The 60,948-nt window shown below is 40.9% G+C and overlaps 3 protein-coding genes across 5 annotated transcripts in view; all 3 read right to left on the reverse strand.

Annotated features, from left to right (window-relative positions):
- Window positions 1-3,157, reverse strand: part of camk1gb (calcium/calmodulin-dependent protein kinase IGb) — a 9,395-nt gene extending 6,238 nt beyond the window's left edge. The window contains 3 exon segments of the mRNA XM_062427010.1: window positions 1,042-1,176; window positions 3,037-3,110; window positions 3,113-3,157. Of these exon segments, the coding sequence (XP_062282994.1) occupies window positions 1,042-1,176; window positions 3,037-3,110; window positions 3,113-3,142 (239 nt within the window). The 5' untranslated portion in view covers window positions 3,143-3,157.
- A 6,277-nt stretch (window positions 3,158-9,434) lies between these two features.
- On the reverse strand, window positions 9,435-31,785 carry mical1 (microtubule associated monooxygenase, calponin and LIM domain containing 1). 3 transcript variants are annotated; one of them, XM_062426767.1, is made up of 25 exons: window positions 31,648-31,785; window positions 30,974-31,056; window positions 27,776-28,086; window positions 26,897-27,104; window positions 26,177-26,284; window positions 25,899-25,994; window positions 25,552-25,707; window positions 24,740-24,840; window positions 24,219-24,476; window positions 23,136-23,251; window positions 22,115-22,241; window positions 21,649-21,730; window positions 21,258-21,405; window positions 20,858-21,048; window positions 18,989-19,095; window positions 18,655-18,717; window positions 18,232-18,508; window positions 16,990-17,060; window positions 15,061-15,874; window positions 14,814-14,956; window positions 14,612-14,725; window positions 13,804-13,897; window positions 12,147-12,240; window positions 11,757-11,830; window positions 9,435-10,830 (listed from the first exon to the last, which is right to left on the reverse strand). In XM_062426767.1, exons 3-25 carry the CDS (start codon window positions 28,031-28,033, stop codon window positions 10,637-10,639), a joined length of 3,894 nt encoding a protein of 1,297 aa, XP_062282751.1. In that variant the 5' UTR covers window positions 28,034-28,086; window positions 30,974-31,056; window positions 31,648-31,785; the 3' UTR covers window positions 9,435-10,636. The 3 variants fall into 3 exon arrangements, with proteins under 3 accessions (XP_062282751.1, XP_062282750.1, XP_062282752.1); XM_062426766.1 differs by lacking the exon at window positions 30,974-31,056 and having other exon boundaries at window positions 31,648-31,778; XM_062426768.1 differs by lacking the exons at window positions 9,435-10,830; window positions 11,757-11,830; window positions 12,147-12,240; window positions 13,804-13,897; window positions 30,974-31,056 and adding an exon at window positions 14,480-14,512 and having other exon boundaries at window positions 14,561-14,725; window positions 31,648-31,778.
- A 4,233-nt stretch (window positions 31,786-36,018) lies between these two features.
- Window positions 36,019-60,561, reverse strand: src (v-src avian sarcoma (Schmidt-Ruppin A-2) viral oncogene homolog). Its single transcript, XM_062426773.1, has 12 exons — window positions 60,211-60,561; window positions 43,294-43,555; window positions 43,112-43,211; window positions 41,263-41,361; window positions 40,261-40,364; window positions 38,737-38,886; window positions 38,367-38,522; window positions 37,767-37,946; window positions 37,159-37,235; window positions 36,906-37,059; window positions 36,648-36,779; window positions 36,019-36,442 (listed from the first exon to the last, which is right to left on the reverse strand). The coding sequence occupies exons 2-12, from the start codon at window positions 43,544-43,546 to the stop codon at window positions 36,234-36,236; spliced, it is 1,614 nt and encodes a 537-aa protein (XP_062282757.1). The 5' UTR covers window positions 43,547-43,555; window positions 60,211-60,561; the 3' UTR covers window positions 36,019-36,233.
- Window positions 60,562-60,948: the final 387 nt, after the last annotated feature.

Genomic DNA, 60,948 nt, shown 5'->3' on the forward strand with positions numbered 1-60,948 from the left:
AGAGTTGTTTATGGGATGTGTGATGAGGCCTTATGGGGAAAGGGTTATTTCCATCCCCCCTGGATTTCTTTCCTTTTACTGCGATAAGAGAAAAAAAGCTATACGGTACACCTGAGAGAAGGTAAAACAGCTCAGTGAATTCACTCTATAACAGAAATGAGAGCAGTCCAGCAAAATCCAACAATAACAGCAAACCTTCATCTTGCCTTTGTGGCTAGTAAACGTGACCTATCACATGTCCACACCCACTTTTCCATGCGACTCCCAGTAAGTGTTTGGGGAAATAACAGTACAAACTAATTGGACCACATGTGAGACCTTTCCTCATTTACATAACAAGGATGTGTTGCACCCAGGGGGGGGGCCTCGCCTCCTTCACAGTCCAATCATCGCCAAGGTGATCAGCCGAAATCACTAAGTGGTATCCCCAACCCTCGCCTCATATCCGCTTTGTTGTCCCCGCAACATGCTGACGCCACACTGGTGGCCCTCATTTCCTCGAACCTTTATTTACTGTTGGTCTCTGATGTGCTGCTCTCCAGCCGCTCACTCAATACTCAAGAGAAGACCACGCCAACCAAACAAAAGAGACCTGAGTGCACAGTAACAAATGACTGCAGATTTGTAATTAGATTTTTATATTTTCTTCAAAGACTACACAGAAAATCTTTTTAATTGAAGATGTTATCGTCGCTTTTTTGTGAATGAACTGCAAAGCTGATCAGACAAGCCATCTGACAGCCAGAGTGTCTTGTTGTCTAAGACTTAAGTAAAGTAGGCCTCCTCTCGCCAATCCAATCAAAGCAGTAATCTGTCCTCTTACTGAAACAACATCTATCTATAATCATGCCATGGCCTAGAACATCAAAGTTCTACTGTAGTTCCCTTAAATATCAATGAAGCAAACATTTAAAAAATCCAGTAATTTTAAAGTTCACCAAAGCTTCTTGAGCAATACAAGAAGAAATACTACAGGAAATTAAATCAATACTGTTAATGTAAATAAATGGTGCTATCTTGAATTGAGTTAAATGTACTTACGATCCGAGCTCCTCCATGAAGTCGAACTGCTCCTGGATGTCTTCTGTGTTCTTTTTCCACACATATTCAGAATCTTGACGACCCATCTCTGCAGAAGCTTCAACAGGGATTTCTTCCAGAATCGAGGAGAAAGAGAAGAAGTAAAAAAAAATAGACGTCACTTAACACAGAAGTGCCACAGAAGTTAGGAGATTCCTCTGCATGAGTAACTTCTACAAGTGCAAAACAGCAGCAGTAATCCTGAGCCTAGTGTCCAGACTCTCTCATCATCGTAATCGCAGACAGTCATTTAGGATTATTAAAGAGTCATGAGAAGGCAGGTATGAAGGTTGGTGTGTCTGCTGCGCTGCTCAGACCGTCTGCTGTCTGCTGGAGGACACAGCAGATGACACTGACATCAGTCTTTGTCTGGCTGACAAAAGGATAGCACTCTAATCTGTGCTGTAACTAGCACACAGGGGGGGGGGGGGGGGGGGACAGCGGTGCCAGGGGTGATCCATACTGGACCGGTGCCAAAAGATATGATGCTAGGGGAATCTATTGCTTGTTTCTTTTTCCTTGAATTTGCCAGAAAATGTGTAGTTGAAAATTAATTAATCATCAAAGCTGTTCTTAAATTTCAAACTCCTTGCACAACTCTGATGATCAGACAGTAATATTAACAAAATATGAGGCATCGCTGAAATAATGAACATCTATAGGGATTAGAAGGTGGATAAGAAGGATTTATCCAATAAAACTCTAGACTGTCAGAGGGATTAAGAACACTTTAAATGAGCAGGTTACCCAGTTTGGTCTCCTGCCCTCCTTTCTCTTATATAAGGGATTAGTGACTCCTGATCTGGAGACCTGGCTTTATCACAGGTTAAACGCCTCAAACACATAACTTTAAATACAAGATAGATGTGTGAACTACTACCAGAAAAACACTTGTTGAACATATGAAGATACAAGAATGTATGAACATCAGATGAGGATTAAAAAAAGGCACATTTTTTGGTCCGACCCACATTCAGTTTCTTCTCTTCATTCTCATTAAGATTAACGCTAATTCTGCAGCACAATACATTTAAGACAAGCCATAAGTACACTGATGTACCTCTGAAAGATTGGTGCGCCAACAACGATTCAAACAATATCTACTCACTGACTGATCAGCTCTAGGGTTTTTTCTTTCTTTCTTTCTTTCTCCAGCACACAGCAAACACTCTTGCACCTTTTATTCCCCTGTTGGCCACTTTTGCTTTCCTCTCCTGCAGTATTTTTTTTTCTTTCTTTCACCGCACTGTGTTGTTATTTAGAAGTGCAGGTCAGATCATGCAACTCAGCACAGGATCACTGGTGCAAGCCTTCTTCACGCTGCTGTATCTGACACACACATACACACACACACTCTCATATCCCAGAGGGGGGAAAAAACAATGGATGCTGGAGGATGTGTATAAACCCAGAAACAGCAGTGTACAAGCAGTGATCCAAATATCAATGCAGTGAGTTCTCTTCTTCTTCTTTTTTTTTTTTTAAGCCTGCAGAAATCCTTCTTCCCTCACTTGCTGATTTTTTTTTACAGTCGATATTTTACCCTGAGGCACAAACACACGTCTATGCAATAAGGATAACACACACACACACACACACACACTGCGTGACACTGTCTCTGACTGTGGATGCTCTCACCAGCAAGTCGGCTGCAGCATCCAGGGAAAGATCAAACTGCGGCAAAAAGGCGAATGATCAGATATTTAATTCAAGCTGGATCCACTCAGCTCTCAGCGCAACCAAACACAACAATTGGGTAACAATGATGCTAAATGTAATAACGCACAAAACTCTCCACAATACGCACATTAATTCACATTACTGGCCAAAAACACGTCTCCAAACTGCAGCTCTATACAATAAACACCAGCGCACATCCAAGTATTGACTTGATGGAGAGGAGGTTCATTCAGCAGCAGACTCATTCACACTTACCGAGAGACGTTGTGCTGTAAACTGTACTCTGACTCTCCTGCTTGAAGCTTGCCGAGGTCTGGACAGATTACTTTGTCTGGGACTTTACAAATAGCCTACCTGTTGTCAGGTCGGAGATTACATCCATGGAGAGAGGCGAGGGGAGGGGCTGGCAATCTCACAGGTGCTCATTGAGAGTTAAGTCACACACTTGAGGTTGGTGCTGCTGCTTTGGCTGCACAACATGCAAGGTTGGTTTTGTTTTGTACAAAACGTCCTGCGCAGATTTTTTTTTTCTCCTTTCCAAAAAACTGTTCATTCAAAACACTTCACGCCATGTGCACGCGCATGCGCAGGCACGAGCACAACAGGTTTTGGGGTTTTTGGTTTGTCAGCATCAATACAAGTGGGCTACCATTTTGGAAATGCATGCACAGTGGTGATTCATGTAGCCACAGAAAAACATCAGTGAATGTGACAACAGGTTGACACTTTCTATTAATACAACAAGGGTTTATATGTTGGCTTAATTAATAGTTATAGTATCTGTTAAGAGTAGCCACCAGCTGGAGGTTTTTATGTTTTATTGTCTTACAACACTGAATCAAAGTAGACTTAATGGGATTTTTTTTTTTACACTGATCAATAGAAAAAAAAGACAAAGTGATCTAAATTAATCACACATAAAAAATACAAAATACTTGTTTGTGTAAGTATTCACTGCCTAAGTCACTATTTAGCAGATGAAGCATTGGTGGCATTTATAGCTACAGACTTGTGTTTGTTTTACTAAAATGCAAACAACTGTTTTGCATTTCATATTTGCATTTAGTTAAGAGATCTCTATTCACTTTGCATTAAAAGATGTTTTTCATTGTTGATTAAAAAAAACCAGCCAAAAATCTCCAATGGTGGGTGGAAACGTATAAAGGGATTGTAGTAAATACCTCATAAGTCATTAATAAGGCTGTGAAATATAAGTCTCAGTGTTTTTTATCATGAATAATGCACTTTATAAATATTTGTAATGCATTATACCAACAGGTCTATGGGTTTGAATGTTAAGTCGTTAATAAAATCCGTTATTAATACACTGTAAAATGTGCCAAATGATCCAGCCATGCTTTTCAGCTATTGGAATTTAAAATATAAAGATTTCTGCACTCCAAAGATGTCGGCTGAAGCTAAATGTTTATAAACTGCATTTTGGTTCAGATGCTCTGCAGCTCTGGATCTGGATCAAACCAAAATGACACAGTTAAAATCCTGCTGGTGGAGGATAAACTATTTTGACTTTTTTTTTTAAATGAATTAATTGGTTATTAATGATTAATGAGCCATAATGGAATCCATCTGTATAAACTCTTTATGGAGGGTGTCTCGTTAGAAAGTGGTGCAGACCGTGTAATTGGGTTACACTGAGGTCGCAGACTGTGATGTATTACATTTAAGAAATAGGCTATAGACATATGTTGCATTACACACACACACACACACTCTCTCTCTCTCTCTAGAGGCAACTTTTAACAGGCTTATGTATTAATCTGCATCAGGTGCTCATTTCACCCGCCACACAGGAGCCACACAATGTGCAGTGTCATGCTGATAACACAGTCGGTCATCTTTGGTTGTGTGTTCTCACTGCAGACTTAACTTAAAGGACACAATACAAGACTGCTTGTGCAATGAAAAAAAAATGTATCCACAGAAATGCTTTTTATCTGCCACAACCTCAAAGGCTACAGTGATGATCTACCTGCCAGGATGAGCTTCATAGCTTCAGCTGCTGCCCGCCTGAGGTTTAAGCACATGCTGTAAATAGAAAGCAGGAATATCAATAGCTGGACCGGTTCATCATGTTGTCATGGATACTGATTCAAGAATATTTCATGGTCATCGTCCATTTCAGATGTGTTGTTTCCATTTATATATTTATTTATTTTTAGACTCAGAAAGAGAGGTCCTTTCCAATCAGGAGAGAAGGCATCAGGCCCTCAGGACACAGCAGCTTCTGTAATGAGAGTGTCAGGTTTGATGATGGATGTTAAACTGCACAAGAGCGGCACAATTACAGAGACAGGGTTATTACTGACGGAGGGTTTGAGCAGAGAACAGTGATGAAGAATTGTGCTTATAACCTGGGCTGTCATGAAAATTATTCAAAAATATTAAACCTAACAAATCTAATTCTATATTTTCATACCCCAGGGGTTAAATATAAAAATTGAAACTGAGTACATGTATAATTCAGTGCTATAAAGATCACAAGGCCTCCTGCTATATATAAATTATGGACAACATTGTTTTGTTAGTGCTGTTTTCTGGTGAGATTAAGTGGTAAAATTTGACTTAAATGCTCCTAATTAGCATTTGTATGTTTTATAAATGACTTACAGTATAAAACACTTAACGTACCAGATGTAAGCAGATTTAACCTTCCTGTTGTCCTCCCGGGTCTAATTGACCCCGTCTTATTTGACTGTTCCTTCTTTCCTCCCTTCCTTCCTTCCTTCTGTCTGTCCTTCCTCCTTCTCTCTTTCTTTCCTTCCTCTCTTTCCTTCCTTCCTCCCTTCCTTCTTTCCTCCCTCCCTCCTTCTCTTTCTGTCCTCCCCCTACCTTCCTCCCTTCCTTATTTCCTGTCCTTCTTTCCTTCCTTCTTGCCTTCCTCTTTTCCTTTCTCCCTCCTTCTCTCTTTCTTTCCTTCTTTCCTCTGTCCTTCCTTCCTTCCTTTCCTCCCTCCCTCCCTTCCTTCTTTCCTTTCCTCCCTCCCTTCTTTCCTCCCCCTACCTTCCTTCCTTCTTTCCTCTGTCCTTCCTTCCTTCCTCCCTCCTTTTTTCCTCCCTCCTTTCCTTCCTTCCTCCCTTCTTTCCTTCCTTCTTCCTCCCTTCCTTCCTTCCTCCCTTCCTCCCTCCTTTCTTTCCTTCTTCCTCCCTTCCTTCCTTCCTCTCCTTCCTTCTTCCTCCCTTCCTTCCTTGACACGAGGACAACAGGAGGGTTAAGAACATTTTAAAGTCAGAATGTACAGTTATATCCTCTCCTATGAAGACATACTTTATATTATAATGACTGTTTTACTATGTTGTCATTAATTAACTGCTTTTACTGCAGACCAGATACATTAAGGTGTGTTAAAAACAACTGAATCTATACAAGTATACAGCTGATAAATACTAAATAGGAGGGTTTAAATTAACATGTGGTTATATGTTAATTTAGGCAAAGCTGTAATGTACTTTACAGTTTTATATTGTTTTATATGAGATGGATTTTAACACTCAAACATTTAACAGTTTTGTGATTTATAGAACAATACATTTTAAATAAAGTTGCATTAGGTCCTAAGAGTATGCCTAATTTTATAGGCTGATATAATGATGTAGTACAAATCCTTTAGACTCTGCATGTATAAAAATAGCCGCCAGTTATATATCTATCCTGGTGAATTAAATATGTGACAAGTCAAGGTGCTTCATCACATTAATGCAAAAATCTGACTTTTCCATGAAGCAGTTTCTACTTGTTGGCATCACACATCCAGATATTACAGTGATATGCATCATATCACAGCATGAATAGTATGTCAAATTATCTCTGATGTTTGACAAAGTGATATATTATTATTATTTCCATTGTTTACTTTTACTCGGCTACATTAATCGCATTATGGGATTATGTTGCAGATGAAGATTTAACACACAAAAGTCTTTAAAGCCTTATTTTTAAGTGACAAGAACATGTTTTCAATGCAAACTTTTTTAAAGAACTTCCCAAAACCAAGTGTAGTATTGGTTTTGGGAAATACTAAAGCACTTATAGTATTCTTTCTTATTTCTAGATACAGAATTAAATACATTCCTACAACAGTTTTCAGCAGGCTGATTTAACCCTTTCATGCATAGTGGTCACTGCAGTGGACAGCTATTGAAAAGCTGTTTTCTTATGTATGAAAGGATATTGATGGCATTTGTGTCATCCCATACATCACCACTTAACATGCAGTAATGTTTGTGGTTGTAAATCAGTTGATATATGTTATTATAATGTAATGTTATATCATTTGGTGAAAGAGAAAATGAAGTTCAAACATTTTTTTCCATGCCCAAAGAGAAATGAAAAAAAAAAAAGGAAAAAAATCCTGACTGAGGTTATCATAATTCATGCATGAAAGGGTTAAATTAAAAATGGGTTGATTACTGCGCTGGTTTGTTTTTTTTGTTTGTTAAGAAATAAGACTTTTAGGGATCAAATATACAGTATTTTACTTTTACATTGTAGTACTGACTTCACTGAAGTTAAGTATTTGAGTCCATCTTCCATAAATCATTTACACCAGGTCTGACTCGTGCAACCTCACATGAGAAGCGACCCTTACTGTACATCAGGAGGAGCAACAGGATCAGATGGAAGTTTTTATCCCCCCTGCCTGTGGGATTATCCAAGAGTCCAGGTTCTATTAGGTCATTAAAGTGATGTAAAACAAAGCTCAGAGGGAGAGACAAAACACTTAACACCATCTCAGGCTGTTAAGATCCATTGCAGCTAAACTAATGGTCAATAGGATTACACTAAATGGATTAATTGGATGTTCAATGCCTTTTATAAACTGGTTGGTTACTGAAGTGTTTGTTGTTGAAGTGCAGCAGCACGCACATAAAGAAGTAAAAGTCATATCAGACATTCATACTCATCATGTACAGACTTTCAATCAGGATTTAAATCCACTAAACCAAGTGAGTTATTTTGTTGTGCAGTATATAAAATGTTACATAAACTGATTTAATTAATGCTTAAACTGCTCATTGCTCACATAACATGAGATTACCGTTACTTCATCGCTGCTTGCAGTAAATTAGTGACCTATGTGTGAAATCTGAACACAATGAAAGTTATATAAAGCAATTATTCCATGGCTCCAAAAAATTTTAAAAAAGGGATTTTTTTTCTTAGTTAATAATGTTCGTTATATAGTGAATGTTATTTAGAAGCAAGCGCCCGTAATCATCTATTGTAATTATTATTCACCTTTACGCTTCATTTCACAACATCCAGAAATAGTGCTCGTCCTCCACAGGCGTCAGAAGGTCTGATAAATATTTACAGTGAGTCAAGCATGTGTTAAAAAAAAGGAAAGGCTATATTTGAGGTGAAAACAATAACCACATCTCTCTTTTTAAATGTTTTGAAAGGTGCCAACGCACATACAACCTTGTTTTGCATTTAAAAGGATAGTTTTTTGGGATATAGCCCTTTAAAAAAAGCAACTAACTGAAGTTTATCATCTGATTTCTGCACAGTTTGAGAACCTAAGTAGACGTTCACATCTTAACTTTGTGTTTTAAGCATTCATTCTACATATACACAAACTAGACGTTGCATGACTTTATTTACTTTTTGGTGTGACTCATTATTCTGCCAGAGGACTTTGTTGGTTGTGGATTCAGAAGAATTGACGTCTTTCAGCTTTGATTCAACAGCTGACTGAGAATTGAATTAGAGACGGACGTCACTGTGTGAGCTCCTCTCCATTTGTCTTTTTGAAAAGATAAAATGTTGATTGCAAATTTACAGGATTTACTGACTAACACTTTGTAGTGCTACTTCATATCCCCTCCACTCTGTGATGCATTTTGCTTATTGTCACTTTAGTTAGATGTTTTAGCTTTCAAGTGCAGAATGATGTTGGCAGAGTTTGATACCAGAAAGCTATTTTTACTTTCACCTGAGCTCACTTTAAATCTGAGGTACAGGGTGCGTACCTACAAGTAGGATTAGTGACATCACAACTAGTTTGGAGCCAATTTAAGGTCAGTCAAAAACTTACGCAAGTGTGTCGAGGCAACTTGAAACCTCCAAAACACACCGCACCGAGAAGGGACTTTTCAAGGAGACGTGTATCTAGTAGTTAAACTTCTGAAATGAAAAAGAAAATTGCATATTTATAGATTCTGTATTTTTACATGAGGGAGAAAGGAGATGTCAATTTAAGAATTTTTATTTTTAAAAAGGCAATTTAACATTTTTTTTGTGGAAAAAACATTAGTCAATTCATGATTGTGAGCATAACATTTGTATATGCCCTAAAACATAAACATTACATAATTGTACTTTTGTGGAAACACTATACCAGACATTAATAAGTACTCTAAGTAGATTATTATTAAATGTCTTAAAATATGTCTGGAGGTGATCTTTAAGTAAAGAACATGAATATTTTTTCCACCTCTAGTTATATCTCCAGTGTGTCTGTCTCATAGTTAGAGGCAATCTAAAAGGACAAGTGTGCCCCCTAGAGGTTTGATGATAGAATAGCAGCAGCGGCAGCCTAACCCATCATGTAACTACAGTACATGATTAATGGCAATATGTCCACTACCACAGAAATACCCGTGAAGACTGAGCATGCATTACCGTAGCTACACCAAAACATGAAAAATCAAGCATCAAAGTGCATGATCTTTATTTGATATACAGTGAAGTGCTGTCCGGGTGGCACAAAATGGCAGTAGAACAATGAATATATATATAAGGCTCCTTTTCACAAACAACAACCAGTCTTTGTCTTGATACTTGGATACTCAGCCAACACGTGAAGAGGATCACCTGCAAATGATAAATGATGGCGTTTATAAATAGATTAACCAGTCCATTTAATCTTTTTTTTTTTCTCCCGTGAGGTCATATAATACACCACCGCTTGAAGCGCAAGCCGACTGTTGAAGGCCATCGGTGAAAACTTGGATCCAAGAGGACTGAACAGTCAACCCCTGAGATTAACTATTCAACATGCTATCAGAAAACGACATGGTGAACAGCAGGAAGTGCTACGAAATTTATAACATTCATAAATGAAATGATAATTCAAATTTATCAGAATTCATTAAATCACAAATAACGGAATTGAATAATGTTAATATTTTAACTACCTCTTAGTTTTTTTCTTTCATCATCGTATTTCTAGATATTATAATTTTTTATACAAATAGCAAACATAGAATTATGATATGTGTAATATATCTGTGTGTACTGTAGCACTTATTCATGATGACACAAGTAAAATCAACATGAACATCAAGCTATTTTCAAAAAACATGTTTTCGAACCTAGATCTACCTCTAAGGCTTCAGAGCCGACTACTGCAGGTTTCTCACCGCTGTAATTTTATGCTGCTTATAGTCTTGGCTTTGCACTCGAGTCACATGTTTATGACACAAAACCGGGCCAGGTCCCTCGCTGGGTAATGATTATCTGCTGTACAGTGGTTATTCAATAGTGCAGCAGACGGTAGGGGTCCTTTTTCCACATGTGGTTTGTTGTTGTGACCCAACCATCGCAGCAGGAAGGGTTTAACCGGACTCATCAACTCAAAGCCACAGAACAGGCTTATGTCTCCCTCTAGGGGGGCGGATTGCAACAGCTTTTCATCCAGCCTCTGCTCCATAAGCTTGAACTCTTTAACCTAATCACTGAGGGACGGCTCCTGGTGGGTTATCCTCCGCAACAACGCAGTATTATCATCTTTGGCTTTGCAAAAAAAAGTTACGTTTCAGGTTCCAAGTCTGAAAGCGGCAAGTCTCACATCCAGTAGATTTAAGAGCATCTACAGTACAGGTCCGTGTTGAGTGTGCGTGTGCGAGCCAAAGCCTTACTCCCAGAGAACCTGAGATCCTGGCTTCGAGTGCCGTTTAGCCTCCATGATGGAGAAGACCTCTTGCTCCTCGGTTATCTCCTTCAGCCTCTTCTCTTCCAGGAACGACACCAGCGAGTCCCTCATGTCCACCACCTCGATCATCTGTTGGAGGACCCGATCTTCTTCGACTTGCTGTTCGGATGTCTTGTCTGCCAGAAAAATAAAACAACACAAATACACATTTAGTAGTGAAAATGACCTACTAATACAATACAAGAGACACATAAAGGACGCTATTAGGATACATGAAGGTCCCACCTCTTCTCTCAGTGGGAGGTCTCACTTCAGAAAAACATATTAACCCCAAATATAAGATGATTAGGGATCCTGATTATAAGATAATCTGTCTTTTCCAACACCTTTTTTGGGATACTTAAAAAAACAAAAAACAAAGCATATTTAGACTTGTCCTGTTGGGAAGGTCTCCTAGAGATACTTGTTTTTAACAGTCGGGGGTTTATTCCCTCCATGGCAGAAAGATCCCTTATAAATGACATCAGAAACTCCTTTGGGTTAAACTGGGACTCTTAAGCATTTTAGGGATGAATTACTCTATAATACCATAAACAGACTTAAAAAAATGTAGTCTAGCAACATTACAGTAAGGTTACAAACAATTAATAATGCAACACTCTCAATAGGAACTGGTGTTATACCTATACTATTTCCATTTAAAAAAAAAAAAAAAAGAGTATCTGATGTTGGGAATGAAGAATTTCCTAGTCCTCAAACTCTCACTTATTCAACAGATTTTCATTAAAATGTATTGACTTACATTACCAATCAAAAGTTTGGACACTTTCTCATTGAAGTGAATGGGAAAGTGTGTCCAAACTTTTGACTGGTATTGTATATATTCAGGGAAACACAGTATATAACAGAATGCACTGATTATATTCAGGATCGATTTAACAGCCACAATGGCGGAAACAGAGAAAGCAAAGCACTTATGCTCTCAACACGATGATAGATAGGAGATAACCTTGGATAACGCAACTGGTACTTGATGTGTAGCTCTCATCTAACTGCATCAAAATCAATAATCAATAACACTCTTCAAGATACTTTCACACACCATTCAGCTCCATGTATTTCCTGAGCTCCATCTCCAACATGCTCTGCTTGTCTTCAAGTTCCAGCTGTCGAGACCTGAAGAAGAAAAACAAAAACAAACCTCAGTTGACTCATGTCAGCGTTACATCCTGCCATAACAGAAGGTCACCCTTTGGTCACATGACACATAGAGTCCGACTGTCAAGAAGATTGGTTGCTAGCACGGTGAGACCGAACAGTAACTACAGTGTTTGCAGCTGGAAGCCTGCAGCTTTTGGACCCTGTGGCTACGCTGTCACTTCCACTCTGCACAAAAGCTGTGTTGTACTCCCAGTGTGACTTCACAGACCTGGACTGTGTATCACTGTTTGACTTTATGAGCAAAAGGCGACAAAAACAGGTGCACACTTACGCCACCATGAGGTCAGACTCCTCGGAAACCAGCGTGTTTTTCTCGTGGACGAGCTGGATCCACTGCTCGATCATTTCAGGAGAACCGCCGCTGCCTGCAAGTGGAAAAATACAGTGGTTGGAAAGATGTGTGCAATGGTAGGTTAAAAAAAAAGAAAAAGAGGAAGAAGGGGTTTGTATGGAAATGATAGATAGAGTGTTGTGGAACAAGAGTTACATGTGAGTGTGACACAACATCCATGTGATTGAATGTCTTAAAGGAGATTAAATACTAACTACTAACATCTGTAGGATTCCTGGAGGCTGCTCTGTTCTTATGGATTCAACTTACAAAACACATAACTATTTTAATGCCATTAACATAAATGGATTTACTATTTATGTGATCACAAAGCCGACTTGTACAGTACAGTACATCCGCTGTTCATTTGTTATTGAAAAATACAGTTTTATTTGTTTATTAGTTTTGCCTAGCAGCCGCTCAGGAGTCAGGGGTTTAATTTGCACTGAACGCCTTATTTGTTTCTGAGAAACTTTCTCTTTTGTCAACAGAAGACCTAAGTTAATGTAAACAACTGTAGTCAGCATCCTCTTCCAGTGGGACCCAGCTTTTGGTCACATAAGGATGTAAAATCTGTGTGGACAGCAGTTTTAAAAGAGTCCACTTATTAAGCTACTATTACATTGTCCGACTAAAATCAGTGCAGATGAAGCACATGTTCTTCAACCAACAAGGACTTAAGTGAAACATTTATTTGGGCAACAGCTCCAAACAGCTGCTTAAGAAGCCATTTTTACATTTTCTTCTTCTTCGTGCAATAGTTCTCCTCAAGACCTGCAAACTGACTTCAACATCTAAGATTGAATTCCCCCTTTGAAAATGTTTTGCTCCTTTAACCCTCCTGTTGTCCTCGAGTCAAGGAAGAAGGAAGGAAGGGAGGGAGGAAGACAGAAGGAAGGGAGGGAGGAAGGAAGGAAGAAGGAAAGGAGGGAGGAAGGAAGGAAGAAGGAAGGAAAGGAGGGAGGAAGGAAGGGAGGAAAGGAAAGGAAAGAAGGAAGGGAGGAAGAAGGAAGGAAGAAAGGGAGGAAAGGAGGGAGGAAGGAAGGAAGGAAGGAAGGAAGGACGGACGAAGGACAGGAGGGAGGAAGGAAGCAAGAAGGAAGGAAAGGAAAGAAGGAAGGGAGGAAGAAGGAAAGAAGGGAGGAAAGAAGGAAGGATGAAGGACAGGAGGGAGGAAGGAAGGAAGAAGGAAGGAAAGGAGGGAGGGACGAAGGAAGGGAGGAAGGAAGAAGGAAGTAAAGAAGGGAGGAAGGACAGAAGGAAGGAAGGAAGGAAAGAAGGGAGGAAAGGAAAGAAAATAAGGAAGAGAGGAAGGAAAGGAAGGAATGAAGGAGGGAGGAAAGAAGGAAGGGGGAGGGAGGGAGGAAGAAGGAAGGAAAGGAGGAAGGAAAGGAGGGAGGAAGGAAGGAAAGGAGGAAGGACAGACGGAAGGAAGGACAGATGGAAGGAAGGAAAGGAGGAAGGAAGGATCAGTCAAAACAGACGGGGTCAGTTTGACCCGTTAGGACGACACAAAGGTTAAAAGTGATGGCATTTTTTTTTTGTGTAAAAATTGAAAGCAATCATACTTTAGTATAACAACCAAAAAAGTGCTTACCAGCTTCCCCTCGCAGAGTTCGTTCAAGCACAACACCTTTATCCTCTAAGTCCTTGAATGTCACCTCAATCTCCTCCAGCCTCCTCTGGATGGACTGTGGACCACAAAAACAAGTGAGAGCAAGAAAGGTACTCAAGCAAATTATGAGAAACATTTTCAATGAAATCAAACCTCCACTTTGAGTGCCATGTTTTCTGTGACAGCCATTTAATGCCTTTACATTCTGTGATTATGTTTCTATATAATATTTTTTCATTGTTAGAGGCAGAGCTTGTCGTTGCCACTCAGGAAAGATGAGGTCATTTGGGGAAGTTTTTGACAGCAGATCAGTTTTAAATATCACAAGGAGTAATGGAACAAGACGGATCAGACGGAGCTGTTAGATTATGAGCTGCGGGCGACAAGCTGCATGCCTCAAACTCTTCAGCAAGACTTTCCGAGGACAATCAACTCTTTTTATTTTGACTGCTGTGTAATCAGGTCATGGTTGCTCCCAGCCTGATGGAAAAATGCCAATTATTGACTGACTTTATTAAATATTTGTTTGGCTGTTCACAAATTAACCAGCTGCTTTTCTGTTGCATTCCTGACATTTTGTATCTAACAATAGTAGCTGTAAACCTGTAGTGTTAAACAGCTCTTCGCCTGATGCACCAGTGACTACATTTTAAGGATTATAGCTTTAACATACAACAGATATTCAGAAGACCTCGTTGTTATTAAAGTTACTGCGTCGTGAGGTGAAGCTGAAGAAGACACAAACAGAAACACGGATGAGCTGTTTTATAACACAGAGAAAGACACTGACCTGGGCTTTACGCAACCGCTGTAATTCGCTCATCTTGGCTCGTCGCTCCAGGGTCTTCATCTTCTTCAACTCCAACTTCTCAGCCTCGATCGGGTTTGACGGCACTGTCTGAAACTACAGGCGACGTTTTGTTATCATGAGTGTAAATACAGCAGCTCACTACCATGTACATTTTAAATATCAGCTCCAGTTCCCTCCTTACTTTGTCATCAAATAATTCAAAGTCATATTGTGCAAACATGTCGTCGTCATCGTCATCGTCGTCTTCATCATCGTCTTCGTCATCGTCGTCATCTCCATCGACACCCTCTTCTGAGGTATTGTGGACATGTCTAAATGTTGTTTCTGTGGGTAAAAAAATGCAAGAAAAGATGTTTGAACAAGTGTTAAAATGAATGTTCCTTTCTTCTTTCTTTAGTCAAGATTGAAGAGAGGAGTCCTTCACTCACCAACTCTTCCTGGATGATTAACGTGGACGCTGAGCCGAGTGTCTCTGCTGATCCTCGGGGAAGACAGGTTCCAGGGGGAGAACTTGGATCGTACTCTGGACTGCCCGCTTGGCATCTCTTTCCTCCTGAAGCAGCGGCGATTCCTCCTCTCCCGCATGTGACTAGCGGTGCTTCCGCTCCAGTAGCCCTCTTCTTCTTGACCATCTGGGCCCTCTGGCTTAGGAGGGCTTGGACCTCCTGCTGTTACAGAGGAAGAGGAGCAGGATGAGGATCCCCCGGGGGTCTCTGAGTCAGAGTCTACGCTGAGGCTCTGTAGGTTCATCAGCTGGCTTTTCTCTTCAACGCTTAGCTGAAGCTTTCGCAGAGTTTGTTTAGGACGAGAGTCTGGCACCGCCTTGGAGCTCTTCTCTGTTGGTTTTGGAGACAGATGTTTTTCAGGAGTCGAGGGGGTCAAATGGTGGATTGTGCGAGGTTTTGCTACTGGAGGAGAGGACTGAGGGCTTGGTGAGGTCTGCCGAGAGAGGCGAGGCTTAGGGACGGGGAAGGGTACCGCAGGACGTTCCTCTGTCTCCTCTTCAGTGGGAGCTGATACCTCAATTTTAGACTCAGGATTTGTGGAAGTTTCTAATGTATGCGGCTCTTGGGACTCCTCTTTGGATTCAAGTATATGCTGGTCCTGTTCAGTAGGTTTATGTGACTCTGTGTGTGCAGAGGGACCACAGTCCAGTGTGTGCTCAAACTCCTCATCTGATGGAGATGGTGTGTAATCATCACTGGAAAGCCCGTCTGCCCCCTCGTGGTTTTCGTTGTCGTCCTAAATAGAGAAACGGCGTGAAAAAAAAAGCCTTTCAGTCATTTTCAGTTCTGCACAGATTACGCACTTTTATAACACTGTCAGACTCATGATGGACATTAAAAAAGAATAAAATCACTGCAGCAGAAAAAAGAGACTTTATTCCACACATTACCCACAATGCAATTAAACTTGCTCCACTCAACTGTACACATTTGGGTGTGTGGGTGTGTTATGCTAATAGTAACTCATATAGCATCGAGCTACTAGACTCAAGCAGAGGTGAGGAGCGGGCTACAGAGGTCTGGTAATCTCACTTCTTTTTAATTACACAACCCCAGATTTTTTTCATTTCCAAACTTGCAGTTTTCAACTCCAATAAAGTGGCAAATATCACGGTTTGAGGATGCAGCCAACGTGGAAGTAGAGAGCAAAAGTGCAATGTCACCAATGGCTGCTAGCTCCATTTGATTCCCACTCAAATAGCACCAAATAATCTCTAGAAAAACTAAGTCAAATCATTTTTTCAATGAGTCGTTATGGTCTCAATCGCTAAATCCATCTAATAAGTGAGCTTGTGATAATTTTTGAAATTATTAGTAATAAGATTCAAAGACTTTTAGCAGCTTTGATGTCTGCCATGTGGGCGTTGATTGACAGTTGGCTTGTCTGCTGCTCTCCCTGGCTCCAGCTCTCACATTGAGCTGGACTATCATCACAATATTTCAGTAAATTTAATGTTACTTGATTATGATATCTGCCCTGTTAGCAAGATTTAGCTGAAGTAGCTAACGTTAGCTCAGTGTTCTCATTAAGCTAGTGTTAGCTTTGGTCTGAGGTAGGGAGTCGTGCTTCCACAGTGTAACAGGAAACACCCCACGCTCCTCATTTGGAAGATCCTGACTCCAAATGGAAAAGATGGCACCGACTATAAGCTGCTACTCTGGGCTTTAACTCCTGAGAATAAGTCAGCTCTGCAGGCTGACGACATCGAACCAGACAACAGACGGAAGACATATCATGTAACAGAAGATTGTGTAACACAAGCACTATAATCACAGGGATTCAACATGCAGTCTGAACTCAGCAGCAGCAAACATCAGAATGCTTTACATCTGTTCTCCTCAGTGACCTACCTCACAATAAGTGATTTCCGCCCCGTTATCCAGCTCCATTTCCTCAGAGTGCAGCTCACAGTAAAACCTCCCTAAAGGAGACATCACACATGAAAACAGTAAAAGGAGTTGAAAAGTCAGAAACAAATGAATGGGCGACGCGCTGAAAAAGAAAAACACTGCTGTTCTCTTAAATTATTAATCTCACAGTCGAAATGGAAAACCTTTTTAAAAAAGGGTCTCATTGCAAATTATTAATTACAGAAATGAATAAATAAATGGTACTTCACTTATTGTAGCAAAATCATTTCCTGACTTTGAGAGAACATATACAATGAAAACCACTTATAGTGATCATGGTTACAGTGATATAATCACTATAATGTCCATGTGATTTAGTCAAATTTAAAGGGGTTAAAATGTGAAAATAAATGTATGAATAACTTGTAAAAATTCTTTTTTTGTGGACCCAGCATCAAATTTCTGCTTTGAATCCATTTTGAGAGAATATATTAGAGGATTATGGCAAAAATCTCTAAGTGGTGTAACCATAAAAACTTTGTACCAAATAATTAAACATGCTTAAAAACACTAAATTCTCAATAAAACACCATATCAACTAGTTTGGCATGATCTTATATAACAACTTTTTTTGGGAAAAAAAACTTAACTGTAGCTATTGTATTTCTTTTTTTACACACATGATATATACTTAGTGGCGTGAGGCTGATGCACATTGAAATCATGACGGAGGAATAAAAGAATCATTTTCTCTCAATGACATAGTCTCCTTTAAGCTTATGACAAAACTGCCAAAAAACGAGCCAACGAGATGCAGCAGCAAAACTGCAGCAGCAGCAGCGATGCAGCATCGTTTGAAACAGCTGACTGAATTTTGAAACAGTCAATAAAATCCATTACTTTATATTCATGTAAGAAATACAAAAAATGTCAATTTGATGGCAATCTGCATGAGAACTGAAGTTATAATAATCATCCGCTTATAGTGATCAATTTGACTTGGACACATGTGATCACTATAAGCGGTTTCCAGTGTACCACAGGTGGGAAAGCTTTTGAAACCAGAAGTGGTTAACATAAGAGCTTCCATCGAGGACCACTAGACAAGCAAAGATGTTTCTAAAAAAGGACAACTAATTACCAACATGGACATTACTTACAAAACTCTGTCATATAATAAAGTGGAGACTGTCCTTTGCATTTGACTAAAATTGTCAAAGCAGAGCGACAGTCGGTGCTCACCTGTGGTCTCGTCAAAGGTGTATCCTCCCAGTCTGAGCGTGATACCGCATTCATGGCAGGTGAAGCAGCTACGATGGAAGAACTTGCCCTCAGCGCTTATTCGCTCCAGCACGTAGACCCTCTTATCGCAGAAGTAACACTCCTCACTGTTCGTCATCAACGTTGACACAGGCTCAGGTTCAGCCTCAGGTTCAGGTTCAGGCTCGGGCTCAGACTGAGGCTGAGGCTCCGGAGCAGGAGAAGGGTTGAGCTCAGCGGGTAAAGGGGACGCCACCGTCTGAAAGAAAAAGGTCAGAAAGCTGAGTTAAGCTCAGCAGCAAAAAAAGCAGCATTGGCAAAATGTGGTTTCATAGATCTGTGCTGAAGAGTCATCAGGAATTAGTGCAGATTCAGCTCCAAAAGTTCAATCTGATCACAACTCACACTGTCCTCATCTCCCATGCTTGTCTCTTTTTCTCTTGCTTGTTTCTCAGATGCCAGCTTTTCCTGCAGAGAAAATAATGAAAACTGTTGACTTATCATGACCTGATTACGTGGAGAACATTCACAAAACAGGATCAGGACATTTATTATGATTAACTAGAAACAGCTGCCTGATATTGCCACTAAACAGACATGTGAGTCACAGACGGCTCAAGAACACAGATTGAAGGCCCAGACGTGAACTCCGGCCAACGAGCCAGCGTGTTTCAAAATATCTTTATCAAACATTTCTCCGTGCTGTGTAAACAGTGAGCTGGAGTCCCAGTGGGCGTACCTTGCGTCTTTGCAGAGAGTTGTGCTTCAGCTTGTTCAGGAAAAAGACAGCCGACTGTGTCTGGGAGAGAGTCAGAGGCTTGGATGATGGCAGGAAGCCTGCAGGTTCTGTAGCCAACCAACAGAGAGGAAAAGAGAGGAAAATGTCACACACATCATATTCAGTTCATCTTTGCATTACACTTAACAGCATACCTAAAAACACTTGGATGTTGGCCTACTTACATACAGCTGCTTAAGTGTAAAATATTCTCATTGAACCACTTCAAGGTGTCTCCAATAATCTGTCAGAAATGTACAATAATCCGTCTTGCTTGTATTTTCTCTAGCATCAAAGTGGCAGCAGCTGAATTTAACTTGTCAATCCATCTAAAAACTCTTCAGCTCCAGCTCTGACTACCACTCCCCCCCCCCTTTCATCTTCCATCATTCAGATAAGGTTACAGGAGCATGACAGCTCCCTCCTGCCTGCACATCAGTCAGCGGATCCCAAGCAGAGCGGCACAGCATCGCAGACACGGACGGCGTATATCACACCCACTTCATCTTATTCACTGCCTCCAAATGTCATATTTACCCTGCACATACTACCTTCCTAACGCCACCAAAGACTGTGGAAAAAATACCTCTGCTACTGCTGCAAACGTCCAGGAGAAAAATCCTCCTTCAGTGCAGGAATAGCAGATCCCCTTCAAGAGACGCTAGTCCCATCAGACCCTGATAAGCCAGCTCTACACCGTGACTGCTCGCTCTGTCTGCTGCTGCTGCTGCTGCTGCTGCTGGGCTGGTTTTAGTGCAGGGCAGCAGCACCACCAGTAGAGGCTGGCTCTGAGCACAGCACTAAACACTTAAGCCCGGTGAATTGTGGGTAACATGGTCTTAAAGAGACAGCGTTGGTTTGATCGCTTATCAACACCGAACACATTTCAGTGGAAGGACAAAAAGCACCTGACCCTTTTAAGATGATGCTAATACTGTGCAGTGTCTGAGCAACAGTTACGCAGGATTAATGCTTCTGTGGCTATAATAGCCATCGTCAGAAATATATCACACCATTCAAATTACATAATTAATAGAAACCTCTTGTGTCCCAATTCAATTCTACAGTACATACTAATAGCATAAAGTGCATGCTTTTCTTCATAGCATACTGGAAATTATCATACTACTAGGGCTGCAGATTATTTTCAGGATTAATCCATTTATAATTTTACAGAAAATAGCAAAAAAAGGCTGTTATATATTCCCAAAAGTCAAATGTTATGTCTTTAAATCTTCTTTTATCTTATTCAGTCCAATTAATAGTCAAAAGCCAAATAATATTCACGTTTTGCTGGGTTTTTTTTTACAGTTCATATACAGTAAATTAACATACTACTGTAGCTGCAACCAACATTTCATTATCAATTAATCTGCAGATTATTTTCAGGATTGATCAATATATAATTTTGAAGAAAACAGCAAAAAAAAAAAAAAGCTACAAAGTTATACATTTCTGTCTTTAAATCTTCTTTTATCTTATTTAGTCCAACCAACAGCCAAATTATATTGACTTTTTGCTGTCAGGTATTTCAGTAAAAAGCTTTAAATCATCACATTTGAGGAGCTGAACCCAGCAAATATTAAATTTATTACTGACAATGATTGGATTATTGGTGGCAGATTAATTGATGACTGATCGCTTGCAGCTCTGCTACACTGTTTTATACATGAAGCTGCTTTAAATATACTTATTGTTTTTATGTTATTTGAATTAGGGACACCACTCTAGATGGTGGTGGTATTTAGCAAAATGCTTCTTAGCAATTCAATTTTGCTTTGCTTTCCTTTTTTTTTACCTGTGCAAATAATACACAACCCAAACTTTTACCTTTCGCGGGCACAGTGAAGGCTTTTTGGACCTGGGTGAGATAGAGGACCATCGACAACTTGTCTATCTGGCTGCTGTTTGCCAAGTCGTTGGCAGACATGACAGGCGGGATGCCCAACTCCCTCTCCAGGATGTTGAAGGCCTGCTGGTTGTTGTGAACAGCGTTGGACTCATCCAGGGAGGTCATGTCACTGTGGAGGAAATAAAGCAGGATCACTCACCAGTCTTCATACAGTGAAAAAAACAAACAGTCATATTAGCTAGCTGGATTTTATTAGGTAAAATGTGAATACCTGGTGCAAATTTCTTCAGAAAACAGGTCAAATCAACACCATTAAAGCCACTACATCCTACAGTATTTCATTTATGGTGTTTTCAACTTCTAAAAGGATCGACTCACATGAGCTGAGGTTTGAAGTGGTGGATCAGGGCGCACAGGGCCAGCCCAGACTTCCAGGACTGGGTTAAATCTTTTACATTCACGTTCTCGTAACCCGCGGTGTGTTTCTGGCACCATTTCAACAACTCTTCATAACCACTGACTGAATCTGGGAGGACAAACACAGAGAGTTAATCAGACAACGCCCTGCAGAATTAATGCGGTTCACAAAACAAACATTGTTGACGTGTAAATATGTGTGTGTGCGTGTGAGTGAATTGGTATTTTTAAGTGATGATGATGTCGGCCACAATGTTAGCCACAAAGCGCTTCCTATTTCACTCATCACAGCTAAGCATTAACCAGGATAACCACTGAACAGACGGTGCCTGCACGATGAGGAGTAGCTCACCTTGCCGCATTTGAGACCACCTGTTCTTCAGCCTCTTGATCGATGAATGAATGGATTTGTCAACATCATACAGGTGCTGCACCTAAATAAAGTCATAAATAAAAAAAGATTGATTAGTTCTTTAAAATCTTCAGAGGGCAGAATCTCAAAGAGTTAATCAAATATGAACATAAGTCATGAAATAATCTTGTTTAAGTTCATCTAAGGTCCAATAATCACTATAACTTTGAGTGGAAATCACTGTCTAGACCAGGAACTGATACATATTAGCAGTTTTATTTACAGATACTAAAGAATACAGCTATGGATCACATGTGTTAATCTTCTTAGCATCACAACAGAAAGTCTGCTTTGTTAACACTGCTTTACCTTTATGAAGGTGTGTCTAGTCTAAGACTGTAATCTACTACTTTGAATAACCTTCACGAAATCTCTGTTGAGTAAATAAAGGATTTTAGTTTCTCACCTGGTTGGGCTGGATGGAGGACAGGTTGACTCTTAAGTACCGAGTTTTGGGGTCAATGCTGTAAGCGGCGTAGTTCTTGCTGGTGTTTTCTGGCGTTGTCTGGGACAGATGCTGGTAGATGCTTTCTCTGGGTATTTTTTGAAGAAGAAGCAGAAAAAAAACAGAGTAATTTAAAGCCAAGCACAGCCTAAAAATCAATAAGCTCAGAGACACACAGAGATGCACTGAAATAGAAAAAGGGAAAGGTGACACTGATACAGAAAGACTGATGATGTAATTGGCTGAGTTTAGAGATCACTCAACCATATACGTTCTGACTTCACACTAGATGACTCATTTACTGGGCAGAATAACTGCTCACAATAATTTCAGTAACAAGCAAAAAAAAAAAACAGTTTATCTGGTATTAAATTATAAATATGGAATCTGGACTGGTTTTATTTTACTTTATAGGCTAATCACATTTGACACAACATAATTCACAAGTTTAATCAAACTGAGGCTTTTTAGTAACTTTTCCTTTAAATCTTTAATAGTACAGCTCAAAACTGGCACATTATTTTATGGGTAAAGCATTACTTTTTCTTTCCAAGGCTCATTGTTTCATTCTTGTCACATCAAGTAATCATAATTAAATAATTTATAACACCTATGCAAGCAAAACAACAATCCATCATTATAGTTATCTCATGATGGAAGGTGCTGCTAAAGGGGATAGCCAATATTATAAATATTATAAACATTTTAATACTATTAGTGCCATCCATTTATTTTCTAAACACTTCAGTTCTCAAAGTAGACAATTCAATAATCCAACGTGTGTTTTTCAATGTACAACTAGAAAAACGGAAAGTAACACTCTTCTTTGATTTAGTGCAGGTGTTTTAAAAATATATATGGCACAGGAAATATGAAAAAGGAAGCAGCTACATGATGAACTTTAAAATGTTTCTCATGATATGAATAGGACATGTGAGGGTACACTTTGTGCTACTTGGTATTTTTTATAAAGTTGGCTCACCGCTCAGCGAGGACTTTGAGAGGTTGGACCCCCAAGCCCCAGCTCCTCACCATCCACGCTGCGTCAAAAGAAGCCAGAAACCCACGGGCAATACCCGTACCAAGAGGCCAGAAAGGCTGCAGAGAACGGAGCATAAGACTGAAATTAAATGAATGTCATAATTAACAGTAAGTGGAGCAAACACATGATAAATGGACGGCACTTATATAAGCACCTTTCTAGCCCTTTTATACAACAAGCTGGTGCAAGCAGCAATTTGGGGTTCAGTATCTTTCCTAAAGAATCGAATGGCTGACCTCCCAATTAGTGGAAGATTAGTGGCTTTACCTCCTGAGCCACAGCAGCATCACATTTTATGCAGTTTTGCTGCAGATGCTCACTCTAAGAAATATTTCACTGTGGGATTTTTTGCATACAAACTCTACAAAAGGAATATGGGTCAATGGCATGATGCAACCCAGTGTCCAATTGGTGTAACCAGTATACAGGAAAATAAATGTGAACTAAAATGTGGAGTAAATATAATTCATTTTTGCAACTCAACACTACAATTTTACATAATTTGTCAAAAATTATTTAGAAAAAAATGGTTGTTTTTAGGATATGTTGTGCTCAATATTGACAAAATGCTTTAAAATTTAAATGAATACTCCAAAAAAAAAAAAAAACCATCTCAGTAAAAAAAAAAAAAAAAGAAGTAATTATTTGAATATGTGCACTTAAATACACTGTGGGTGGATAACATATTTAATATTTATAATTCTTTTATGGTTACACCATTTGACATTTTCAGGAGCATTCAGTCTTACTTACAAATTACATAAAACCAACAAAAAAACTAAATGTACATTTTAACAAACCTGATGCTGCTTTTAAAACTATTTTAGATAATTTGAATTGCTCATCTTTCCGACCATTATTTGTCACTGATCCATATACAGAATTTCATCACCTACAGAACCAGTTTAATGTTTAGACAATCCTTCCCATTCGCTTAAATGAGAAAGTGTGTCCAAACTGGAAAATGAATGAAGTAGAAGTAGCAAAACGGTGCCAAACATATTGTAAAATGTTGCTTCCTACCTCCACCAGACAGTCTCCTACAAGAGCCAACAACAACTTCTTCCCATGCCTCTCCCTGATCAGTGAGGCATTCTCAGCACGCTGCATGCAAGTGAAGTCAAACATCGCCGCATCTTGCTTGCCGGCGCTGTTCTGAGCGAACTGGAGGTCAGGCAATTGCCCTCCCGTGGAGAAGTTGGCGGCATCGTGCGCGTAGCGGTTCAAAGCCTCGCGATCCACGTTCACAGGGGCCAGCAGTTCCTCTGCATCACTGAAGTCCTGCAGAGACAGAGTGAGAGATAACAACTGATGAGTCATGGCATCTTTTCTGATGCGGAGTGACATATCTTATACTTGGCTAGCTGCATTAGTGTAAAGGGCCATTGCTGTAGGAGAAGATGAGATGAATGACAGTATATCTCTTCTCATAGCACCTGCATGTTTCATCCATCTGGTTTGTTTCTTTTCTTCACTAGTGAGAGATACAGCTGGTGCCAATAAGAATCACACGTTCTCTTTGGTAATGGATGTGTTGTTCTCACCTTTTTAATGACCCCCTTCTTCAGCAGGCTCTTCTTTTTGGCAGTCATGACAAAGTAGTGGGTGTCATCTTTGTAGTAGACAATATTCTCCAAATCAATACCTGGAAGGGAAAATGGAGAGAGAGAGAATGGTGGGAAGCTGTATATAGAGAGACCAGTGTGGGAGAATCAGGAAAGCTGAGAGTAAATGCATCATTTTTATTCTTTTAATGTGATATTCTCCTGTGTCATTAGTTTATTTGCTTATGCTCCTCTACTGGTTTTACTGGAGGGAGTAGATGGGGACACGGGGAGTTCAGAGTGAATTAAAAAGTTATTCAAATGGGTGCGATCAGGCTTGAAACAGTTTCTGTAAAGTTTGTTCGAAATGAGAGTGCAGAGCAGGTCAGAGAGGAAGGATGGGTTTCTTCACACTGTCACAGGAAATTAACTAAGGGTTGGAACACAGATTACCAGCTTTGCTCCTCTTTTTAACACTTCACACTGAACCCCGACCTGACTGCGAACATTCATTTCATGACTTGAGGGATACGTTCGTCGTGGCTCAGCAGGAAGTGCAATAAAATGAAAAGAAGGGCGCTGGTGCTGTTATTAGAAATGTCACGGTTCCCTGACTCCATTTCATTATACGCGTTCTTGCTTAAGTCGTGGTATAAAATATGATAATCTGAAGCAACTGACTTCCTCTTTTCTTCACTTAATTTTTTAAAAGAGTATGCTGAAATAGAGGCGACAGCTACTTCACTTGGGTTTAAGACATCCTTTTGCATCCGGCTCAACATGGCTGTAGATGTCATGACGTGGATTATTACCCGTCTCAGTGAGCAGATCATGGAAGAACTTCTGATTGTAGATGCGGGCCACGCCGCTGATCTCTGCTACTTGGGCCTCAGCGGCAGTGTTTCTATTGATAAAGTTCGCTGTGATGCCGATAGCCAGCTTCCCTCTCAGCTCCTTGTGCTTGAAGCCTGAAAGTTTGGAAAAAGAAGAAACTGGGTTGATAAAAGCTCATGTGTAGAATATGGCTGCTGGAGGAAGTTTGTGTTTTGTGACTGTGTGTGTGTAACACCCAAGACTTGCAAAACCTGTACGAGCCCTTTGTTGCAACAGTTGGAAAATATGTGATGCATGCAAGAGTGCATGTGTGTTTTTGTCTCACCATCAGGGACAAACCTGCCTCCTCCAGCCGAGATGAAAACATCAAACTGAAAGGTTGAAGCAGGATGGGACGCAGGCTGGAGCTTGGCCATCCATCCTGTCAGAAACACATCAAACTTTTATCTCCCCTGTGCCTCAGCAGATTTTAATATAACTCTCCTCTTTTACATACAGCCAGTTCATAAATACAGTTGGTTCATACAAAAAAAAAAAACAATATCCAAATGATGATACACTGAGCATAACAAAGAGTGGTTGTTGTTTTGCAATCGCAGGTACCGTTTTCTCCCGAGGGCTCGATCAAACCCTGGTACTCCACTCCGGTGTGCACCTCCACCCCGAGGAGAAGTGACACTTTCAATAGAATCAACTGCAGCTGCCGGATGCCTGCAAACACACACATTCATATTTCAGTGGAAATGTTGATTCGACCAAGATAACCAAGATAACCAAGATACGTGATATGCAGTCAGTCATTCAAACAGACGGTTGATGTTAGCGTGGACTGTAACTAAAGTTCAAGTCAATTTGATCATTATATAGGCCAATATTACAAATCATTAACGTGCCTTGAGTGTCTTTACAACCTGTTCTATCATTAGAGGCCTCAAAAACTTTCTTTACCAGAAGAGCAACCTAGGAGGGATTCTTCTGTTATGTCTTCTATACTGTCTGCTGTTATCCTGAGTGTATAAATGTTTGCACTATTTAGTGCTCCCCCCCCCCCCCCCCAACCTTCCGCAATGTATACAATTATGGATGAGAAAAATTCCTCTTGTTTGATTCTGCAGCTGTCAGTGATTATGCAAAATAATGATGATTAAGTGTCAGAAATCTCAATTAAGTGCTCACTACTGAGTGTCTGTTATTTAAGGAGCAGTGAATGAATCAGTGAATGAGGGACATATTCAATTCTGCTCATATTTGAAAGCTGATTTTGCTTGATAATTGAAAAAAAATGGTAGTAAATAAATTTGTCTTTATCAATCAAACACTCACTGATGTGATCCAGAGCGCCGGTGCAGAATTTGCCGTAGAACTTTTTGGCGTTGAGTCCACGGAGATCACAGATGGTGTAGGGCCACAGGTGGAGAACATTGTTCCTGGAGAAAGACTCTCTCTTCTCCAGCACCACAACCTGAGCCCCCAGCAGGGACAGTTCGATGGCCGTCCTCAGCCCACATGGCCCGGCACCCAACACGAGACACTGAGTGGGAGAAGGAGGAAATTAGAAAACCAGCCAGCATGCATGACATTTATGTAAATCAAAGGATGCTGAAATCATATAAAATGTCTTTTTATGCCATCAAAATGGAGCCATGTGATGGATACGAGTTTAAAAATGATTGCATGAAGTTTGACTGATTGTTTGGGCTGAATTGCAAGAGCTATTTTTAGAGCTGTGGGGGGCTGAAACTTCTTATCTAACTATCTTTCCAAATAATAAGAAAAAAACACAACACAATATTTAAACAGGAGGAATAATGGGGTGAAAAGTCTCCATAGTTTCTGCAGAAAGTTTGAATTAAGTTGTGTTAAAATCAAAACTGTTTTAAACTGGGGGAAAGCAATCTGACATATTGGTACATTAAACAGGCATGGAGGGAAGAGTGAAAGATGTCTTTGAGTTGCATAATCATGCCTGAAGGGACCAACACTGTTTCTGCTGTAATGATAAAAATAAATGGACCTTGTGGTGGAAGTGTTTCTCAAGTGTTTAAATGCGGCTGTGGTCTACAAAGAAGCATCTATCACTGGTAATAAAATGACACATTGTCAACTCAAATAATCTACAAACAAAAGGCAACACCCACGAGTTAAAACCTTACGTATCCTTTGAAAACACAGGAAACAAAGCAGAGAATCAAATGTTCGTACCTTGTTTTTAGCGCAGGCTTTTCTTTGCTGGTAATCTGGGTGAGACGCCCTTTTGTCCAACTTTGTCCACAGAGCTTTGGCCTTCCAGTAGTTCAATCTTTCCTTCAGCTTGGAGTAGAAGCTCCTGAAATCCTTAGGATCGATATCCAGCTGCTTACAGAGATCAGCAAAGTGGTGCTGCACATCCTTGCAGGTCTGGGCTTGGACGAAGAGGTCAAATGCAGTATGTGAAGGGTTACCAGGGTCCTGGCTCGCCATAGCGGAGGCCGATGAGCGGACCCGGTCCTTTGGCCACTGGGTTCGTTGGTTAACTGGGAAAGAGAAGGTTATAACGTGGGGTTTTAGAACTTCTTGTCTGGAGGATACTGGGCTATGGGGATTGTAAATGATCAAAGTCTTTTTGGCACATGTTTGCATTTAAAAGGGTGCTCTAGTCTTCTAAGTCTTCTTCCTACTGTGCTGTAGGGAGTCATGTTTTCCTCATTATAGTCTTTGTCACCTGGTCAGCTGAGTCACTACCAACTTCCTCTGTGGTTTTTGCGGTTCATGATATCTTTTTCTTTTTACAGCTTACATGCAGTGAACAACCCGCCCACAGCTGCTGTGTCATTCTCACACAGCCTCAGGACGTGTGTCAGTCATTAGGTTCAGCAGACGAAACTCAGGAGAGTACAAACTGTTTAATGGAAAATATGTGGCAGAGACACGTAGTGAGAAAAAGTTTTCCACATGTTTAGACTGGAATAACTGGTGGTGGTGGCAACAGCTGTTTGATATAACCTCACACTGGGTGGTGCAGCTGAAATTACTATCACAATATTAATGAGAGTAAATATCACATTATGGTAAATGCATATAGAACCACATAGTGTAATATTTAGAGACCCAACCTCCGACTGACCCATATTTAATCCTGCTTTCCACTTAAGCTGCAATTACCAGCAATCAAATAAAACCTAAATATATTCAGTTTATCATGAAAAACTACGTAGACCACCTTTTTTTACTGAGAAAATAACAAATAATTGATTTAAAAGGTTGCTGATTCATTTTCTATCAATCATGTAATCGTGTCAGCTCTGGTTTCCACCATCAGTGACTGATTCATTCAGTCAAGGCGGGCCACCAACTCACCAACTTACCAACCTTTTCGGCCTGATTTGACCTAACATGAAAATAATGCTGATGAGTATTATGCAGCAAGATATTAGATTTTGAATTTGGGAATAATTACAGCACTGGTACTGGATTGACAGTCATTAATGGCAGAAAACATCACTTAAGATATCTGAATCAGTATTGGGGGGATAATGTTGATAAAACAATCAGACTTTGTACAAAATGTCTAAAAACATCCATGGACACAAGCACAGCACCGTTAAACTCAAGTAATGACATATTAAGTTACGTGTGGTATAAACAATGTTCTCACGACTCATAATCTATAGTCAACATTGACTTTAGGTGGTGTTATTTTCAAAAAACTTGTGGCACTGCAGGCATCTAATCCTTTAAGTCATTATCATACTGACACAGTAGAGGTGGCGTTTTAAGGCTGTTTGATGTAACAACCGCAGTTTAACACTTTACTAGCAGCATCATGACATGCAGGAACATGTGTCAACAGTATTTGTATAAGCTGCCATTTCCTGTAACTAACGCTTTATGCATCACTTCCTGGTGATAACCTCACAGCAGCTTCCCCCCCATGCTGCTAATTCTGCACTCTCTGCTCTCCACCTGAGAAGCAGAGTCTATAATTACAGTCACCGCTGCAAAGTGTGTGTGCATAGCTGTGCCTGTGAGAACATGTGAAGCCCAGATGGAAACTGCATTTAACATCAACCTTACTCCCTCACATTTTTTTTTTTTTTTTTTTTTTAAACCACTGATGATCTTTTGCAATTCACTGCAGGACGACATCACGATGACAACTTCATAAACAAACACGACAAGCAGTTGAAGCTTTTCCTTCCTTTCTTGTTTATAGCCTTTCACTTTTGCTGCTCAAATACCTCGGTCAGGTTTCGAATGTCAATTAATCCAAAGGCAAACAATTCTGGGAGGTGTGTGTGTGTGTTTGGTAAACCTCCACGGAGACGTGAACTATAAAGACCTTAATACAAAAGGTTTAACAGCTCAGCTCAGGTGAACATGATCCACCTTTGTTACAACTGAGTGATTCTCACAAGCATCCAGAGGCATGTAAAGACCTGAGATCCTTGAGGTTTAATATAATAATTATACTTTTAGATCTGCATCAGTCAACTGACAGACAATTTAACTATTTAGATCATCAGTTGATTGTTGATGGTTTCATGTTCTCAAATTTGAGGGTTTTGCTGCTTTTCTTTATCTAACATGATGAGTAAATGAATATAATAAGTTCTGAGCTGTTGGTCGATCAAAATAAGACATTTAATGATGTCACCTTTGACATTTTTCACTGTTTTCTGATATTTTATTGATCAAAACAATGAATAGAAAAAGAATAACTGGAAGATGAATGCAGCTCTACCCATTTTTCTCATGTCTGCTGTTTGAAAAGTGGCTTACGTGTTCATTAACAGCAACATGGACACAAACAGGGCAAGCAAATAAACCTCCAGAGCGTTGTTACTTTGGCCTGAATTAATCTTTATATCAGGATTGCATCATCAAGGGGCAATTTCCTAACAGGCTGCAATTGGTGACAGTCTTCAACCAGACAAAAAAAGAAAAGAAAAGATAGCTAATATAAGGCGGCCTGTGAAGACAAGACAGCTCGTCAAAACTAAAAATAACTATGAAGAGCATCTTACCACTTTGATCTAATTCTCAAAAAAGGTTGCTGTATTTATATTCTGTGCTATGATCTCTGTTTTTAACCAGCTTGAAAGATGTGAGCTTGCAAGTTATGTTGAAATAAACAAGAAAAAAAAAGCACATGATTAAGATCACCTTTTGCTAAATGTAGTTTTAGGCTGGTCATGCTGCATGTACAGTCAGTCTCAGTGTGACAAAAGTTCACTCACACATACACACACACAAATACACACAGTCATCATCATCATCTGACTGGAGTTAAGCAATTCCAAGGAAGACACAAGTTTTGGCAGGAATGCTTCATGGATGGGATGAGGCAAGGAGCAAGCAGGCTTTAAAAGAGAATTGACCTGATTTTACTCTGAGCTGGTGGATAGGGTTGGATTGACCCACCTTATTACATGTGTAAGCTCCATGCAGTGTGTCTGGCAACGCTGTGTGTATCAGGATGTTGGATCAAAACACTGATCTCCAGCCTGGCAGGTTTTTTGGAAAGGGACACAGAGAAAGAGAAAGAGAAAAAAACAACAGAGAGAGAGAGAGAGGGGAGATAGAAAGAGAGATGTAATTTCCTGACTTAATCTGGCTCCAACAGACATCCACAGTTTGGACCGGTACTATTAAAAGCTTACAATGATAGGAAGCCAATAAATGAACAGGAAGGTGTGGCAGTGAATGTGATCTGCTGTGCCAGAGCAGGTTGCAGTCACAACATGGTACCAAATAAGTGCTAGCAGCCAGATTTGAAAGACACACTCAAATACTGCGAGAGAGAGACAGAGAGAGAGAGTGAGGGAGAGAGATAGATACAAACAATATGGTTTTACACAGAGCCATATCATACATTAAAAATGCATCTATTCATGTATGTTACAGGGGAAGTAAACAAGACATAGCGACAAGACGCAGTGACTGTCTCCAGGAAGCATTCACACTTTAAAAGTCGCTCACACAATAACACAGCTAGTCTCCCCGGCAATGAGAAATACAAGAAAGCACACAAAGGGGGGAAAAAATCTCCTTACAAGTCGAATATAAACAGCGTGGAGTCAAAAAGTTGTATTTACCTGCGCTGTAGTTCACCTGGAAGCGTGAAGTGGAGACTGGCATGTTGTATCCATGTTTTTGTTTTATTTCTCTTTGTTTACAGGTGAAGAGCGCGCTCTCGCTCACCTGCGCCTCGAGCCCTTGCAGCACGAGTGGAGCCTCTTCCGGGACTTTCTGGTAAAGCAAACACAGCGCGAGCATCAGCGCACGTGACATGCGGGTAGGTATTTGATGATGAGTCCTGAGCAGGGCTTTATTAGTGTCAGTGTAGAGCAAGGGCACAGCTACTGTCAGAGGTGAATTAGGATATTCCATCTCCAAATATGTAATTATAGTAATGATGATGATAATAATAAGTATATTATATTGCACTTTTAAATTAGTTAGTTATATTGTTTAACATTACACATGTGAACATACAGGCTACTAGTTGTGTTTTTTTTAAACAATCTGATGCAGAAAGCAAAACAACATTTTGGCAGATAAGGCTGCTTTGTATAAATCAAAGTATTTCTAAGCCTAAAAAAATAGTGTCCCACTGTCCTTGTTCGGCAGAATTAAAACAATCAGGATGAACATCCTTCCTAGATTACTGTACCTTTTTCAATCACTTCCCATCTGGATCTCAACATCAATATTCAGAATGCTAGATAAGTTAATTTCTACATTCATCTGGCAAAAGAAAAAACCCTTGAATTAAACTGAAACAATTAATGTATCCCATAAAGCAGGGTGGCCTTAATCTCCCAAATTTAAAATTATATTTCTGGGCAGCACAACTACGTGCAATGGTAGAATGGATTATACAAAAAGAAGAAACAAACTGGCTTAAGTTAGAAAAGCACAGCCACGCCTCTTGAAGCACTACTCTTCTTGGATAAGAACCCCCAAAATAAACTCAAGATAAAAAACGATTGGATTAAGTGCACCCAAACAGTTTGGACAAAAGATCATGCTGGCAATATCTAGGCTACTTTAAATGTAATGAGTCATTTAACTTTTTCAAGTATCTTACAAAAAGTACTTTCTATGTATGAGTTTGCAGTTTCACTAAAGAGGCGTTTCCCCTCTAAATTTGTCATGTGGTTTCTTTTCAGACTGAACTTCCTAACTGAAGATAAAGTAATTAAATCAGCTCCACCTCTTCCAGCTACAACAGTAAAAGGCTGATTACACTTCGGTGCATCAGTAGGCTATAAACAATCCCACATTTATTAATAATATATAATATTATACGAGTTACAGAGGATATTTTACTGCAGAACAAGTACTTATATGGGATACATTATACATTTTGTTGATCATTCTGTACATTTAAGAGGCAAATATTATGGTTTACTCCATTACATTTATCAGACAGCTATAGTAACTCTACACATTAAGGTTTCACATACAAAACATGTAATCACTATTCCAAAGTATGTAAAGTAATTAAAATGAACTCCTTATTGACAAGCAACAACATCAACATACTGTGTACGTGTTTGAGGAGCCAGTCTACGGCATGATGAGCACTTTTATTTTTATACTTGTACTTCTTTTAAAAGTACACTTTTCCACCACTACATTACTGCACTTCAGTATATCAGTATATTGTATATAGAAGTATATATACATATGATGTATGTATAATTAAAGGGGTAATTAAAGATAAAAAGCTGTGCATAATTATTCATCTTCCATATAGTGAAGTTTTTCAATACTATATGAAAAATACAAAACTGATGAAAATCTAACTTTATAGTTAATATAAAAGTTTGTGGGTTTAATCTGCTTAACACATTTGATACATGTGTATTTTCTTATATTATACCACTAGACATGTGATAGTAGAAAGATCACCTTCCAAAATTCATTGTATGAATGATACTGTAGCTGTACGTGGGAAACATCCGTTATATTTTCACACCCTTGCTGTAGTTCAGCAACTGACATATTTGCATAATATAAGTATAAATCCTGTCTGATTCTGGTTATGACCTTTAAGCACGGTCTTATCGGCTCACTCAGACAGCCAAGCTCAGTGAGTGTTTCCTGATTACAGTTACGCCATTCATTCATTCATTCACTCATTCATTCATTCATTAACAGGGTAAGATACAGTTGGCAATATACAAATTTTTATTCAAATGTACTTTCAAATTCGAACAATATTCAGTAGGATTTAACAAAGAGTTATTTATCTGAAAATTCCCATTGAATACAGTAGAAAAGAGCATACCATAGGAATATCACAGATTAAAAAAATATCTGCATAGCCACAAAGGAGACCCACAGAACCCCAGAGGAAATGTCCTCGGCCTGTTAGCAAGCCTGCATACACACAATTTGACCCATTTCGTGCACTTTTTTTACAGATTTTTGCTTATAAACATTCACTGATAACAGGTCGGGAAGGGAGTGATGCTAGACAACCCAAATATACCCATGCAGTTCATTGCATTCATCCATGTCCACGGGACATAGTAGACGCTGCACGGATATTAAGCTCCTTCCGTTCACGGTGGTCCCATCATCTTCTGAATGGAGTTATTTAACCATAATCAGCAGGGCTTTATGAAATCTAAACAGAAATGTTTTGGATGTTGACGAAGATAACACTTGATTGACCTGCTCATTTACCAGCTTCTGAAGCAGCACCAGAATGATTTAAAGATTATCATGATGTAAACATTTGTGGTTTTGATTGTATTTTGTAATGCTGGTAGATGATCAGTATTGGGCAAGACAGACCTGTTCTTCTCTAAGACGGTGAGGTGTCAGGGGAAACAGAGCTAAGCAATTCTCCTTATCGCTTTTGTCATATTGTACAAACAAAATAAGTTTCACAGAAAGACGTGCACAAATAAACATAGTTGTAATGTAAAAGTGTTTCTATTATATATATTTATATCATTATTGTCAGATGTTATTTAACCCTTAAAAAGTACCATAAACATTAAAGTTTAAACGATGATGCTGAAAGCAAAATTATCAATTGGGTTATTTAAAAAGGAATAAATTATAAAGGTGATATATATACAAAATATAAGTATTAATGATATTTACAATTAATTCAGTTTCAAGATGCCAATTACTTTGCTATACATGCTGTGTGTGGGAAAGCTTTCTGATCTGCCCCCTACAGGCCAGAGGAGGGCATAACCACACAGTATCACCCTTTTACTTATTTATCATCTTCACTGAGAACAAACATATCACAATATCTCCAGTGTATGATTGTGCTCAAAGATGCACTAACAAGGGAAATACTGAGGCTGATTAGAAATATGAATTCATATTAATGAAGTTCAGAATTGAAAGGAGGCATAAAGGAAGATTCACCTGATTTTAATTTGAATGCTTAAAACCAAACCAGCACCGAACCACACCGGTGAGCCTGTTGGTTGGTGCTGTACACAGGTGCAAGATCTCAAAACTACAGTTTATCCTTTGAGAAAGACAGAGTCTCTGTTTACACAACTCAAACTTCATTATAAGAAAGAGTTCAGAGTAGTAAAATACACTTTTACACAGTAGAAGAGAATACAAAAGAGATTTTCATTGGCACAAAAATCCTTGCAGCAGAACTCTAGTCTTCTCCATCCTGAGATGACCGATAGTGATCAGTAGCCGTTTGTTTGTGAGAAAAGTCACAATTAGAAAACGTCACATAGGAGAGAGACATACTCTGCCTCTTCTCTTCTTCTCTTTGTGCTGAGCTGTATGTCGGTCACAGCGATAAACCAACTGGCAAGCGAGACTACACACACTCTGATGGGGAATCGAGGCCATCAGTCTCATAGAAAATCCCACAGCAGTCGGGAAACTAGCCTCAATGATGTATGAGGAAGCATGTTTAAAAAGAAAGAAAAAAAAACCCTGTGTGAACATTTTCCAGTTGATCCAGGTTCTAATAACGCAATAAAAAAAAGCTTTATCCATGATATCCTCGTAAATTACTGTAGATCACGAACAGCTGCTTCTGAAGTGGAAAATCTGTGTTTGAAAAATGGAAGACAGAGTCTAAGAATTCCAAAGAAAATGTAGTAAAAACAGACATCATGAAGTGAGCTTTCAGCAGGACAATACTTGTATCCAACAATCATTCTCCGGACTCCCATGTTTGACCCACACGCAGTCTTTAATGACACACCCTTGGGTCACTCGTAGTGTTAAAAATGGCAAAATACAAGCTCAGTCAGGTGGATTAACACAGGAAGAGTGCATGAGGAATGTGTATTTATAAGGGCGTCTTACAAACACCAAGACAAAGCTGTTTGAATGTGTAGGTTGTTGATTGAAATGGCAAATTAAAATAATAGTGTATAATAAACTCAAAATAATACCACAGTTTAGTCCCTTCCTTTAAAAATAGTCCCTCAGACCACAACGGTGAATATGACAGCGACTTTGGAGAGAGGCAGCTACTGAGCGTTGTTGATTGGTTTGAAGTCCTGCTGACACTCCTTGATGCCAGAAAAGTTACTGATTGTACTCAGAACGTTGTCGGCTTTCTGCCCCGTTTGACTGTACACACACATACCGGTCCATGCACTCTAAAACAGAAGCACATGCTCAGTTTTTGCACATGCATAACGCATGCACATATTCATGTTCAGCCAAGTTACAGGTTCTCTCCTGGCTGGTACTGAGGCTCTGTGGAGGTGAAGTAATCCTCCAGGAAGCCCTGCAGATACTCGAAGGTGGGCCTCTCCTCTGGTTCTTTTCTCCAGCAGGTCAGCATCAGCTCGTGCATCGATTCGGGGCACTCTGCAGGGCACGGCATCCTGTAGCCACGCTCCACTTGGTCTAGCACTTCCCGGTTCACCATACCTGAGAGAGCAAAAAGAGATATGAGATTAGAAACACATTATCACAGTTTGAATCAAATAATTGTGTATGACGAATGCATTCCAATCTTTCAGCTGTTGGACGGGCGGAGAATGACGTCAGTGCTGGAGTTGCTGATAAAAGCACTTCCACAGATAAAAAGGTTAGCTTCCCAGAAGGAAACAAGAGCTGAGTAAATGTCCCTTGCCCGGATACGGCACTCGGCCTTTGGTGGCCAGTTCAGTCAGCAGGATCCCAAATGACCAGACATCAGATTTAATGGTGAAGCGTCCGTACAGAGCAGCTTCAGGAGCCGTCCACTTGATGGGAAACTTGGCTCCTGCAAAAAAACAAGTTTGCTTAAATAAGATCACTGAAACAAAGGCTATATCTAAAAAGATCTACGCTTCCTGGAGGCTATCACCTTTTAGCTTTTAGTTGCCATGTGAACAGCTGAGTAGCTTACCTTGCCTGGCAGTATATTCATTATCCTCAATGAGGCGAGCCAGACCAAAATCAGCCACTTTGCAAACCAGGTTATCTCCCACCAGGATGTTAGCAGCTCTCAGGTCTCTGTGCACATAGTTCATCCTCTCCACATAAGCCATCCCTGAAGCAATCTGAGAAAGAAACAAAGCTTTGTGATTTTCTACACTGAGGGAAAGCAATATACATATCATAAAGAGCAAGGGTTGTAGTAGTAGAATATTTGTACTGACCTGAGAGGCCATATCCACCAGCTGAGGGAGGCGGAGCATCTTACCCATGTCCCCTTTCAGGAAGTCCAATAAACTCCCTGTTAGCAAGGACAGATAATACAGGTGAGTATCAATGTTGGAGCAGTTGTGGTCATTATCTGGACATTTTCAGCTTTTATTTAGAGTTAATTTCCTTATGTGTGACAGCATGATATCTTTAATTTTTAATTTTTAATTAGAAAAAAATCTTCTGTACACAATTAAGTGTATTTAATTTATTTTGGTTTTGATCAAATTTAGCATCTTAAGAATATATTTGTCTTTGCATGCAGTAAACCCATCATACTGCATCTTAGATTGGTTTTGATTTCGCTCCCTATCCTCCCAGTCATGCAGGTTTTTCAGCATTTCACCAGTAAGCCTCCATTCCAGTTTACCTCAACCTCATTAATGAAGGCAGTCAGTGCTGAACTAATCTTCACATTTACTCAAAACACCATTTCAACAACGCTATAATGAGTTGAAAAGATATCATGAAATAATACTATTTGTTTCCTGGCCCATACTGTGAAAGTATAACAAGTACTAGTACTTTTTTAAAGTTAACGTGTGAAATTGTCCATGCTGACCTTGCCCCATGTACTCAGTGACGATGTAGATCGGCTCCTCAGACACCACAGCGTAGAGCTGAACCAGCTTTTCATGTCTGAGTTTCTTCATGACCTGAGCCTCCTGGAGGAAGGCCTCGGGGGACATGGTGCCGGGCTTCAGAGTCTTGATTGCTACCCGTGTTGTACCGTTCCATGTTCCTGATAAAAGAAACACAAGTTGTGTGTGTCAATAATTGAACTCAAATCAATTATCAACATTCAGCTCAGCCATTTGAACATACATTAGCCACACCTGATTGATTTTACCTGATTAAGTTTTCATTGATGCAACTTTGATTGGATCATTTGGCATGCTAACCAGGACCATGAAACACAGTATTTTCTCTAATGAGTGCTGATGGTAAAGATTTTGAAAAGTAAGACGAGGTAAAAAAGTCATTATGCTTTAATATTTTACTTCAAGTGTATCTTAAAACTTCATCTTTCAGTGAGCAATAAGAGCAATCTTCAACAGCTGCCTCCTCAGAGAGAAAGACACCAGAAGCACTTTTTCTTCTCCTTGTTTTCAGGTTTGGAGATAAGGGATTTGTTTAAGAAACAGATGAAAGTACGGCTTACCCATCCAGACCTCTCCAAAGCATCCTTGTCCAAGCTTGAGGTCAAGACGGAGAGACTCTCTGGGGATCTCCCAAGCATCCTTGGCTAAGCCCTGAGTCTGAGGCTTCAGCACGGGACAGATCTCTGTTAGACTGTGACACAGCCCATCAGCATGCTCTGAGGAACACAAGGGAGGGAATGGAATCAAAATCCAGACTCCATAGTTACCACAAAATATTGTTCTGATAGTGTAGGAAACAAAGGGAGTGATAAACTGAATGGACGAATGAAAATATGAGTGTGAGGATCGTTTTACTCATCCCTGTAATTGCCAGTGACTCACAAAGGGAGTGGATGTGAAAGGAAAGTGTTTAATTGGTGGTGAACTCACTGCGATAGTGGTTGACGAGCTGCTGCAGGGTGCTGAACTGCGTGCGTGACGTGATGTAGAAGCCTCCGCTGTCCAGCTTCCTGATCTTGTAGTGCTTCACATTCAGCCCTTTGGTGTTGTCATAGTCCAAAACTGACAGACAGTAGGCACCTGGAAAGAGTAACAAAGATGGAAGAATGCATTATAATATTTGAGTCTTTAATTTGAGCCTTTGACATAAAAAATAAAACTGAGGGCAAATTAAGGTGGATTATAAAATTGTTTGCATGGATATAAAAAGGCAAAATTGGATTTAAATTGAATGGACAATGTACTCCTTACACCACCAGAGGGCAGTGTCGCTCAAGTGAAAAAAACAGTCTGAATCACAGAGTGACCCAAGGCGATGCCTCCCCCTTCTTTTAATGTTTGAACTGGGCGATATGGCCCGTGGTTGTACAGCCTCAGCTCCACACTGACCTAATTCTGTCTGGCTCACCCACCCAGTACCTCCACACTGTTCCTGCTCATCCATCTAGTCCCTTCCCTTCCATCCCTCCCCACCCTGTCCCTTGTCTCATTCTAAGCAGAGCTCATGCTGTATACATATCCTGTAATAGGAACCAACACAGAGCCAGCTGAACCCACAGGGATTGTGCTGCAGCAGCAGAGCAGCTGCCTATCAGAACTATCTCCAGACTGAATCCCACAGGCGTCACATCCAGTCCCCCCCCCCCCCCCCATCTGCCTGATTCGTCTCCTCTGTACCCACACTGCCACACAGCTGACACGACTCAGCAGGACGCACAGTGAACAGCAGGGTATCATGTCTTACTGCTGGAAAGAATTTGCTTTCTTCTCCTTGTTACGTTTTTAGTCAAACATGTCATGAAATTCAAACCGATCTTCATGCTGAGATTTGAATATTTAATAAAAAAGTTCATTAAAAAAAGGAACACGAAGAAGGGTGCCATAGTTTTAAAAAAAACCCTGAAAATTACTATACACTGGTGTAAAGATAAATTTGGAGCAAGTATGTTTTTTACTAACTCACAGGACAAAATGTTCTCTGGGTACGGGTGGTGATGAGCACCATTTAAAGAAATCCCTGGGCTGTTGGTGGTTAACACCAAAACCCATAACACTCACAGAGCCCCTTTAGCTTAGTTATAGTGTATCATAATGCTGGATATCATTGTGTGCAACACCTGAATTCACTAAAATGTCAAAATCCTTTAGTTTTAGAATGAGAAAATCTTACTGTCCATGGCAAGATGATGGAAATTTGTCTTAGTTTGAAGTATATTAACATGATTTTTGTACAAAGTGTATGAGTATTTATTGTCTAAACAAAAGCATCTGCACAATAATCTTGCCAAATTAAAACTGTCTAAATTATGTTACGATTCATGATATAATATTTAAGTATTTGGAGCCAACTTTCAATATTTGATGCTATAGAAACATTTGGTGAATACAGCCTTACTGTCTAGAGAGGCAGAGTGAGTGACAGGTTTTTTGTATAGAGGTCTTCATCAAACTAACCTTTGGTGGTCTCACTCTCTCTCACCAGGAAAGTCCCTCTCCTGTTCTCCAAACTCAGCAGCAGCCTTTCAGAGTCGCGGCGTGTGATTTTGCCAAAGTACCACCTGGTGAGGTTGAGACAGAAAACACGGGACACACGGGAGCAGGTTGGTGAAGGGAGGAAGATGCGTGTGGGAGGAAGAGAAGGAATGATTAAGCGAGGGTGAGTTGTTTCTCACAGTTTTAGAAAGTTTAGTGATATCAGATGCATTCCTGCATACTAATGCCTACAACAGCTGCTTACCTGGACTCTAGAGTCAGTCTGAGATGACTGGAGAGGAAGGAGGCAAAGGCGAGAAATGGAGTTGTTATATAAGATTAGTTTGTGGTATCTTACGCAAGCAGGTTAGCATGTAAAGAAAAGCAGTGCGTACCCTCAAGGGGTAAAAAGCAGTAAATGTATTACAGTGGATAAATGAAGAAATGACACTTTGGGAAATATGCTTATTTGTAATTTTTGCTAAGAGATAAAAAGATTTTACCATTCAAATCTTTGTATGTTACATATGAAACTAGTTAGCTTAATGTAGCTTAGCTTAAAGATTGGAAGCCTGGGTCCGTCTGATGTAAATGTGCAGGACTATTTCTTGGCTGGGTGCAGTGACTTCCATGTTTTTAAATATTTCAGTTTTTCTTCAATTTATTCATTTGTTTGTGCACTGTAAAGGTTCTAGTAGTCAGATTTCATTATCTTTAGACAGAGCCAGGCTAGCTGTTTCCCTCTGCTTCCAGTTTTCATGCTAGGCTAAGCTAACTGGCTGCTGACTGTAGCTACCAATGTGGTGTCAATATCCATATTTCCCAAAATGTCAAACTATTTCTATAAGTGCTGAAACCTCATTCAGATGAAAAGCTAGAAGATACTTAAATACATATATTCAAGTGACAATTCTGTCACATGCTTCACAGATAAAAGAGACAGGGCAAAAAGAAAAAAGCAACAAAAAAAAGCAGGGTTTTTACTCTTCTGCCTGGATGGAGTCGGATGGAGCCACATAATTGCTGGGGATGTAACCGCTCTCTCCGGTGGTCAGGGAGCGCGCCAGCCACCAGTCCCCCTCTCTGCAACGATGGAACGATAACACACATCTTCACAGAGGCTCATAACACATCCACAACACAAAAAACCCCACAAAAAAACAGCCTGTGGATTTTAGGGCCAGTGCTTATCAAGTGTCTCAGAGTACAAATAAATCGATGCTGATTACACACTACAATAGTTTAGATTAAGTAGTTCCAACAGTAATCGAGCTCTTGGCTCTTGGAGAAGCTTGATAAATGCAAGCCCAAGGTAGCTCTGCTAATATGTGGGAGTTAAATAATAACAGAAAAAACATGCATTCATGGAGATATGACAACAGGAGGGATGGTGCTTGTGTGCTACAGTTTATCAGGGAGTGAGCGAATGTAGCTTTGCAGCACCGAATCAAGGGCGAAATGTTGGTTTGTTTTGCTTTTGTTTTCCTTCAAGTTGACCTGAGATGGTTATAGTGCTGCAAGGCTGCGGGGCAAACTTCCCTTTACTACTGAGGGTTCATGGACAGAGTTATGTGGTTTGTGCCTTTCTAGTTGGAGTGGTATTACAGTGCACAGGAATGCTTCAGGTGACACAAACACACGAGGCAGACAAATGGCACATTCAAAATACAATTCCAGAGAAGCTTCACAAACCTGCAGTTCACCTTCCTCCTGTAAAAAATGTGACGGTATGTGGTGAAGAAAAAGAGAAAAGAGAGATGAAAGGGAAATGATGAAAAAGAAGAGAGTTAAAGAAACACAGAGAGCATGTTATGATCAAGGCAGAATAGCACAGAGTTCACAGAGCAGACTTTGAATATAGTGCGTATGCTAAAGCTATAAATCTAAAATATTCAAACTGTTACATAACTTGGAGATAAAGTAAACACAAAAATGAGGCAAAAGGAGGTTTAAAAGAAAAACAGGGATGTGTAGACTCAGAGGGCACAGTATTATAACAAAAGCCACTGCGGGTCACTGTGCATGGCTACGCTACCACATTTAACTGGACCAATCAGACAGCTACAAGCCTCACTGACACCTAATTGGACTGTGATAACCCGTTAAGTAATCTTAGAGTTGGTTCATAGAATCTGGGTGTACTTGACCCAATAATGATCCAGGTCTTTGGCTTAAGGGGCCAGATGCAGCTATAATCCACTATTGTCCTCAGCTCTTGCCTTCTAGGTCAGCAGTTTGTAGGCAGCACTGGGGGTGCGGCACTACAGTATATGGTTCACTGCACCTCTATTGATTAATAGAGCAAGCCCCTATTTCCAAAACAAGCATGACCCCCCCCCCCCCTCCCGGCCCTCCCCTCCTGCCGTTAAACAGGTTAGATTTGGACTGCGTAACTAGGTCTCACACTGAATCTACTTCTCAGGAATTACAAGTAGAAATAAAAATAGCCGCGACCTTACTGAGGTGTACTGAGACGTAATCAGTCTCGGAGAGAGGCATTTGTGAATGAAGCAAAAAGTGTGTGCAGAAACGTGTCAGTTGACACACAAAAAAATTAGGCCCAGCCGAGGGAAGCCCGTTCCTATGGTTACAGGAGGTTTTCAGAGAGACGACAAGTGACATGCAGAGCAGCGAGTCAGACGAGTGAGCGATAACTCACAAAAGACGAGTGGAATCTCAGTCGACGTACATTCACAGTGTATATGTATGAAAAAAATGTTCTTGTGGTAGTCTGGAGTTCATTGTGTGCAAACATTGTGTGAGAGAGACGACAGAGGAGACAGAGATTGATAAGAAGAACACTGGGTGTGAATGTTTCCTGCATTTTTCTTACGTGTTGTTGACTATTTGGAGGCGTTCGCCCTTCCTGAAAGACAGATCTGAGGCTGTTCGAGACTCATAGTCATACAATGCCACGAAGGTTGTCACGCCTCCTGTTAGGAGAGGAAGAAAGGTAAGTTAGGTATACAGGTTTAAATTAAACACAAGTCTATGAAATCAAGCAAATGTTCTCACCTGCTAGTGTGATTCTGTTTGGAGAGGTGACACTATTATTGTCCACACCTCCAAACAAAGCCAGCTCTGCATTATTGCCCCCTGACTGATTGCCACCGAGACCTCCATCTATAGTAGGGCTCCGATTGGGTGTTAAAGACTGATGAGTGGAGTTGAGATGGTGGCCGCCCACCCCTCCTCCAGAGCTGAGGTTGCAATCGAGGCTGCGGGTTCGCTGGCCTGCATCCTTGGGCTTACTCTTGGATCCCCCCATTACCAAGGACTGTAGTAGTGTATTCAAGGAAAAAGGAAGAAGAAAAAAAAAAGTCTGTGAGACCGCAGATCGAGAAGAAGAAACTTAAAATTGCACTTCAAGGCACTGTAATAGATAAACTACCATACATAACAATTTACATCAAACAAAGTTGCTTCCATGTGTCATTTTTCATAGAAAACATTCACTAGAAAAATTCCTCTGAATGCCACACGACCAGATGCAGAAACCAGAGACAGACTGAGGACCACAGCCCTAAACCCACTGAGACACAGTGTTATGCAGACCTTTTGAAGCGAAACCACCCCACGGATGGTGGAGCAGCTGCCACTCCTCGGTTTCAACACAAACATGAGATCAACTTAACCCCACTGCCACCAACCGAGTGCGCACACACACACACACACACACACACACACACACACACACACACACTGAAATGTTACACATGCCTGTATGTGCATTTGTCAGACACAGATGCTCATTTTTCACGTCTCTCTTACATCTTATAGACTAAATTAATAATTGATGTATTAATGTTTTGGGCAGCTGGGGCCAGCGGAACAAGCTGTTAAAATATCATTATCACCTTATAAAGTTGAACGTGTTGAACATGTTAGCAAACAGTTGCAGACGCTGATCAACAAGATCAATCTTTGGGATTCATGTTTCTGGCCACCAGACAAATTTAAGTCTTTTAATCTTGTTTGAGTGTCCACAAACTCCTGAGGAAAAAAATATCTTTAACCATTATGCCTCACAAAGGACATTTTTGGCTTCTCATTTTTATTTTTCTGGATAATTTTGGGCTGTGTTCATGCAAATAGCATCAATTTTTCCAAGGATTTTCTATTTTATTTAGATTTTTTGATTTCAACCAAATCACTTCTAATAGGTCTATAATACACTGAATAGAAACAAAGTGTTACACCAACATTCTCAGAGATAGAAATATGTCCCCCTTAAAACCAATTAAAATTACATTTTTCGATCCCCATGCCAAAATATGACTCTTTCACGCATTCCTGCATTCTTGGCTGTCAATTTGGAGCCTTGGCTTCAACATGGTAGTTTTTTTTCACACCAGATAATGCCATTTAGCTGTATTTAGCCTATGGGAAAATACAATGCAGTGTTTCCCCAGTCCTGCTCGTCCTGTATTATGAAGCACAGCAGACCAGTGAAAAATGTGATTGCATCCAAAATGACCTGGATGTGTTGGTACGGGTGTCAGAGTGTGGTACGTATGTGTATATTGAATAAAATGTCTGTGTGTGAGTGTGTGTGTGTGTGTGTGTGTGTGTGTGTGTGTGTGTGTGTGTGTGTGTGTGTGTGTGTGTGTTTGTGTCAGTGTGTATATAATGGAGAATCTGTATTGTCCTGCATTTATAGCATTATGTCTGAATCTCTCTCTCACACACACATGCAACCACTTCCACTCATGCATCCACTCACTATCACACATGCACACACATGTCGTCAAACTCAGTAGAATAGAATATAAAACACTTTAAACATGCAGGACATTTACTGTATAATTCATAGTCGGTTATTGAGCTTTGAGCATAAAAAAACAGTAAGTAAACAAACATTTAAAGGGTTAACATCCTGAAAATGAATGAATATTTTATAGTTATTATCAGGACTGATGTTGGTTAAAAAAATAAAATAATTGAAAGTGGAAAATAATATTAGTTTATAACATTTTTATGGCAGTCTTTTGATGTGGACATTTTGACCCTAATGAGCCGCGTGTGCTAACGTTCTTGCTAACGTTCCGTGATGATCAAATTAAGACGCTGCACCGAGATCTTATGAGAAGAGCCTAAAAGGTCAAGAGGGCAGTTTGGGATCATTGTAGCATTTCACTGTGTATGTTCCTTTTTAAGCTTCTCCGGCGCCTACTTAGGCTCATGAGGTAGCTCTAATCACAGCTTAGTGCTGGAAATCATCACACTAAGCCAAAGATAATTTTAGGGACTCAAACCCTTGTTATCACGGTTAGATATAACCACAGGGGGTCTGCTATGAAATGCTAATTTACAAAAAACACTGGAGGTGGGGTGTTTTGGGAAGCCCTCTGATAAGCAGATGAGGGTCAGAATGCAAGTGTGTGGTGTCATGCTACTCAACCTTCAGCTGATATCCCCTCGCCTCACTGCTGCTATTTCACAAGTCACGCATCTGTTGGATCTAATACTGGACTCCGCCAATACATGAGGCCACTTCCATTCACAAGCAATGACAAGCTAATACACAGACAAGGGGGCACGTCTGCCATCAGAGCGATGCACTGACATATGGTGGAAAATGTGTGGCACAAATACGAGCACAGTTCGCTAACCACGCAAGGGAAATTAGTGAAGCTGTCACTGGTACTTGTCGGCCATTTTGGATGCCTCCCTGTGTCCCCCCCCCCCCCCCACCCTTTTTTTTATTTCCCAACAGGATAGCAACCTGCTGGGAGAGAGGGAGCAAAAGCAACACAGGGGACATACTGCTGTGTTTTCAGTCCTTTGAAGAGATTCCTATAGATGTACAGTATGAAACCTAACATGGGTGGGGGTGAGTTGGGGCAGGAGGAGCGGGAGGAAATTAGGAAGCGAGAAAGGGGTCAATGAGGTCGGACAGCCAATATCTCCCTTCGGGGCATGTCTGCATAAAGGGGGTCGCATCCCAGCATTGCAGCGAGCGTAGCAGTGCGTGCAGGTTAACACGCAGACACAAGAGGGCAGACACAAAGATGACGGGTGGCTCGGGGAATTGCTCTTTGTGTGTTTTGTGTTCTCCCCGAGAAGACCGGGCGCATGGTTAATAAGCCGTTTGAGGCAGAGCAGAGCAGAGATGCCGCCTCTGTCATCTCCAATCGCTGGTCGTGTAAAAGCCTTTCCTGCTCCGGACAAATGACACTTAATGAGATCACTGAGATATGCTTAAATAACATTATATGGACAGTGCTTATAAACTTCTGCATTCTAAATATGCTTGACCGATTCAACAGCAGCTGATGAGGTTAACAAATAAAAATAAACAAATTTTAGCCTCTCGCTAATTTTAAGCTTGAATAGAATTTGGTTCCTTTGGCCAACAGCGTCCTAATACTCTAACCCAGACTGTGTACCCAGACAAATACGCTGAATACTCACAGCAAAGGGGAAGACTGAACCGAGTAAACATGAAACAGAGCATTAAGGGAGTCTCGGGCCTTTCTTTACACTCCGTTTCCAACAAAGCATCTTTTGTCAGCTCACAGCAGGCAGCATAAACAAGACAGAAGTGGCCTGTGGCTTGTGGGCTGCCAGATCCTAGCGTGTTTAAGCTCTAACAGCCAGTAGGAAATATGGAAATGAAGGAAGTCACGAAGCCAAACAATGTCATGTTTTGCTGAGGAGAGTACGTTGTATCATCTGCGGTAGCTAATAACGAGAGTCTGAGCCCGGCCTTATAGCGCTGAGGTACTGTAACAAGCACCTACTGTCTAGCTGGCAGAGCTGCATTAAAATCCCTCTGGCGAGGCGGGGGTGTGGCTGGGGTGGGTGGGTGGGGGATTTGCTTAATTATGCATAAGATCTGGCAATGAATTACAAATCCTTCAAGTCTCATGGGCTTTGGTTGAATGGGAATAGTCTTTTAATATTGCTGCTGGGGCTGTTCTCCCCCCCTCCTACAGGATGCAGTATATCCCTATTTTGCTTGCTTCTTCATTTCATTTGAAAAGAAAACAATTAGAATATCTGAATGGTATTCTCTCATTGATATAATAGAAAGAATGCGGTGTTGTTCTTCCATTAACAGGCTCAGCGACAGACAGGATCATGACTCTGGTCGACGACCCCCCCCCCCCCCCCCCCCGACCCCACACACCAACACAGCCTTTGTAATGAAGTATACTATGTTCAAGCTCATTTAAAAAAAAAAATCTTTTCATCTTTTGGGAAGGATCAAACAGTCATGGACATCAAAATTGAACAAGCTTGCTTCAGATGTTATGCATGCAAGCTTAATGAGAAGAGACTACGAAGCTGAAACTAACTCAGCAACAGTGAGAGAAAGACAGTGAGACTCTATGTGAGGAGGCATGTTAAGACTCGTATGTTGAGATGACAGCTACAGTAGACCCCCTCTCTTCAACCTCGTAGTGCTTGTTACTGTTGGCCTGTGGTCAAATACATGGATTGGGCATGTTCTGACAATCTACCTTCAGTCTTTAATGCCCCGGGCAACAGGTTAAAGGTCACAATTAAGCTTAAGCTGCAACAGTATCATTACAACAATGAAACTGTTGTGTTAACACTTCGTCACATTGTAGGAATAACAAGTTTTCCAACTTAGTAAAAGTTCTTTCATCTCTTCTGGTTCACCACCGGTGAGGATGGATCAGTGAAGGCAAGCAGCATGGGATTAGTCTTTAAAAACCTCTGCGTTTTTCTATGACACCACCTGAGAAAGATGAAATACCTACAGAAGATTGATGATGTAAAAGGAAGAAAAAAAAGATTCCGCCCTGTCTTATTTATCATTTGGATAAAAAGGAAAGAGTTGATCTCTAAAGTCATTTTCTAACATGGTTCTTCTTAGTTAAAGCTGCAAAGCTCCAATCTGTGCTCAGCAGGGGCGGAGCTGGAGGGGGGGGGGCGGTGTTTGGTGCTTCAGCCCTGAATATTTTCTCAGACTATTTTTTTTTTTTTAAAGTCACTTTTTCTGAACAGTGACTTCCACCTGCTACTGACTAAATCTGACTGAGTTTATACCAATTTTTATTAAGAGTGAAACCTCTGAAGACATTTCAGTTGAGGCAGTGTTACAGAGTGAAAAGCAATTAAAAATGTAAAAATTAGTATCAAATATCTAAAATCTAACTCCTTATATTATCTATAAATGTTGTGTTTTTGGAAAATTGTTGATAAGGACCAAAATAAATCACTACTCCTAATACTAATGTTTGCAGTAATTATAAAATGCATGAAAATTTAATTCTGCACATGTTAAAAATTCTCTGGGCGCTCTGGGCTTAACCCCGGATCTTGTCGACTCCTAAATCCGCCCCCTGGTGCTCAGAATATAAAAATGACAACCAATCAAGTTCCACCTTTTCTGACCACGTCATCTCACTGCTGGGCAACTGAGGTTAGAGGACCTGAAGTGTTTATCATGTTCATGGTCTGCAATCAATCTTAAATTTGAGATTTCATCAGAGACAGTAATGAGGTATCCATCCAAATGTAATGCAAATTTTTTCCGAATTTCCATCCATTCCGTCCACTGCGGCATTTGAGATATTTAGAGTCGGTTCATCAGGATAAACAGCTATTGACGTTACTCTTCCAGCTGGCGCCATTTAACCTTTTGAGAAGAAGCGGGCGCAATCAGTTAAAATGCATGAAGAAATACATCGAGAACGTCAAGGAAAATATGACCTTTCTACTTGTATTTGAGGGATGTTGACATTTTACTCACGTGTTTCATGTACGTCATGATTTATTCACTAAATCTGTTTTTAGTTTTTATCAATACGCTGACTTCTCCACCTCAGCCGAGTATAATAACTTTTTTTGTGATATTTGGACATTTTTTTCAATTATCCCTGAATGTTGCCACTGTATCGAACACACTGATGAATATTTAGCGTCTATAGGCTTCCTGTGTACGTGCTCCCAACAGGTGCCAGACTGCACAGAGATAACATCCTGTTTTCATTGCATTTGCATTGCAGACATCAAACGTTTAAAATGGTGTGTGCTGGAGAATGTGACAGACTGTATTCACTCATAGTTAAAGTCAGAAAAAGTGCAAAGAAACTCCATTACACCCTGACTCCACTGTAAGTTGAGGCGACAGCTGATAAATCCAGCTCTTTTTGTTTTTTTTTAAGTAGGAGTGATGAGGGAAGGGAAACTGATATTGTTCAGGGGATAGGAAGTATGTGTGTGTGTGTGTGTGTGTGTGTGTGTGTGTGTGTATGGGGAATGTACGCACGTGTGTCTGCGCTTGAGTGGGCGACTGCATGTGCTCCTAATGTCAGCCTTGCTGGATGTATTCCTTCATCTTAATACTCTCTATGTAATTACTACGGGGAGGAGGAGGAGGAGGGGGGTGAAAGTGGGGAGGCTTTGGCTCCTGCGTCACCATCCGCCAATCGTAGCATAATCCAGCCGTGCTTGTTCTGTCCAGATTATCAACATCTATTTCCTAATCGTATCCGCCAAACGCAGTGATGACATTCCATCTGGGGCCTGCAAACAACACGGTTGCCGCAATGACAAGACAGGATAGACCGGTCGGACCGCTGCTGCTGTTACTGTTAGTCCTTCGAGCATTACTTTTATCCTGTCTCAACAAATCCATCTGCTGTTGGATAACCACAGAGAGCATTTACAACACTGTACTAGTTAGTCATGCAGTTTGATTGAGTAACTTAACACAGATAGCGTATCACAACAGGTAGGCTGTTTCCTTGTTTTTAACAAACATTGGTTACACTCAAATGTCAATATCGTTTCTCTTCTCCATCAACAGAACAGGAATAGAGGAAAGGGCTGCTTGGATGTGTTTGCACAACTGACATGTACCCACACACAGGTTTCAGCGACTGACTAGTGTCCATCAACACTTCCCATTAAGTTACCCATTATATGAATCATGGGAGAGAGCTGAGATGAAGTAACACAGCAGAGAGTCATAAAGCTTCACTTCACCCCTATTGTGTTCTTGACACACACACTGAATCAAACTTGAGCCAGAAAGCTCCTCCATGTTTGGAGGTCTGAAGGTAAACACACGCCCCCGACGGCAGGACTTCGCTGAGTCCTGGATAAAGAGTGTGTACCGATCCCCCCCTCCAACTCCCCGTGCTCCTGTCACGGACAGACACAGGGATGGGGAGGTGGTGGAGTCAATATTTACCGCTCCACACACACATACACAGACCGACCGTTGCCATGGAGGCGATTCCAAGCATTCCACAAACCAACAAACTGCACAGATGTAGGATAGTTGCACACAGACTTTCTGGGCCAAAACGTTCAGAGAACACTGCATGCCTATCTGATGAAGAAAAAAGCAAGATTAGCAGAGGCTCACTAAATTATGTGCGATGTCTGTCACTTCCTGAAAGCATTTTGGAGAAAAACAGAGTGGTGGGGGGTTGGGTAGAGAGACAAAAGGAAAGAGAGAAGGAGAGAGAGAAGGTGAGATCACCTGAATAGATTCTTTCCATTGTGATGCTTTCGGTTATAGCACAGGAAGATCCCCATAAAAACATTGTGTTTACCCATTTTCCCAGGCTCTCTCGGGAGCTCTCAGTGCTTTGGCTTCTATAATAGGATCAGAGGTTGTGAGCCCTTATCCCTTTCACTGTGTGTGTGTGTGTGTGTGTGTGTGTGTGTACATTTCTCACCACTGGTAAAAAAAAAAAATCAGACGTATGTTCAGATCACCTTTTGTTTGCCAAACAACACAGCTAACCTGACCTTAACATCACATGACATCTCTGGACTTGTAGAGCACTGAGCTGAGCAGCTGGCCGCTCTATCTTAAACCCCGTGCTTACAGAGGAATTTTTTTGTCCACTTTCAAACAACAAACAGTGCTGGCAATGACTGCAGGTTCATGGATTTTCGGTTATCCCTTGTTCCTAATCTGAGTATGACATACATCAAATTATTTTAGGATTGAGGCTCAGTAAGAAAATATCTGGGCCATTTTAGATGAGGTGATCTGTTGGCTTTTGCAAAAGGAAGCAGCGAAGGGAGTGACCTAGTGAAACATGTATTTTGAAGGAACAGTTATTATAATCAAGTCAAAGACTGGAAATGTTGAAACAACTAGTTAGGCTTTGTTCACAGGTAAGAACATCTGCCTACCAGCACTACAACGCTAATTAGTTATTATATTAAAACGTGTTTGTTTAATCCATACAAAAACCCAAGTGTAGAAAGATCAGTGTCTGTTTGCTTTGCTGGGACGTTTCTTGGCTAGCAGCTGGCGTTTTCTTGTTCAATTTAAACAGATTAACATGTTAATTAGTGACATTTGAAGTTCTTTCGAAATCACAATAAGTCTTACACTGCAATTTTCAAAGCACCATATTTGTTTAAAGGTGAAATGTGTGTAAAAAGTACTATTTTAACTTAAATATTGTTGTGCTGCAGAGTGGTCCTGGCCTACACATCATATCCTAAACATCATACATTCACCATTTTAATATGCTTTTCAATATCAGTCAAAATAATCTCAAAATTGACATGTTTTCAAAATCATTCAGCCTGCTTTAGACAGAGCAACGCTAGCTTTTTCCATGTTTGCTGTCCTTATGCTAAGATATGCTAATTGGCTGCTGGATGTAGCCTTATATCGAATGGACAAATATGAGCAGCATTGATCTTCTCGTATAACTTTCAAAAAGAAAGCAAATGAGAGTATTTCGAAAAAGTAGTAAAATGATTCATTTAACAGAACAGAAAGAGACCCAGATGCTGTGAGACCATTTTTCATTTATTTTAATTCATCTCAACTTCCTAATCTCCTTCTTTCCACGTTCCCATGGCCGTAGCTACCATTGAGGACACCGAGGTCATGTCCTCTGTATTTTTTTCTTGAAGTTTCGTTTAATCGTGGAAGTGAAAATAGCCGACTAGACAATTATCCTTGCATCAACGGACCGTCATGTGACACGTACTTGAAGATTCCGCTGCCATGTCAAAACGAAAGTATCCGGCTATAGCCAGCGGTGGAGTGAAGCCTTGAAATCGCCAGAAATATGTTGTCTACATTTGTGAATTGGACTTGACCCAATTTAGCAAAGTGTTCATTCATTGGATGAGCCCTTTTCTCCCTTTCCCAGCAGGCCGTGCTCCATTCCACATTTTAAGTTCAAACAAAGAAAATAATATATTGCAGTGATAATTTTTAAATATACAACCATGGAAGTTGTAGAATACTGAAATAGGAGTTGATTTAAGTTGCAAAAATTGGAAATGATAAGAAAGAACTGGACCACAAGAATGACCATGACTGAGACATGCACAGCAAGAAAGCAGTATAAATACATCATGGATTAAATCGAACAGTCATATAAATTGTGGTCTTATTTTTGACCTCGGTATTTGAAAAATCCTGGCTACGGCCTTGCACGTTCCTACGTCTTCTTTGGCTCAACTGGAACCAGCTCCTCCCACTGCTGCTCCTACAATATGTCAAAAACCCACAAGCCCAACACTTCCCTTATTCCAAAGGCAGCACTGTGATTACAAATGGAGAGGAACTTGGACATGAATCATCTTCTGTACAGTACATAGTAAGAATCTGGTTGTACCTGTGATTGAGTGTCGTCACCAACGTCTGTGATGCCCTCTTCCTTGTTCAGAAGCAAACACACCTGATTTAACTCAGACCTTTGACTAACCTTCCTAGACTGGGTGTGACAGGCACGGCTTAGATGAGACAGACGGAGGACGTTACGGTCATTTCCTCCACTTAGCTCATCAGGTCTGTTACAAAACAGCTAATAAATAGCAGCACATTAACCAATAGTTTCCATTACAGTCAAACATTGTACCATTTCGTGTTTAAGAGGAAGAAAGAAAAAGAAAAAACGCATAGATTCCTATACCTAAATGTCAAATGGAAGATAAACAAATCGGGAGCAAATGAACCTCATGTTAAAATGCATGTGCGGTTTTATGGCCCCAAGGACTCTCAGCTGTTCTCGTGCCACTTGTGATGAATACAGACGCACGTCCAACAGCAGCAGCAGCTATCTCTCCTGCTGAAAAACTATGAGGCATCTGTGGTATGCACAGTATCGTGACTGCTGGGAAGAGACCCGCACATTTTCACTGTATTGTGTTGATAGTGCGATAAGCCCGCCATTGTTCCTCTGTGGTGTATTAAAGCCTAAGAATAGAAACGAACGGTTTATAACTATATTGGCGAAATCTCCTAACTTACGTCCAGGTTGTGTTGCTTCTGGGCTTTACTCCGACATTAGCCTCATATCCTTTTCTTTTTTTTTTCTCCCTCTCTGCACCCCTGCTCTGCTGCTCCCATCTAAATATGGTCATTATATGAACTGAGACTGATGAGCTGCGGTCATGTGTTCAAACAAGAAGTGGCGAAGAGAGAGAGAGAGAGGGAGAGAGAGAGATGAAGGAAGGGAGGAGAAGAAAAAGATAATCTTCAAGGGCTTTGGCTTTCTCTTCCACCTCCCCCCCAACCTCCCCCATCACCCCCCCCCCCCCCCCCCCCCCCACATCCCCCTCCAACCCCCCCAAGTCTTACTCCTCTCTCACACTATATGTCTATCCCCTCTTTTTGTGCTCTTTCACCACTCTTTCTCCAATCCTTTCAGGAGATTTCTAGAGGGAAATGGTAGAAATAAAGGATTTCAATTCCTCTGATGTGTCAGCCATAAGTCACGTGAGGAGGAAAAACATCCTCTTTTTTTTTCGCCCCCGAAGAGGTGCGGAAACAGTCCAACTGAGACAAGAGACAGAAAATGGAAGGGTCCAAAGAAAACAACGTGAACTCTTTGACTCGATGTAAAGATATTAAAGATTCAGCCTTAAACAGCACATCAGAGGAGACTGCAATATTATATAGGCCTATATATTAATGCTTGAGAGTAGCTACATGTCACCGACAGTGAACTCAAACACTGTGATAACAAACCTTAAATTCACCCTTCTCATCACATTTCAAAGAGGCAGCATTTGATCTGCTCGGGTTCACAGAGACTCCCGAGTGCCTCATGCTTCACTAACCCGGGGCTTTCACCGTTTAACTTCTCTTCTGCACAGCAAGTCCTTGCAGCACTGCAATCTACAGTAAGGCCTCACCCAGGAGACAATATACAGTATATATATATACACATGTATTTATATAACGTGTAGAAGAGCAGTTCTGCAAGTCAAATGAAACAGAAAATCCTGGATCAGAGTAGGCATAGCGACACTAAACTAAGCATGTAAACATGTTCAAATATGAGAAAGTGAGCCAGGTGTGTGCGTGTGTGTGCATGTGTGTGTGTGTGTGTGTGTGTGTGTGTGTGTGCGTGCATTGTGGCATTCCCAGGTTTTTTGTTGCAGCAGTGCGACTGAGCGCAGTCATGGTTAAGGAATGCGGAGTGGAGGACAAGGCGAGTTTCAACTGCTCTCCTGCTCACTGAGCCCAAAGCAGGAATGTACAGGGAGCAGGTAGAGACACCGTCCTTCCCAGGATGTTCAGATGCACAGGCTGCCCCGAGCCACACATACCCTCGCACCCACCCGCCCACCCCAGCACATTCCCCTTTACCGTCTGTCAGGGAAAGGGGAATGCGGCGTCAAGCGGCCACATTTCAGACAGAGTAAGAACAAAAATGCGATTCAAGGTGGCAACACATACTGCGGTTGTTCATCCTGACGCGAGAACACTGTAGAGTAGTTTATTGTCAACATGTTGAGAGTGTAATATGCTGTGGCTGATTATCATCTGAGTCTAACATTTCTGTCTCTCCATATAAACCCCTTCATTATCATTATTATTGTTATTATTATTTAAAAAATACATCCTCTTAAACAATGACAGAGGTTGTCTTTATTGACAAAACAGAATATTTAAGTGTTAAAAAAAAATGGTCTAGGCAAATCCTACAAAACATTCTCAGACACTCTCACAACATCAGTGCTCATGTGCAGATGCAGCAGTATAAATAAAGCATGGTGTATCAACATTTCTATAGCTGCTTTGGTCGGATTGAGAAAAGACACAAAGATTCCAGTATTGGAGCCTTGCTTCCTTGGAGATAGACGAATAAAGAGCAGCAGAAAAGCAAAGACACCCACTGGGGTTTGCCATTAAAATTTTAAAATGTGCCCATGTCACGCTTCATCATCAAAACATAACCGCTGCCTGCCATGACATTTCCATAACAGATTGGAGGGCGAGGCCCCCAACACTGGAGTGATTTCCTCCATCGCTTTTAAACCACCCCTTTGTTCACCAGGCCCTGATTTCAATATTCAAATGCAACTCGGCGGGGCGGTGAAGCAGCGAACAAGACGCTGCGAGGCAATCAGTAGAGAGCAGAGAAAGTTGCTGTTGTGGCTGGAGCTTTTCAGAGCACGCAGAAGGGCGGGTTCGCTAAACTGCCTCCTGCTGAGAAAGAGGAAGGCAACCTCTGCTCCGCATCTCATCCGGACTCACATCAGGACAGACAGGTGTGACTCCGGAGGTCAGATCGGACGGATCAAATAGATCCTGCACTTCCTACAACCTCTGGCAGTGACCACTAGAAAAATTGCAGGTGTGCTGGCCTGAAATCAACACAAATAGTCGTAAAGTCTCTTTTTCAGCTCAGAGATAAGTATGGTAACAAAAATGTGCTATATCACCATGAAAAATACTGAATTTTTGCTAAGAGCCAAAATGCTGATGTTTGTTGTGCTTGTTGCATCAGTGTCCATCGATTAACAGCTAAAAATAAGGAGGAGAAAGTAAGCAGATCTGGAAGCACCAATAAGTATAACGTTTTTGTTCCAAAACAGCAGACTATGAGCTGAGAAGTGAAAGTGAGAAATCACAGCAGTTGGCAAAGTAATCACTGAGTCAGTGGTATAGTTTAGCAACCTCCCACATATACTGTATATATTATGGTAATTCTGTGATATGACACAATAAAAAAAACAATATTTAACAAAGATGCTAGACCAGGAATCTAAACTACTTACAAAACACCATCATCATCTGTGTGGTGTCATCATGACCGTGGTGATTTATAAGTGCCTCGTGTGCCTCAGTGAAAGGATCTTAAATTATATTGTGCACCCACATCCCTTCACTCATATGTTGGTTAGAAAATTCTACACAATTATGTTCCTGTTATACTTGGTCGTCTTGGTCATATTGTAACATCTGCCTGGGCCAAAGGTTGAGTCTGACAGGGTCCGTCATCTCTGCGAGTACATGATCTGCATTAAAACTCCCATTTCGACATACACTGCAGCGATTCTCAGAGGATAGCGAGCCTCACGTTTCGGGGTTGGGGGGGGTGTATGGGGGGGGGCCTTGGAGGGTCAGCATGTGCTCTTCCCAGCATCTCATCATCCTGACCAGGCTTGCACAGCTGCGCCTACACAAAGCCACACATAGAGGCATCTTTCTAAATGCCAGAGACGTTTTTCCTGTCACAAGGAACGTGCACAGAGCGATGGGAATGAGGGTGTGAGAGCGATTGCTTTTCCACACAGAGGCAACAGTGGGTGGATTGAGTGGAGATGCATGGCCTGTGTCACTCTGGCCCATTCCCAGAGCAGAGGGACAGGAAGTGGCTCAGGGATCCTGAGAGGATACAAGTCGTCCTCTGTTTGTCTGCATCAAGCCACTATCAGATACTTCATTCAAATGGCCGGCGAGCGCAGGCCCCTCTGACAGAGAGCTTGGAGAGAGACTGATATGTCAGAGTGCTTCAGCTCGGCCTCCTTATTATTCAACTGGCTTTTACTGGGTGCAATGGACAGCTTTGTGACTCAAAACAGTGTAGTTACACACTTCTCTCTTGTGGTCATTAATTCCGGTAGTAATACAACATAGCGTGGGCTATAAAGTAGAATTAGGCTGGAAGTGAAACGCACAACCTTGAGGTTAATGACCAGTAAAGCGTACAGTACAAAAAAAAAGGCAGCATCAAGGTTCTACAAAACTAGGCCACTGACACATAAAGCCTAAACAGAATGAGAGAGAGATAAAGCGTGACAGGATGGGAGGGATGTGAGACCGATGGAGAGAGAGAGAGAGAAAGAGAGAGAGAACAGGTGGCACTGGCATTCCTATGCCCAACCGTATGCTCTTGAACATAGCTGGGCACTAATTAGCACCAAATCTGGGCCAGAGCGACAGAAGTTTAGTATCTGCCACATGAAAAATTCAAAAGGCTTTGTCAGTGGGAGACCATCACAAATCTCATGCCCCCCTTTTGTGTATACAATCCTTCTCTCGTTCGCTCCCTTTGGAGTGTATTGCACATCTCATTGGCAAACTGAAGAGGGGTTGACGCTGGCATCAGACAAGTGTTTTGTTTGTTAAGTACCCCAAAGCCAAAAGGGAATAATGTGTTGTTTCAACAAAGCAGAGTGGTTGTGCGCACAACCACTACTACTACAACAGCCCCCTTCTCATTTATAGTCGTCCTCCATCCTGCCATTTGTCAGCCCTCTTTTTATTCCTGCCTTCCTGACCGATAGGCTAGCTCCTCCTTATGATATCATACACAATAACAATATGTTCGATATGTCCTCCGAGCTCAGTGCCAATTAATCCTCATCTGACCTAAAGTAAAGTGGGACACTGGACGCTGGATCAAATGATGATCTCAGCAAACCGCCAGCTAGAGCAGAGTCTGTGTAGCCCAACCGCTCGCTTCGCTTCAGTGCAGTTAAATATAGAGGCAAATACACACATCACTATCAAAATGCTTGGCCCGGTTGCTTGAGAAACAGTCTCTCAATAGACCACCCATACATGTCTTCTTTCCGTCTTTCTGAATAGGTGTACAAAGGCAATTTTGAAAGTGGAAGCGACTTGTCTTAAAGCCGCTGATTCTCCCGGGGTGGAAACAAGCAGTTCATTGATGCCAGGCCCAGTGTATCACCCTGACAGACAGACCACTCCAGTCTAAGGCCGAACAAAGGGGCCAGTCCATAGCCATGTTGCCAATTAGCAGTAATTTCGGCCTCAAGAGCCACTTTCCAGCAATCTCATTGGGGCTGACATAAACATCTACAGCTTTCACTGGAGGGGCATTCATGGGATTCCAAGGAGCATTAGGTCCCCTCTGTGGAGCCTGAAATCTGGCAGTTAGAAAGTACAATGGGCCATCTCGTACCACTTTGAGAAACACTTCGCACTCGCTGGTTGGTTTGCATCTCCCGGTGCAGGGTGCATGCTAATAGGAGGCTGAAACTGGCAACATTTGTTACGGCTGTAAGGTGAAAGCATTGTATGGTCCTTTGAGACTAAGATAGATGTGTGGAATGTTTGATAGAAACAGGCAGTAATCATAGGACATCAGTTTGTTTGTCATTGGCCAAATACTAAATTTAAGGATACTGAATCCATGGGGGTATTATATGTGTTTGCCTGCCTGCTGCCAAACATCCTAATTCCTTGAGGAAACTTACAAAAAGCAAACACCGGCCAATTCTGTGAAGGATTAGTCTAATGCACTACTCATAATCAAAAAATATTTTCTTTACTTTTAAAAAAATTATTGATGCCTCTCTCAAATATGTCTCAGATGAAATGTTTCAGATTTCAGAAAGGATTACAGAGACAGAAAAAAAATAACCCAAGCTGGAATTAACTGATGGTTTATACACAATATTTAGCTTTTAGGCAGATCAGAGGGCTGGGACACACCGCAATAGTGGTACAGCAGGTTTAAGTGAGTGTGTGAGTGTGTGTGTGTGTGTGTGTGTGTGTGTGTGTGTGTGTGTGTGTGTGTGTTCAGAGACCACATTGGTTTGTACAAAGTGTTTTATCATCTCAACTGTCACGATAGAAAATGTGGCACGCGGCCACGTCTCTCACACACTGATATTTAACCGTCTGAATCTGAAACTTTGTCAATCTTGTCTAGAGTCTTAACCGGGTTTAATTTTCTAGATGAATGACTGAGTTAGCAGCCTGGCATGGAGAGTCCGGACTGATGTGTACAGTATATACAGGCCGACGAATGGTTACAGTGTTAAGACACAAGCAGATATGGAAGAGCAGGGATTGTATATATACACTCAAGGACAAGTTTTTCCTCCATAAATTACAGACTATACAATGACTTTAAGCTTTGCAGGTAATAATCTTTTCTATTATTAGTTGCCTCCACATTTGAGTCAATATTTGGTCCTTTGAGTCACATTGAGTGGGAGAGACTAATCCCGAGTATGGGACAAGACATGTCTTTAAAGCGTTTGGGATCTTGGGAGGAAAGGAAAATGTGACACACTGGGTGAACAAACAAAAATCAAGATTATTCACAGCGTGTCCGGTTCAAAAGTAAGACAGACAGACAGCATATCTTTAGTCATCACCCACTTATCTTCTCAATGACACATACAGAGTAGGTACAGCACAGCAGGTAACCCATAAAAAGTCTCACATAGCAACCAGACCTGCCAAGTTTCACCTTGTCATGTGAAGACTTGTACCCAAGGGAGCCACTTCTTCTAAAGAATGGAGGAAGTTCTCAGTGAAAATTGAACTTGATAAGCATACAGACCAGTGACTGTACAGCCTGTAACCTACAATTTAAAAAAAAAAAAGAAAGAAAAGAGAAAAAAAGCTGCAATTTGTATTTAGGAAAAGCTCTGATTGAACTCGCAGACTGGTCTAGTTGCAACCAGTGATTATGGTGGATTATGTCTGATTAATAATTATTTTTATTACTATTATTATATATGATTATTAGTAAATATCTTACATACTGAGTAATAAGTTCAGTAGAGGTCATAGAGGTGTGAAATGACAGTAAAAAATAGAGTAAAATGAGGTTTACACACATATGGTCAACACATTCATCCAACCATCATAGTAATTTGCTGCACTGTTGAGATCATTCATCTTTAATTAACCCCTTTCTGACCGCCTGTCATTACTGAAGTCGCTCGCGCTGAAATAACAAGTTTACTTACCCTGACTCGCAGGCTACTGGAGATTTGGCTTCGTCTCTCTTCTGCCCCGATCAGACAGGCTGATTTCGCATCAAACCATTAATGGACTGATTTAAGAGAGAGACCAAGAAGGAAGCTCACAGATCCTTTAAAAAAAAAGAAGAAAATAGTAAAATCAGGGCTTGGAGGGACAGCAGCAGCAGCAGCAGCAGCAGTAGAGACAGTCGGTGCCAGATCGAGAGATGAGGGATCCCATTCAAGCCGAGGGGCCCGGTGAGGTCATGACGGGGAAAGCCTCCGAAAGCAAAGAAGACATGTTTTTCTCTCTCAATCACAGACGCTAAAATCTGCTAAAATAAAGCATAAACACAAAATAACGCGCGTGTTAGAATAAAAAAAAAAAAGAAGCTATGTTTTCGTGTGGCAGCAGCCGACAGTCTGCCACAAATAAGAGCAGCAGCATCAAGTCATGATCAAAACACCGGGATGTGATGTTAGAGGCGGGCGGAGACTCTGGCGCATTGTCCGCCTCTGATTGGTGGGATTGTTTTAATGCATAATTAACCTCTGTTTTAGTTGAATGGCGTTGCAAGGAAGCCCCTCCTCACCTGAAGGAAGGTGAAAGTCCACACGAGACTCGATGTAGATGTCACTTTTATTATATGGGCTGTGATTTTTATTTTTATTTTTTATTTGTGTGTGTGTCAGATGTAGAAGTCCAACATTCAGCCAGGCAGAAAATCTCAGTCTTGAATAGAG

The sequence above is a fragment of the Scomber scombrus genome, chromosome 10 (assembly GCF_963691925.1).
Source record: "Scomber scombrus chromosome 10, fScoSco1.1, whole genome shotgun sequence".
Classification (NCBI taxonomy): Eukaryota; Metazoa; Chordata; class Actinopteri; order Scombriformes; family Scombridae; genus Scomber; species Scomber scombrus.

Coding starts and splice junctions, on each gene's coding strand:
- mical1 (XM_062426766.1), bottom strand. CDS start 31,690: ATGCCAGTCTCCACTTCACGCTTCCAGGTGAACTACAGCGCAG. Junction 27,105..27,775: donor AAGCCTGCGCTAAAAACAAG/GTACGAACATTT, acceptor TCTCCCACTCAG/TGTCTCGTGTTGGGTGCCGG. Junction 18,509..18,654: donor GCATGGGAGATGAGGACAGT/GTGAGTTGTGAT, acceptor TTTTTCTTTCAG/ACGGTGGCGTCCCCTTTACC.
- src (XM_062426773.1), bottom strand. CDS start 43,546: ATGGGGGGATCCAAGAGTAAGCCCAAGGATGCAGGCCAGCGAACCCGC. Junction 38,887..40,260: donor AGAGAGTGAGACCACCAAAG/GTTAGTTTGATG, acceptor TACTCTTTCCAG/GTGCCTACTGTCTGTCAGTT. Junction 37,947..38,366: donor CTTTGGAGAGGTCTGGATGG/GTAAGCCGTACT, acceptor TTCTTTTATCAG/GAACATGGAACGGTACAACA.